A 71,735-nucleotide genomic window follows, 5' to 3' on the forward strand; every position below is an offset into this window, starting at 1 on the left:
GTCACACGATCCATAAGGTTTACTCCTGGCTCATGCACTCAGGAATTACTCCTGGCGGTGCTCAGAGTACCATATGGGATGCCAGGAATTGAACCTGGGTCTGCTGCGTGCAAGGCAAATGCCCTACCCGCTGTGCTATTGCTCCAGCTCCTGGCACCCTTTAGTCTTATCAGGCCTGTTTCTGCATCTCCAGAGGGAACCCGATCTCTATACTTACAAAATGGTAAGGTAAAGATAAAGATAAAGGCCCTCCCGTTGATCGTCGATTTGCTCGAGCGGGCCCAGTAACGTCTCCATTGGAGACTTTGTTGTTACTGTGTCTGGCATATCGAATACTCTCGGTAGCTTGCCGGGCTCTCCGAGAGGGGCGGAGGAATCGAACTCGGGTCAGCCATGTTGGCCGCGTGTAAGGTGTGACAGTAAAATCTTGTTTTTAGATCAGTGGTCTTCAATTGCAGGTCTATGGACTGGTACCATCCACAGGTGTAGGAAGATTGAAAACCACTGATGTAACACATCAGTTACAACAGTCAATCTGTGGACCAGTATGTAGGGCAAGTGCCAATGGTAAGTACAAAAAGGTTGATGAGTACTGCTTTATATATTCTTGGATGATTTCTTCCAGAAACTCATTGTTATAGGGGCCCCCTAGTTATTTACCTATTTCAACATTAGAGAAATGTGTTAGGGCGCAGATCGTGATCTCCCTTTAACGACAAAGAGACTCCAGAGACTGCAAACAGCAAGCAAGGTTTATTGTAAGACTGGCTGGCTAGCCAGGGTCAAGCCGCCTACACAGACACGCAGGTCAGTTAGGTGAGGCAAGACCCCGAACCTCTTCAAAGGGGATCTTATATAGGCCTTCACTGGCCGTTACAGCAAAGCCCGCGCATTTCATAGCCAATAGATTTGTAACAACATATGCTTTCCTAACCAATCCAATTAAGGGTACATCACTCCTTAGCCTATAGATTCAAAGATCAGCATTTACGTACATAGGCATTGTGACTAGTGGGCATCAGGTAACTGGGACATTTGGTTATCACCTGGCTTCCTTTGATTCTCAGCCCTGCATTCCGGAGGTGGATAAGGGAAGAGTTCCTAAGGGAGGTAACAGATAAGGAGGGCCCAACAAATGGTTCCCGACTTTACATTCCAACAGGGAAGTTTCATTCTAAAGCTTTGCTAGGGAGGGGGCAGGAAAAGGAGAGTTACTAATTTATAGAGTTTCAACTCTGGAATCTCCCTCAGGGTCCCTAGGGACCTAACATTCCTCCCTTTCTCTACTTCATATTGAGGAATCTTTCTCAGTGGTCTCTTCATACAGAGGAGTAATTTCCTCAGTGGGCAGAGTCCAGTATTGTTACCCAGAATTAGGAGGATTTTCAAGACTCAAACCAATTCTCCCAGGCCTCCCTTTCTCTCCGACGTTGTTCAAGGCCTTCCCGTAGCTTGGCCATGGAGTCTCTGACAACCTCAGTGTGGTCTGCATAGAAACCGCATTCTTCCACCAGATCAGTGCAGAACCCTCTGTTCTTGAGGAACAACAGGTTGAAGGTCGAGTCCTCTCAGGTTTTGGGAAGACTATCTCGGGCAGGGATGTTAGAGATTTCTCCATGCAGTCTTAAAAAGCAACAGAAACCAAAGCAACATTGGCCAATTCACACATTTACCCAATCATCTCTGTAGAATTAGAATCTGATTCTTACAAAAAGAAAGTTACAGAACCATGGTTTTCTCTCCACCTTCATTTTAAAACTTTGCAAGATAGCTTAACAAACCTGGCTTGTTCTTTTGCATAAACACAGTAAGATTAGAGAACTCTCCATTTGGGATACCCCATTATTTACTGAGAAGTCCTGGGAATTGGCTAAAGACAGGAGACACACCAAAAGTGGCATTAATCTTATCTGGCACGTCAGAGCTACCCAGGCCTGGCCAGAAGATGTCCCCCGATGAACTGGATGGATGTCCTTGAGCCTTCAAGTTGAGCTGGATACGGCTCTGGGCCTCATTTTCTACAGAGATGCCCTGGCAGAAAGGAGTCCATCCCATCCCTTCTTCAGGGGTGGGAGAAATCCAGGTTTCCAGGTTTTTCCTTGACACTGAGAGTAGGCCCAGACTGAGTTAGTCATTGCAGAGTCCTAGATTCCTCATTCTCTATAGCAGTGATAATTTCCAGTCTTTTCTTGAGCCGGCCTGCCTCTAGGGTCGCCCTGAGGTTTATAGGGTACTTGAAACAGTACCTGTTTAGTCCCTGCTCCTGTCATTTAGACAGAAATTCTTTCAGGGAATGGTTTGAAAATATTGAGAATTGTCCCCCTTGTATTTTCCTAAAGCACAGGAGTATAGAAGCCTTCATCAGATATCTTCATTTGTAGCTCCATCACTGTGTGCCTCAGGGGACAGTCCAGAAGTGAATTTATTGACCACCCTGGGGCTCATCAGTCTGGAACTCATCCTTTATAAAAGTGTGCTTGTGAAGTCAGTGGGCCCCCAGGAATGGCTTATGTGAGGCAGAGAGGAGGCCACTTTCTCCTGATTCCCCTCTGCCACTCCGGGACTGGCTGGGAAGGCCAGGACTGATAAAGTCTGCCATGAGGCCCTATGTGACACGGGCCAGAGCCCTGTCAGTCCCACTAGGTGACCATCAAGCCATACATATGCCCGTTTTGATGTCGGTGGACCCCACGGGTGGCTCATGCGAGTTGGGAGGAGAGAAAGACGGTCACTCTCTCTCACTCCGTCTCTGCCACCTGAGACCCCTGGGTAGGCTAGGACCGGTAGAGTCTGCGGTGAGCACCTGCTCGGCACGGGCCTAAGCCCCGCCAGCCCCACAAGGTGGCCGTCAAGCCACACCTGAAGTCCGCTTGATCTTCTCAGCACGGGAGTTAATCCCCGCCACCCGACCGCTCGGGGAGCCACGGACTCAAGTTGGGGCGAGAATTTGCTCTTTGCAGGAAAGGAGAGACCAGTCCCAAGCCTTACCCGGGGTTTCTAGGGTTCTTGTCTCTCTCGCAGAAAAGAATTTCAGGAGTAGACGAGCAGTAAAGTAACAGGTTTTATTTGGAGGCTTTTGGAGAGGGAGAGAAAGGGATAAGCAGATAAGCGGGGGGAATGGAGAGTAAGAGAGAGAGAGAGTAACGCGTCCAGAGGGAACGCGGGCTTCTCCGAGGGTGGAGAGAGCCCCAAGTGGGCTCTCGAGCTGGCTCTTATAGATCCTTCTGACTCAGAATGTTCTGGAATCTCCTTGGGGCTGGGTCGCTGGAGTTAACCGGATTGAAAGGGGGTTTTCGGAAAGGAGGAATTTCATGGGGAGGAGGCCCATATCTTCAGGGTCTGGGGATGGTCTTATCAAGTCTTTATTCTCTGTGTTCACAGGGTGGGTCCGTCCTAGAATTCTTCTTCTATGAGACTTTGTTTCATTGCAGAGAGCCTTTCCCTATCTACCTGCCTACATCAACTTGACTGCACTGGCATGGGAATTAATTCCCATCACCCAATTTCTAGGGGCATCGTGGACTCAGGCTGGAGTGAGGGGTTGATTTTTGCAGGAAAAGAAAGCCAGCCCTAGACCTTACCCAGGGCATCCTGGTCCTTTCTCACAGAAAAGAATTTTGGTAGTAGATGAACCTTGAAGTAAAAACAGATTTTATTTAGAAATTTTTTAAGGAAAGGGAAGGAGGGAAACTGAGTGTCACACACTCAAGAGAGAATGTGGACTTCCCCAAAGGGGGAGAGAATCCCAGTACACATCTCTGGAGATTTGCTGCAAGTGCCACTGATGTAGGCAGGTAGACAGGGAAGACCCCCTCCCAAGGCAATGGCAAAAGCCAACCTTGCAGAAAACAGGAAAAACAGGAAGCAAGATCTCACCTGGCAGCCACCAACAAAGAAGTTTCTGCAGGAATGAAAGGCACAAGGCCAGGAAAGGAAGTTCAAAGAGGACCATCACCATTCCCAACCCCCTTGGTAACCTCCTTAGCAACGGACTTTGACCTAAGTAGAAGCCCACTGTGGGGGCAGGTTGGAGAAATCCTATAAAGGCCAGCTCAAGAGCCCAGTTGGGGCTCTCTCCACCCTCTGAGAAGCCTGTGTTCCCTCTGGACGAGTTAACCCCCCCCTCCCCCCGCTTATCTGCTTATCCCTTTCTCTCCCTCTCCAAAAGCCTCCAAATAAAACCTGTTACTTCACTGCTCAGCTACTCCTGAAATTCTTTTCTGCGAGCGAGACAAGAACCCTAGAAACCCCGGGTAAGGCTTGGGACTGGTCTCTCCTTTCCTGCAAAGAGCAAATTCTCACCCCAGCTTGAGTCCGTGGCTCCCCGAGCAATCGGGTGGCGGGGATTAACTCCCGTGCTGAGAAGATCAAGCGGACTTCAGGTGTGGCTTGACGGCCACCTTGTGGGGCTGGTGGGGCTTAGGCCTGTGTTGAGCAGGTGCTCACTGCAGACTTTACCGGTCCTAGCCTACCCAGGGTTCCGGGTGGCAGAGGCGGGTGGGGAGAAAGTGGCCGTCTTTCTCCTCCCCACTTCACATAAGTCACCCGTGGGGCCCACCGACATCAACAAGGGTGCAGCCACCAACATGTGGTTGGCCACGTGGCCACCAAAGAGCACATGGGTTCCAGCAGCATGCGCACATGCTTCCTTTGTTCAAGTTGATTTTTATAGGGTTTTTCCCAGGCTGTCCCACGTGGGGCGTCTAGCTAGGTAAGAGTCTGTTGCTAGGGCGGTTGCCAACGGTGTAGAGTTGGGAGTGGTAATGATCTTTGAAACTGCTTTCCATGGCCTTGCTTCCTGCTGGAGGTTCTCTGGGGTGGGGTGGGGGCCTGAAGTGAAGTCTTATCAAGCCTTAGTTCCTGCAAGGTGGTCTTTTTGCAGCCTTGGTGCTATTGGTTTTATTACCTCCTAGGAATTCGATTGCCATGTTTACCTACGTCTCTTTGCTTAGGAAAAGCCTTTTTTTTGTGTGGTGCTGGAGACATCTCTTCAGCAGAAAGGAGTAGGGCATTGGCCTTGCGTCGTCTGACTCAGGTCCCTTGGATCCCTGGCATCCCATACAGTGCCGCCGCCGCCGCCGCGCCCCCCCCCCCCCCCCCCCCCCCCCCCCCCGCGCTCACCCAGCCAACCAGCCAAACCACCAGCCAGTTGTGCTCACTGAGCTCAGGGTCAGGAGTAAGCCCTGAGTACCGCTGGGTGTGGCCCTGAAACAAAACAAAACACAACCAAAAAAAAGCTTTTTATGATCCCGCGGACACGATTTTTCTTTCTTTCTCTTTCTTTCATTTTTTTGACCTGAGTCTGCCATCTATTCGGGTTGCTAATCCCGGAGTAAACCTGTTTTTCTAGCATCTACTCCACTCCAGTCGCGTAACCTTGAAGCCTTGAGCAAACTCGAAAACTTGTTAGGCAACAAGTAGTTAACTGGAAGAACGGCTTTAAACCGCGTTCAGCACAGCCAGTTTGAGGCCGTCAGCGTCCGGAAACGGCGTTTCTCCTAACCAGCAATTCCCCAAATGTCAAGGGACTCTTCGGTGGCTGGCGTAGGGGAAGGGGGGTGGTTCCTGGAATTGTGAAGCCCCTCCGACGTTCGGAGGGAAGGCTGAGCGGCGCCCCCCTCCCTCCCCAACCAGAGTCCGGGCTTTCAGTTTTTCCTGCCCGGGGCGTCTGGGGCTGGGAGAGGGCCGACGTGGCGCCGCGGCTGGAGCACACGGCCAGGGGCGCGCGCGGTAAGTGGCCCCGACCGGGCCCTGCGGTTTCCCAGGGCTGGTTTCACCGAGTCCCGGCGCCCCACTGCGGGGCTGCTGCCCACTCTCCACCCCCGGACTCTTCGCTTCTCAGAACTGACCCGCGACTGTGGGTTCCAGAAAGGGACCGGGGAAGGGGTGGGCCCTCGGGCTGGTGACTCAGTTTTGCTGATCCTTAACTCGGCGGGTACGGCGCCGGATGGGGGCACACGTCCCCCACCTCCACTTGCCACCTCCACTCCTCTCTCGCGCCTACCGCCCACCTGGCCTTCCGGGTCAACTTGTAGGTGGACTCCCAATACCCCCCTTGCTCGACGTGGCAGTTCCAAGAGGTGCTTAAGCTGGACGCCAACTTTCCTGCCGCTTCCCCCACCCCCACAGCGTTCCGTAAACGTCGCTTAAAGAGATCAGGGTTGGGGAGACCCTACAGGCTTAATGAAGGCGTTGAACTTGCACGCAGCCAACCCGGGTTCTAGCTCCCCTCCCCCTCCCAGCTTCTCCAGGAGTGATCCCTGGCACAGAGCCCGGAGTAAGCTCACGGGGGTGGGGGGAGTACCGAAAACTAAAGTAAACAAACAAGTTTCTCAGTCGCTCTCCCCCTGGTTGGGGCACACCCTGCCAGTACTCAAGGCTTACTTTTTTGACTATGCGCTAAGGGGGCGGGGGTAGGGGTCACTCCTGGCGGCCTCTTGGTGGGAGGGGGGAACCCTATGGGGTACCCGGAGTCGGTTGCGTGCTAGGCAAGCGCCCTGCCCGCTGTACTATTATTGCTTCGGCCCCAAGTGACTGACTTCTGACTGTGAAGTCGAGACCAGCAGGATTCTGGTGTTGGTGCCCCAGAGCGCTTGGGGGCTGGGTGGAAGCTGCCCGGCTGCATTTTCACTCTGTCGCAATTGGCTGGGTCAGGGTTATTTCTCGTGGCAGTGCAATAGATTCTTTCGGACAGCTGACCAAGAAAACTTTTTGCCTTGCCAAAGTTTGGAATGAGAAGGAGCGCTCGGGTACTTGCAAGGTGGAGAACTTGTTTTCGACTCAGTTCCTGCCCTGCCCCCTCCCACACGTTCCTGGCTCCCCTCCCCTCCCCCTTTCCTTCCACACCCTTTGAAAAAAGGCTCTGGGAGTGTACAAAGGAAGCGTTCTCAGTGTCCCTGCTTGCTCGGATGAGGAGCTCAGTGCACACGCTTTTCCTTGTGCACAGCTCAAAGTCTGGGAACAAAGGCTGTTGGAGATCTGCGTGTGTGTTTCGCAAAGGGGACAGGAAGTGAACTCTCAAATTGCGGTAGCGCCCGTGGGTGTCTAGAATTGACTGTTGAAATTTCCCCAAGGGTGTCAGGGAGGGAGTAAGACTTCAGAAGCGGTTTCCCACAAGTGCTGCGAAATCTTGGGTGGTTTTTTTTCCTGGTGTTTTCCTTTAAAATCGCAGGAAAGTTTCAGTGGGAGGAGCCGATTCCCCGCCCCAAGGCTCCAGTTAATAACTGGGCGGGGCAATAGCTCTAAGGGCTGAAGGCTGAAGCCAGCACAGTCACAGTCAGTAGATACCTCCAAGCACCGAGCTGGGACTAGCACCCTCTTCCTCACAGCATGTGGCCCAACTCAAACGTGCCAACCAAGAGCAACAAAAGACTCAGCTTTCAGAGGCAGTTTGAAATGTTTTTCATAGGTGTTTTGTTTAATTTTAGGGGTCCCACCCAGCTGTGGTCAGGGCTAATCCTGCTCTGCACTCAGGAATTACTCCTGGCGGGATTCAGGGGTCCCTATGGGATACTGTGGGTCGAATTGGGGTGTAGGCCACGTGCAAGGCAAACGCCCTACCCGCTGTACTACCGCTCCGGCCCCCTACCCCCAGCCAACCCCCATTCCCCGGGCTGTTTTTCAAGGTCTCTGAGAGGGTCGGGGGCACTACTGGAAGCTGAAACCCGCTGCAGATTTGAACCCTGGAGCTCCGGGGTGGGGGGTCTTCCTTTCTCCTCCCACAACTGCAGGGGCGAGGGCGCCGCGACAGTCCACCCACTGAGTCTTGGCCGCGTATAATTTCCGCTTCGTAAGCCCTTTGCTTATTACAAGGAAGGATTTGCCTCTTGTACAGCTCTGCGTGCCACACCCTGTGGAGTTTCGGTGGTGTTGGGGTCGAGGGTTTTTGGAATCCGAAGCATCCCTGGTGGAAAATCCTAGGAGGGCTGCGTGGAGGAAGCGCCTCCAAAGCTGCTAGATGCTCCGGCCCCTTTCGGCCAACTGCTAGTTAGGTCTGGAGTAGTACAGCAAGACCTGTGGAACTGAAGATTAGAGGGTTAATACTTTGCCAACCCTCGCGCCGAAATTCGAAGGAAAGGGCCGCTGATGTCCCGGAGTGAGTAGACAAAGAACCCCGTCTGCCTCTCTTTGTCTTTTCGCTAGTCCTGAGCCCCCTCTACAGCGTGGCCTTGCACTGATCTGACCTTGTCCCCATGATAATCTCTGGAATGGGCTCCTTTTGATTAATTCTTCTGTAGACCCTGGAAGACCAATTAACTCGTGTTAATGGGTTATGCCTCCTTTGCTTTAAGTTCAGTATGATCCTACTGAACTCAGGATTGTATGAGTCCAGGTGGGGAAGTAATGACCAGTAGTAATGACAGCAAAAACTCATCCTTGCTTTAACTTAGTGAGGTAAGAAACATCTGTGTTTGCAGAGCCTCACTGCAGCTCAACACGCCCAGTCAGCTCCAGTCAGCTGAGGACTTAACAGCTCACACCTCCACGAGCTCCCTACCTGCACCTCCCTTAGAATTGCACTTAATGCTCAGTTGTAATATTCTCATTCTCATTCTCTCTCTCCCCCCCCCCCCCCCTTCTCTATCCTCTCCCCTCTCCTCTCCGCTCCTCCTCTCTTTGTGTGTTTGAGGTGAATGGAGAGGCATACCCAGAGACATACCCAGTTGTGCTTCGGACTCTGAGCACAGCTCAGACTCTGACTCTGACTCTAACAGTCAGACTTCTGACTCTGACTCTGAGAGTGTATCTGACTCCGGCTCTTCCATTCCCCAGAAATATTTTGCTCTTTTATTATTCTCTCTCTCTCTCTCTCTCTCTCTCTCTCTCTCTCTCTCTCTCTCTCTTTTCCACAACCAGTGATGCTCAGGAGTTACTCCTGGCTCTGCACTCAGGAATTACTCCTGGCAGTACTCAAGGGACCATATAGGGTGCTGTGGATTGAACTTCTTCCAAGGCAAATGCCCATCGGCTGTACTGTTGCTTGGGTAAATAATAAACTCTTTTATTATTATCATTTTGGTTTTTGGTCTACACCCTCAGTGCTCAGGGACCACTTCTAGCTTGGTGCAGAGCAAGGTGTGTTGTGTATGTTGGGAGAAGGTAGCAGTAAGGGGGATGGAACCTTGTCCTCCTTTCCATTCTAGCCAGTTGACATGTCTCTTCCTCTTTCTTATTATTTTTGTCTTGGTGTTGTTTCTCTGATTGTATTTCAGACCTGGTGCCTTTCATCTCACTTGTAATTTCACTCCTGTTATCAGTGTTCAGATGAAAGATATTTTTTAACGAATATTTTTCTTGTTTTTGAGAATGTGTGAATCAACAATTTACATTTCATTCATCTGCATATTCAGATGCCTTGAATGGTGTTTCTTTCTCCTAGATTCAGTATTTAGAGGAATAGTTTCTTCTCTGACCTATGTACTTATGAATGGATTAATTAAAAAAAGACCATTTTTATGTTATGTTATTAATCATTATTATTTGCATTTTGAGGCTACACTCAACAGTGCTAGTGTGCTAGTACTGACTCTACCCAGGAGTGACTCCTGGTGATGCTTGAGAGACCAAATGCTGTGCCCTGGATCAAGCTGGGCTTGTTGTATTCTATGCAAGCACCTGTATTACCTTACCACCCTAGATTGAATTTTAAGGTCAGACCACTCTTTTATAAAGGGGTGTCAGGGAATACCTGCTAATTATTTTGATGGGGGCATAGTTGATATTAAACTCTTTTTTTAATGTAGGAGTACTGCTATTTATTCAGCCACTGATTAGCTGATTGAATTGGGCATGAACTCCACCTTACTTTTTTTTTCTTTCATTTTTTATAATTTCATTTATTGGATCACCGTGAGAGCAGTTACAAAGCTTTTGGGTTTAAGTCTTCGTCATACAATGAAACACCGTACCTTCACCAGTGCCCATTTTCCACCCCCAAAAAACCCAGTATACCCCTATCCCACGCCCTCCCCCTACCTGTGGGACAGATGATTTCCACATTACTCTCTCTCTACTTTGATTACATTCAGTATTTTGACACCAGACCCACCATTATTATTTGGGATTTTACCCCAACACTCAGATCTGCCGAAAAGGCAATAGTAGACAATTTGTTTTCTATTGCTGGTTATGAATAACATATGATGTCGCGCGGCTGCAGCAGTGGCCATGCGATTTTGAAATTCCTAAATTTTTAACAAATAAATCTGGAGGGATTTCTGCCAAAACCTTCTGGGTTCCGAGATTTGTTCCTGAGTCTCTGGGATCATGGCCATTAAGCAGCTTGATCAGGAGCCAGAAAGTCCGTATGTGGGCGGTGACTCGGGGTCTGTTGGGATGGGGAGTAAAGGGCTGGCTCCACCCCCATCCCGTGAGGCCCTGCGTGTCTCGTCACTGCGCGCCCAAACCTGACTGTCCAATAGCCTCTGGTGGATGGCAGCCACCGAGCCACCAAGGGGGAGCAGGCGGAGGGACAGCATCCTTTCCCCCCTGGGGTGGCCTGACAACAGTAACCTATTGTGTGGTCCAGATACATTTCTGCCAATAGCCGCTGGGTTTCAAGATTTGTTTCTGAGTCACTGGGATCCTGGCCATTAAGCAGCTTGATCAGGAGCCAGAGAGGCCATTTGTGGGCGACGACTCGGGGTCTTGTTGGGACGGGGAGGAAAGGGCCGGCTCCACACCCATCCCGTGAGGCTCCGCGTATCTCGTCACTGCAGGCCCAAACCTGACTGTCCAATGGCCTCTGTCGGATGGCGGCCACTGAGCCTCCAAGGGAGAGCAGGCGGAGGAACAACATCCTTTCCCCCCTGGGGTAGCCCGTAACCTACTGTGGGGTCCAGACATATTTCTGCCAAAAGCCTTTGGGTTTCGAGATTTGTTTCTGAGTCTCTGGGATCATGGCCGTTAAGCAGTTCAATCAGGAACCAGAGAGACCATGCCTCCAATTATATAGCTGAGCCAGAGGTGGTTTGTGGGTGTGTCTCTCACATACCTAACTTTTGGCCATTTACTTTCTTGGTAAACTTCGCCCGAAGTTTTTGGGGTCTGGCCAAAGGCACAGGAGCAATTTTGGGGTATCTGGAAGTCTGAAGGCACCATCAGGCTGCTGATGCACTTGCCTCACAGGTACAGATTGACCTGCTGGCAGTACCATACCCCTTAAACTTTTTATAATATATTAAACTCTTAGGGTTGTTTCTTGAAACACTTTTGAGGCCTTTGATGAAAACCTTGGGAAGGAAAGTATTTTATCTTGGAGATTGCTGTCACAGGAAGACTATTAATACATGTCCCTTGAAAGGACATCCAGAGGCCCTCATTCCTGTGAAGAGCAGAGGCTAAGCTGTTTTCTGCAGCTGGGAAGACAGCCCTCTCTCTCTTGCTTCCTATGTTGGTGGTGGTGCTAGGAAATTACACTTATTTTCATACCATGGCTTGATGTCATGACCTTGCATTCATAACATGCAATTCAGAGAATAAAACATAAAGTATATTCTTGTATAGGTCAAGGTAATTGGGAACCAGTCATGCTGGCTGTTATCTGCTTGTTGCAGAGAACATTATGTGCCTTGGTGACCAGATGGTTTGGAGGCAGAGTTTCATTCTGTAAGACTGGGAAGTCTTGGGGCTGGAAAGATAGCACAGCGGGTAGGGCGTTTGCCTTGCACACGGCCGACCCGGGTTCGATTCCCAGCATCCCATATCGTCCCCTGAGCACCGCCAGGAGTAACTCCTGAGTGCAGAGCCAGGAGTAACCCTTGTGCATTGCTGGGTGTGACCAAAAAGCAAAAAAAAAAAAAAAAAAAAAAAAAAAAAAAAGACTGGGAAGTCTTACTGAAGTTAACCATACTTTATTGTCATTTAATAGGGCTAATACTGAAGGCCAGTAAACTCCATGCAGAATATGGAAAATGGTAAAAATAGTTACTAAGTCTGACTGGTGCTTTCCCTGGAAGCTTTACACAATAACCTGCTTCAGCACAGTTCCAAAGCTTAGAAGAGTTTTTGCTAGGAGCTAAGTGGGAAAGCATAATCTTGGCAAAGGTGGAGGCACTGGAGAGACCATGTTGAGATTTGGTTGAAACCCAGTGTGCAAGGTGTGTATTAAGGGGAGATGAGAGCAAGAGGGTGGGGTCCTACCAGAGGTTTTGAAGACAAAACTGAACCTGCAGTGGGAGATGAGACACGGCGGTTGGAATCAGGAAAGTATGTTTTGATTCAAGCAGTTCCGGAAGTTCATTCTGATAGGTCTGGGGGAAAAGGAACAGGGCAACAGAGAGGTCCCAGACAGTGCTGGTGCACACTAGCCATTCAGGAGCAGTAGGAAATGAGACAGGGTGTTCAAGGAAGTGGAAATGGTTAGGGAGTGGCTTGACTGCAAACAATGGGGTGAGGTCAGCCAATGGCAAGAGTTTGAAGGAGAGATTAATCAAATGGATAGAGTTTAAGTGAAAGAGGAACTAAATGAGCATGTGAGTAGCCCCTCAAGCCTCTTCACTCCTCTGGGACCATAGGGGATGCTGAAGGTCAAACCTGGCTTGCTGTGTGCAAGGCAGACAACCTACCCGCTATACTATTGCTCCCCCTCCCCCGCTTTTCAAGTGTATATACTATTACAGACAAGGCAGGCCTCTTGAACATACCTGTAGCCTGGGCACAGTGCCCTGTGATGTGAAGTCCCCAGAAGTTCCACCTCCTTCTGTGGGCCAGTATCTTCTTTCAGGGCTCCAAGACTTCCTGGAGCTTGTCCAGATCTTTGGCCAGAACCTGACTATATTTTCCGTCCTTCACTATCCAAGAACCAGTCAGGAATCTTATATTGGCATGGATTCTGCATAGTGGTGATCACACATGCCACCTCATCCTTGGTGAAGTCAGTGTCTCCTTTCCTTAACACCACATGAGCCCACCAAAGGCTGCCCATTGGCACTGGTATTGAGTACTCGCAAAATTTGCTGGAACTTCTTTCAGGATAACTTGGGACATGGCGATGGTGTGTAGGTCTCCCGTGCCTGTGTTCTTAGCTTAGTGCTCCTCGAAGTTACTCCCCGATGCCGCCTTGACCTGTGGCAGGTCATTCTGGGATTCTTAGCCCTGTCAGCCCAGCTGAGGGCCCCTTCATTTTGAGAACCCACATTAAATGTTCCTCTTTTGGAGATAGCTACTCTGCTGAAGCTTTCTGTTGGGTCAGAGCAGTTTTGGTTTCTGCCCTCAGGAAGCCCTTTCTAGTGTGGAAACACACTGGTGATTTACACTCAGCCTAGTTTAGGTTTTGTGGCTTTTTTTTTCTTTTTGGGTCACACCCGTTGATGCTCAGGGGTTACTCCTGGCTCTGCACTCAGGAATGCCTCCTGGCGGTGCTTGGGGACTATATGGGATGGTGAGGCTTGAACCCAGGTCAGCCATGTGCAAGGCAAATGCCTTACCTGCTGTGCTCTCACTTCGGCTCCTAGCTGGCAAAGTGGCCAGGACTCTTTCTCAGGAAATGAAACTGAAACTGAACTTTGCTCTCATTTCTCCCTGGTTATGTAAAGAACAGTTTGTGTCTGAAGACAAGAGGAAGCCAAGTCATCCCCTGAGCATGTTCTCTGGAGGAGAGTAAAGGGGAATTCCAAAAAAATGTTGGGAAATCACAGGAGATTGGCTTGTCTATTATTTGAGTGCTATACAAAAGATTCATTTGGAGGGGTGGTTTTTCTTGGCAGCAAGAAAACAACAATCTTTGTACTCGGTTTCCTTCTTTGATAGCCTCTTTGTTCCTCCCCCAATGAAGTGAAGCAGTGAGGAGAGGAGAGAGGAGAGGGGAGAGGAGAGAGGAATAGGATGGCTGCTAAGTGGAGGCCCTTGAACCTGCTGCCTGCCCCCCCCCCCCGTGCTGCATCCCCCCCCCACCCCCAGCGCTGCTCCCCTCTCCCCCCCACCTCTGCCTTTTCCACCGTGTTGAATGGAATATGAAATTTGACCCAACTTGGAGAGTAACTAACTAGGGGGATATTTCTAAAGGTTTAGGTTATAAGGGCTTTTTCTGCCTCTGTCTCTGTCTCTCTCTTCTTTTATCCCTCCCCTCCTTTCCCCTCCTACCCCACCTCAAAACCTCTAAAAGTACCTTCAGTACCATATTCAAAATAGAATTTTGAAAAATAGATTCTGTATGGTGTACTCTGGTTTTCCCCTACTACGCAACTGTATTTTCTCTTTATAGTTCTTGTTAACTGAACCAGTAAATGGTATTCAGAAGCTCAGGGGAAAAAGGCGGGGTGGGGAAGCTGGTTGGTTTTTAAGCCACATGCAGCTGTGCTCAGGGCTTACCTCTGCATGCAGGGATCCCTCCTGGCAGGGCATAACCGTATGGGGTGCCAGGGATGGAACTTGGGTTGGGCGTGTGCAAGGCAAGTATTCTATCTCTACCATCTCTCTAGTCCCTGTGATGCACAATATGTTAATGCTAGTTCCAGGTGCACGTCATTTCAGCATCACACCAGAGTACCCGCCAAGTGCCCCAGGCCATCCTGTTCCACTCCCTCCCATAAACTCAGTTCTGTGGAACCATGAACCATAAATTCAGGTTTTCAGTTCTGTTGGCCATTTGTTGCTCCCTTACTCTGTATCCTTAACTCCCACATATGAGAGATCATTCTGTGTCTGTCCCTTTCTTTCTGACTCGCTTCCAAAGTAGTGATTATTTGGATCAGAAGCCTTTCATATCCATAGTTCTCTATCTCTCCTTTTCTGTTTTTGTTTTTTGGACCACATCAGGGTGTGTTCAGCCACTCCCAGTGCATTACCTGGGAGTCTCTCTCTGTGGTGCTCAAGGGACCATGTAGTGTTGGTGATTAAACCTGGGGTTTCCAGCATACAAAGTGTGTGACTAGTCCTTTGACCTATCTCCTAGGACCCTGTTGGTGGAGTTCTCCCTGGCATGACCTCTTGACCACTAGAGATCACTGGACCTGTATGGAGTGCCTCAGGTCCAGACTTCTCAGGAACTGGGCTGTTGCCAGGGAAACCTGACATTCTCTAAGAATAACACAGATTAATTGGCCTTGATTTGCCAGTGGCCAATGGCTTGAGACGTGGGAAGCAGACATCTTTGGGTGTCAGCAATAACTCAACCTTGGCCCTTTGAACTTCAAGGGCCTTCCTAGTCATAACTTCCTGGTCATAACTTCCTAGTTATAACTTCCTGGTCATAGGGCCTTCCAGCAACTTCTTCCTAGTCATAACAATACCCACCTCCCTCCACCATCTGCTCCTTAGGGCACATAGGCACATTTCCTCAGCCTCTATTTAACCGTCTGCCTCCCTTAATAAACTTTGTCATCTTGACTATCAGTCTGTGACCTGCGTGGATGATTGTTGTCACAGGATCTCCCAGCTTACCCACTGCGTGCATATCTTTGAACCATCAGCCCTAGACTGCATGTTGGTCTCCGCGTTCTCAGGTCTCGTAGCTGCACTGACAGCTACATCCCATGTCCCCCTTTCTTTGAAGCTCTCAGGTCCCCTAGCAACAGTTACATCCCCACACTACCTCACATACACACACTGATATTTTCTTATATCTGCTTGGCATGGCTCACAGGATCTGTAGTTTTCCTTCTGCTCTTTTCTCTGAGTACGCCAGATGCTTTCACTGAGTAATTTGGATTTTGCTGCCAATCCGTACCTCCGTTCGTACAGAGGAGAGACAGCATGCCAGTTCGCCTGCTGAATGTGCGTGACTGTCAGAAAGCAATCTTGGGTATATTGTTTGGAAAAAATAAGCTAACAATGTTTTTTTTTTTTTAAATTCTTATCTGGCACCACCTTCTCCCTGTCACGGTGCTTCCCGACCCCCCCCCCCCCCCCATACCTCCTGAGCTTGAGGGAGAAATCTGTTACTCTGCAGCTGCATTGAGAGTCAGGGGCTCAGGAAGTTCTAAGGGATTCAGGGTCTAGAGAGGGGATCAAGACTCCCACAGAATGATTTCACTCATATGTAGTGTGTAAAAAAAAACCCAGGAAAATAACTAATGCAATGGAAGCAAAACCACAGGAGGAACTGGTTTTTAGTAGGAAACTTGCCACTGGATGGGGGGTGGAGGGGGCTGGGGAGAGACGGATTGTCAGAGAAGGAACTACTAGCTAAGACAGTGAGGGAAGTGGTCACTCTGGTTCAGGACAGGGTGCTGAAAGGAGGTAGAATGACACGCATGATATTCTGTCAGTAACAATTGGGTAAACCATAGTTCCTAAAAGATAAATGAAAAATAAAAAAAAGGAAGAAAATGAAAATAATGCCTGCCAAGAGTCAGGCTGACTGCAGAAGTAAAACTAGGGACACTGGTGAAGTGCTTGGTGTTGAAACACTTGACAATCATGAATAACTTTAAAACTCTAATTCATGGTGATTCAATTAAAAAAAAAACTGGTCCCAACACAGGTCTCTTAGGAGCTTTTGTGAAAAACTGATAAGGGCCAGGGACTTAGAGAGAATGGCGGCTTAGGTTTCATGCGAATTGAGGTACTTTAAAACAACTGGGGTCAGAGAGATAAGATAGTGCAGGGAGTAAGGAAGGCACTGACCTTGTATCTGGCCTGCCCTGGTTAGATCCTGGATATGATCCACTGCATATAATCCATCCCCAACCCCTAAGTCCCACCAGGAATGATTACTGAGTATCTGGGGGTGTGACCCAAATCCCACCCCCCCCAAAAAAAAACATTAGAACAACTGGGGGGAAAAAAGGTGGGATAGAGACATATGTTGCCCTTATTTCTTCAAGCCTCTCTGGGTGAGATCATCAAGTGTGAGTGAACCCTTCCCATACCACCTATTCTCAGCTTTTAGTCATTTGATCCTTTTGCTTCTGTAGGCAGTGTCTTTCTTTTTCTATTTAGTCATTATTTACTTTCTGGTTTTCTTGTTATTTACTTGACATTCTGAAAAAGCATGTGGAAATTTTGGGAGAGAATGCCTCTGGGTGTCATTTCCTTTAAAATGTACATCATCTTCTTCCACTGATTTGGTTTGGAGATTACTTTATCTGCTGGGGCTTCCTTGCTGTAGACCCAACTGTGCAGAATTTCACGTACTCAGTTATCGAGATTGGACAGAAAGGAAGTGTTGGTCTTTGAATGTGAGGCATTAATTATTTTGATAGGAGGATTTAAACACTACTTCACTTACCCACAGAACGTCTCCACTGCAGAGATTTTTGAAAGACACGAAGAAAGACAGCAGAATAGGAGTCAGGAGCTTTGCCTGTTGACTGACGTGTGGACTTGCATCTTGAGCGCCCTGGATGTGACAGCCGTCATCGAGCCATGTCTGCTGAGGTCATCCACCAAGTGGAGGAGGCCCTTGATGACGAGGATAAGGAGGTGATGCTTTTCTTATGCCGCGATGTTGCTGCAGACGTAGCTCCACCTGATGTCAGAAACCTTTTGGACATTTTGAGTGAGAGAGGGAAGCTGTCTGATGTGGACTTGGCTGAGTTGCTCTACAGAGTGAGGCGGATTGACCTGATCAAGAGGATCTTGAAGATGGACAGGAAGGCAGTGGAAGACCACCTGACCATGCACCCTCGCCTTGTTTCTGACTATAGGTAATTCAGCCTGCAGTTTTGAACTCTAGGTAGTGCCCAGAGCTGTCCTGGAGTGCTGAGTGAGTAGAGAGTGTGTTTGCGTAGCATGCTCTAGGCTCTGACTGGATCCCCAGCAGTGCAGGGTGCTCTGAGCTCCACTGGGAGTGATGCTTGAGTATAGAGCCAAGAGAAATCCCTGAGCCCCACCAAGTATGGTCAAAGGAAACAAAAGAAAAAAAATAGGAGAACAGTAAGAAAAGTGGCCTTTTCTTTCTTTTCTTTCTCGACCCACTGATATAGCTCCAGTATAATACATTCTAGCTTTGATAGCTTTGACCTCTTTAGATTCTTTCTCTTTCTCTGTTCATTTCTCTCTTTGTCTTTTTATCTTTCTCTCTTCACTTCTCTCTCTCTCTTTTCACTTCTCTCTCTTTCTCTCTCTCTTTTTGGGCCATACCTGGCAGTTCTGGGGGAGGGCCAGGAACCATGCAGTGCTTGGGATTGAACCTGGGGCTCCAATATACATAGCTCCAGCCTTCAAAGCCAGCTCCTTAGCTTGAACTCTGGATTCTTAGAACTTGTTTGTTTAAAGCAACTGAATAGAAAATTATAATGAGAGTAGAAGAAATGGGTATGTGTAAGCCTGATGGGTAAAGTAAGGACAATAAGGATAACTGAGAGTCAGTAACCCTTGCTGGTTCTGACAGGGAGATCTTCAGTGGTTTGTGCTAGCTGATTTTCTATGATGTCAGACCCTAGCAATTTTCTTTGAGAAAGAAAATAACTATTTTGATAGATCTTACTGGTTTTCAGAATTTCCTTCTGAATCATTGTCTACCTTCTTCCTGCCTAGGAAGTTTTGGAAGCTCAGATTTTTTTTTTTTTGTAAACTAACTGGGATCTAACCCAGGGCCTCACATATACAGGGCCTCACACATACGAGGCAAAGGCAGATGCTTTTCTGCTGGGCTACATCTCCAGCTTGAATATCTTTTTAAGCACAACCCTTGGGCTCCCTTTCCTTTTAGCTAAGATAGCATTGGGATTATTCCTGCCTCATGTTCTCATTGTACTCTTGGTGGTTCAGAGGGAAAGGCTGTCTTGAAGGAAGTGAAGAGTTTGTAATCTAAATCAGTAGTTCATTTTCCCCCAGCCACTTGCTGTTAGTTACATTGATAATTATTTGGAGGTGATGGCTAATATTAAAAACTATATTATTAAAGAGAGTTGAAAGTAGAGCAGGCCTACAAAAGTGTCTGGGTCTTGGGGTCTAAACTCCTGTTTTAAAACTTCAGAACTGTCAGTTATAGAGACTGGGCCATTAGCACTGGTCAGTGGGCTTTCATCTTCCTACTTGTAGAGCTAAGATTAATATAATACCTTATTTTAGCAGGTTCTTGAGGATCAGTTATGTTAATTTACTGTATACAGTCCTTTAAAAAAAATTGGGCCACACTCAGTGGTGTTTAGGTCTTACTCCTGCCCCTGTGCTCAGGGGTTACTCCTGGCAGTGCTCAGGGGACCATATGGAATGCCAAAGATTGAACTCTGGTCTGCCACATCCAAAGTAATTATCCTACCTGCTGTACTGTTGTGCTGGCCCTGTGAAATGCATCTTAAACTATGAAATAGTTTAGGCTCAAGTGGTAGAGCACATGTCTAGCATGTGTGAGACCCTGAGTTAGATTCCTGGCATCTCACTGTGAGCTGCCTGCTGCCCCCAAGCATTTGCTAGGTGTGGCCCTGGTGGCTCTAGTCCTAAGCACTGCCAATAAAAAGACAAAGACAAAAAAGCATGCAAGCATGAGGTACTCTACAAATTATTGTGAGTTTTATTATTCTCATTTACCTCCTACCTCTCCACCTGCCGTGGAATGCCAGGGGTCTTCCTGAACTCTCTTACTGAGGCACTGACAGGGTCTTGGAAGAGTTAGGGCACTCTCCCAATTTCCTCTCTCCTTGTTCTGGGGCATGGAGCAGTGGGACATGTCAGATTCACTTATTTTCCACCTCAGTGGGCATTGTTGGGATTGACAGATGCCAGGTGCTTGATAAGCACTAACTTAGAACCAGATGAGCAAAGACGATTCCATCCTGAAGAATCCAAATGTCAAGGCCTGGGAGGTGGCCCTGACAGCATTGTTGTGGTGGCTCTGCAGGTAGCAGGCACAGCCTTCTAGGTAAAGGTGTCCCTGGTCACTAGCTCCAGACCCCAGGGATCTTTTGCCCTTGTAGTAAGGGATGATGCCAGGAAACCCCAAGTGTTTGTTACTTTGCCTTAGGATCTTGTGACTCAAAGTATGGGCCCTGGATCAGCTGCACCAGCATTTTCTGGAAACTTGTTAAACAGTAAAGGCAAGATTATTTAAATTTTTCTTTTTTCTTTTTGGTCCTTCATCTTAGTCATTTAGTTAGGTCCCTCAAGTATTTCATTATAACTTCTGGGGGACCTGGGGGACTCTTGAGGGAAGTTTTAGTTTCCTTTTGAAATATGGGGAAAAACAAGTTCCTCTTTTGAATTGCTCTTCCTTGGGGGGGGGAACCTAGGGTTTCTGTTTCATTGGGGGGGGGATATTCAAGGTGGGGGTAAGACCCATGCTTTAATTCTCAGCATAGAGGAGATATAGGGCTTGGCATCCCATTAGAACTGGTGTTTGAATTTACTAATGGAACTTGTCTGGTTTACAGGGTGCTAATGAATGAGATTGGCGAGTGTTTGGATAACTCTGATGTAGCCTCGTTAATTTTCCTACTGAAGGATCATCTGTGCCGAGGCAAGATGTCCAGCAAGAGGGTGAGTTTTTTTTTTTTTTCTTGGTTCCTGGTTTCTGAGGTTGGGTTTACATGTCCATGTTTCTCCCTGGTCTGTGAGGTCATTGGGGTATTGTCATTCCCACAAAAGGTGGGAAACGTCGTCCACTGCCATCTCTGTCCTTTGCTTGCTCAAGGTCAGAATGGAGTCACAGGGCAGCCTGTAGATAGAGCTGTAGGTGGAGTTCTTGAGTTCTTGCATCCAGGATGTAACAGAACTAGAGACTCCGGGGTGGGGGTAGGGGGCCGGAGAGATAGGAGAGGAGGTCAGAAACTTGCCCTTCATGGCAGCTGCTTCAGCCAACCCTGACTTCAGTCCAGGCTGTACATAGAGTCACCCTGAGCACACCAGGGGTCACTCCTAGGACATGAGCATGACTGGCTGTGGCCCCAAAACAGAACTAAACAAAAACATAGAGATCAATTAGGGCAGGTTGTGAGTGCTATGAAAGTATTTTACTTCCTGCTGGCCTGTGTTATCTACTGACCTCAGGAGAGGCCTGGGCCTCTAGGTTTTTAAGCATGTGTCTTAAAGGACTGCCTCTGAGCACTCTAGTAGGAGTGCTGGAATTTTTTTCTCCTGTCCATTAATGACTGTAGCTTCATTTCTAAAATCTGGAAATACAGGGTCACTTTATGCCTCCATCATCAAGTGCACAAGAAGGACAGTGGAAAATTAGGACTTCCTCTCTTGTGCTCTCTCTCTCTTTCGCTCTCACTCTCTTGCTCTATCTCTTTTGCTCTCTCTCGTATTTTCTAGTCAACCTCCCAATCACTTGTAGAGATTGAATTATTATTTTTATTTTCACAAATAAAAGTAGCTCACTAAAGGTTAAATAAAGAGAAACAAAACCAGAATAATCAAAGGTTAAATGAAGGGAAATAACCTCCAAGGCAGTACGTACCTCTCTAGTAGTGTTCTTTTCCCATCCCTGTGGTCCAGGGTAAGCGAGTACCAAGACACCTTACCTTGGTGTTTCGCCCCTTCATAATGTCCAGCACTGATGAAAATATTTTAGATACTTTCAAATTGTATCATTGATGTTTTTCTGGTGCATATATATTCTCCCTCAAGTATTATTCCTCTTTCATTTTTAGAAGAACCCTGAGAACTTTTTTCAGTATGAGGCCAGCTTGACTTTTCGGAATAGAGATTTTATTTAGTTCATTTATTTATTTGTTTTTTGGGCCACACCTGGCAGTGCTTAGGGGTTACTCCTGGCTCTACGCTCAGGAGTGTAGAGTGCTCAGGAGAGCATATAGGATACTGGGATCGAACCTGGGTATGCTGCAATGCACATGCCTACCTGCTGTATTATAACTCTGGCCTGAGAGTTTTCTTTCATACCTGCTCTCTTAGAGGTGCTCCTGCTGCAGAATGACCCAGGTGTCTACCCCAGTATCGGCTCCGGTTGGCCACCAAAGTTCTTCCTGCTGCCTCTTTCTAATAAAACCGACCAGTGTTCATTTATTCCTGACCCAGGAGGGACACTGACAGAGAAGTTGGCTCCAGGACCATGGAGAGTCATGGCTTAGACACCTCTTGTCACATTTTCAGGCTGTTATAAGTCACATGGACAGAAGTTTGCATTTGGAGCTTAATCATCTGACTGACTTACATTTGTTTCTTGTGACTCCCATAGAGTTTCTTGAAGCTTGTGGTCGAATTGGAGAAACAAGATCTGCTAGCTCCAGATCAATTGGATTTACTCGAAGACTGCCTAAAGAGCATCCACCGAATAGACCTGAAGACGAAGATTCAGAAGTTCAAGCTGTCTGGTAAGAAGAAATTCATCCCATGGATAGTAGATCAGCTTAGAAAAGGCTCATTTAGAGGAAGGAAACTGTTTCATCCATGTATTGGATGGATGATAGAATAGAATCTGAAGGTCCACTAGCATGGAGATAGAGATCATATCTCTTTTGTCTCTGAATACCAGATATGTTACCCGCATCACCCAATCTGCTTGGCCTTAGTCTTGGACTCCTTAAAAAATGCTGCCAAGTGGTTCCAGTGGTTCCTTAACAGAGAGTCTGCGTCCACATTTCCTGCCCGGGGTGATAGCACTGTGGGTGATTCAGAGTGGAAGCTAGACCTTGAGCACCAGCCAACTTTGGGTGGTATTTTGTCCCTAGGGTCCCAGGGCTGCCTTGCAGGTTCCTGAGTTTTATTCCCTCCCCTCCCATGAGACCAGGTAACTAGCTCAAGTGGTACATTACAGACCTTGAATATTTGAGGTTCTGAGTTTGATCCACAGTACTACCCTGTTCTTTGAGTACTACCAGGTGTGGCTCTGGTTATTTTTGATGACTCTGGTAACCCGTGAGCACAACTCCAATGGTTTACACTGATGAGTGGCCCTTGGGTCCCCTCAGCACCACTGGGTAAGTCCCCTGATGAAAAATAAAATCCTAAACACCTCAACATGGAGAAGCTCAACTTTTTTACTGATAGCCAGGCTCACAGAAAGAGAATAGACTTTGGTTTTGTTTTGGGGGGATTGGGGGGTACACCTGGCAATGCTCAGGGCTTCCTCTTTTTTTTTAATTTTTATTAGTAAAACACCATGAGGTACAGTTGTAGACTTAACAAATTTTTGTGCTTGGGTTTCAGTTATACAATGATCGAGTACCCATCCCTCCACCAGTGCTCAGGGATTCCTCTTGACTCTACATTCAGGAATTACTCCTGGCAGTACTCGGGGACCTTATGGCATTCTGGGATTGAACCCAGGTTGTCCTCATGCAAGGCGAACGCCTTACTCACTGGACTATCGCTGTGGTCCCTAAAGAATGGACTTTGATGGGCCTTTCTCATACAACCCCTCTCACGTGTCTTCTAGACCCAGCCTCTGCATGGGCTCTGTTAGAGGTCCAGAACCTAGAGGGCATGGCTGAGAACCAGTGATCCATAGATACACTACTCTCCTCCTTTTCCCTTGAAATCATCGTGTGAAGATCAAGAACAGAAATGGCAGTTTTAATTCATTCTTAAAGATCTTGGTGGCAGAATTGGTCTGATTTGATAATTTTGAATAAAGAAAGTTGGCTGGAATGTGGAATGTTTTGAAAGAAAGTGATTAACTGGGAAATGGTCCCACTGAGACCATGTTGAAGATTCATTTGATAATCATTTGTAAATCTAGGGCTGGAGCAATAGCACAGCAGGTAGGGCGTTTGCTTTGCAAGCAGCCAACATGGCCGCCCAGAGTTTGATTCCTTCGCCCCTCTCGGAGAGCCCGGCAAGCTACCAAGAGTATCTCACCTGCACGGCAAAGCCTGGCAAGCTTCCCTTGACGTATTCGATATGCCAAACACAGTAACAAGTCTCACAATGTTACTGGGCCCGCTCGAGCAAATCGATGAATAACGGGAGGACTGTGATCGTGACCGTTGTAAATCTTAACTCAGTAACTTCTGTTTTTATTGTAGCTCAAGGAGAAGATGCTAAATATACCAAGGTTCTTCCGGCTTCTCTCCCAAAGCTGAGTCTTACTGATTCTGCACATAACTTAAGGGTAAGTCTGCAGCCAATGTTTTAGGTCCGAGCTTGGAATGCTTTTGAAACTTTGATGAAAAATACACTTATTTTCATAGCATGTACTGATTTACTATCAGGAAAACTTGTGATAGAAATTTATACTTGTTTAATAAATACGTATAGCTTATTGTGAGGCTAGCATGTTTGTTGAGATAATTTGGAAAATAGAAATATGAAAGGAGAAATTATATAGTCTACTTCAAAATAATTATCCTTTTCTTTTTGCGTTTTGTTTGGTTTTTTTTGGCCACAGCTGGCAGTGCTTAGGGCTTGCTCCTTGATCCTGGTTTGTACTCAGGGATAACGCCTGGTGGTTCTTGGAGAGTCATATGAGGTGCCAGGGATGGAAGTCTGGTTGGCAGTGTGCAAGGCAAGCACCTTTCCCACTGTACTATCTTAGTATCTCTCTGGCCTGCATTTGCTTTTTTTTTTTTTTTTTTAAGGTGATGCTCTGGGGTTACTCTTTTACTGAGGAATTACTCCTGGCAGTGCTCAGGGGACTCTATGAAATGTTTGGGATTGAACCTAGGTCAGCTGTGTGCAAGGCAGTCACCCTACCCTCTGTACTATCTTTTTGGCCCCTTCATTTGCTTTTTATCAAGTTTATTTTTATGATAGCTGCAAATGTTTTGTTATTGATTAATTGGTCTATGACCATAAATCTCACAGTAACTCTGTTGTATTAGGAGATAGTACAGATACCATCAGAATTATCCTGACCTCATTCCCATCTAAAAGTAAAAGGACTTAATGTCATTTTGTGAAATTATCTTCACCTCCTTTCTCCATACCATAGTGTATTGAGTGAACTACATGCAAGTAATGCCAAGGCTTAGATATATTTTTTAAAAATCAGATATGTTTTCTTTGGTCCTTTGAATATCTTTGATACCAAATCATAAGGTATACTCAATGTAGAATTCAGGTCCAGAGTTCTGACATTTCTTTGCTTCTGTCTATTGAATATAAACTATGTTGTTGTTTTAATTAAAAGCATGTCATAATTTTGCTGCTGCACTTTTATGTTGTTAGTGAAATAATTGTCTTCACTATTTATGTAGCCTATTGGGAATCCACATTTTCTGTGGATAGTTTCTTCCTAAATTTGTTGTGTTTGTTATCTTGGTCATTCATTTATTTAGTAAGGAGTCGCTGTGACATATGAATTATGTAACTTTCTCACACTATTTAGTGGCTGAATACAGGAATGTTAACTCACAAGGGTACAAAAATATTTTAAAAGTTATAATGATACTGAATAACAGATGGCATCAAAATATTAACATAAAAAACTTATATGACTGCAGTACATTGCTCTTAAAATCTAATTTTTACTTAATGTTATGTCTCTTTAACAGTGCATAAGAGTGTGTGCACATCCATATTGGGTCCTTTATTTTTATCATAGATACTCAGTCTTTTACCAGATCGTGAGTTATTAGTGAGTGATAAAAGCAACTGACATTTCTTATTTTCTTTTTCTTTTAAAAAATATTTTCTTTGAAAAAAAATTTTCTTTGGATCAGGAGAGATAGTACAGCAGGTAAGGTACTTGCCTTGCATGTAGCCAACCCAGGTTTAATTCCTGACATCCCATATTGTCCCCCAAACATTGATAGGAATAATTTCTGAGTACAAAACTCTGAGCATTGCCGGCTGTGGCCCAAAAACCAGCACACATGCACACACACACACACACACACACACACACACACACACACACATAGCATCAAAATATATAAAAGATTACCACAGCAGGTTGGGTGTTTGCCTTTTACACAGCCAACATGGCCAACCTGAGTTCGATTCCTCTGCCCCTCTCGGAGAGCATAGCCAGCTACCGGGAGTATCTCGCCTGCACGGCAAAGCCTGGCAAGCTACCCATGACGTATTCAATATGCCAAAAACAGTAACAACAAGTCTCACAATTTGTTGTGAGATGTTATTGGTGCCCGCTCGATCAAATCGATGAACAATGGGAGGACAGTGCTACAGTGCTACAGTAGATATGTGTGTTTATATATATATTTGAGATATATATATATAAATATATGATAGTTATAAATTAAAGGGAAATATATATTTTTCCCTTTAAACACACAGACTTAGTTCTAGATGCAACTTAATAACTGGTATATGTCTTTGGCTAGGATAACACCAAAGGAGAAGTGTTAATTGGGAGCTGAGAGTGTTCTATGGCTGTCAGTGTATAGTTTGCGTACCTTCCACAGGACCTGAGATCTAAGAAGATTCAGGACCGGTTCAATATTTCATTCTGCGCTCATCAGATTATATTCTTCAGACATGATAGCTGATCATCAAGAACCAAGCCCACATTTGATTGTGTAGCTAGGCAGTTATGGAACAATAGTAATAGAACATTTTAAAAGCACTTCTGTGTGAGGCATTCTCCTGGGGCTTTGTGTACATTTCAGTTTTATGGGAAATATATGAGGTTGAAGATAAGAAACACACACACACACACACACACACACACACACACACATATATGTATATATATATAGAGAGAGAGAGATATTAAATAACTTGCTCAAGGTTTCATACTTATATGTGGCAGAATTAGGATTCGTAAGCTGGATTTGTTCTCCCAGAGTTGGATGAGAGTTGAGTATCAGTCACACATTCCAACAGCTCCTTCTAAGTTGGAGATGTTATAGGAACACTACTGTATTCTAATATTTGAATAATTCTGTTGAGCCTCTTTGGATTATTCAAGTTTTCTAGTCTAGCATGTTTTCTACATCACTGTATTTTCACTTTTTAAAAAGAAGAATTACTGGAGAGATGTTAAGATGCTTCCTTGCACGCAGCTGACCCTGGTATGATCCCTGGCACCAGTTCCAGCCAATTCCTCTTGTGATCTTTGCCTTTGAGCCGAGCCAGGAGAAATCTCTGATCACTGCCGATTATGGCCCAAAAATCAAAATCAAAATATAATAATAATAAAAACAAAAGATTCACCTATTCCTTGACCATGAAATGGGGAATTTATAGTGTTAATGGTGCTAGCTGTTCTTATTTAGATCATTTATTTGTGAATGTGATATTTATATTTTTACTCAGTCCTACTGAGATATTTAAGGATGTGTCAAATAATGTGTCTATGAACAACTAACAGAGATTGTGACCTTATTCTTTCTATTTGAAGTTCCAGAATGGGAAAAATGAAGAGAAAAGAATCACTGTGGAGCAACAAGCAATTCAAAGTAAGAAACTTCAGGAAAAAAAATGCATGCTGAAAATTTGTATTTTGTTTTGTCATTTATTTACTTATTTTTACAGTAGTGCTGCTGTTACTATTTTGTGCTTGCAGTACTGCTGCAATGAGCCAACCACCAGAATGCCAGAATTCTCCCACCATTCCCCCAAGATCCCTTCTCCACATTCCCCTTAGTACCCTCAACCCACAGTTCTCTTGACTGGATCTCAGGGTTGTTTCTACTGCAGATTCAGACCAAGTTTTCTATATTCATTCATTCATTCTTGCTTGATCATACAAACTGTTACATTTTTGGAGCTGGCTGTTTTCTTTTTTCTTTTTGGGTCACACTCATTCTAGGGATACAAGGGTAGTTTAGTATACTCATATCAATTAATGTAATCACTTTTATCACTTGTCATCCTGTTGATCTTCGATTTGCTTGAGTGGGCGCCAGTATTATCTCCATTCGTCCCTGTCACGTTCTAGTATAGCCCAATGGCATCTGCTTGCTCCAGGAACATGAAGAGCCTCAAATCATTTGTTCAGGGTTTTGATGAAGAAGTCTGACCATCTCATAAGTGGGCAGCCATGCATTCTTTTGACATCCCGTGGAATCCAGTCGGTAACAGCTCTAGTCCACTGGTCGTCTCTAAATCGCATTATGTGTCTGGCCCATCTGATTTTCGACGCCTTGGCAAACAAGACAGCATCCCTGATTCTTGATCGTCAACGGAGGTCAGAACTCTGGATTCCTTCTCTCACTTGAATGAAGCATGATACTCCAAGCATAGCTCTTTTGATTCCTCTTTGGGATACCCGAATAGTGTTCTCATCCTGTTTTTGTAGGGCCCAGGTCTCTGAAGAGTATGTTAGTGCAGGAAGAATGGTGGAGTCGAAAAGATGTGCCCAGAGCGGAGGTTCTTCGTCCTCTTAACAACTTCTTCGACGCTCTTGAAGGTGTTCCATGCTGCTCTTTTCCTCCTGTGAAGTTCTGGCTCCAAGTCGTTCCTCATGTTGAGTTCTCGACCCAGGTACACTAACTGCTGCATTTGGAGATGTTCGTTTTATTGAGAGCAAATGGAACATCAGGGACTAGTTCGTTTTTCATGAACATTGTCTTGGTGAGATTCAGCTGCAGTCCGACCTTTCCACACTCATGGTCGAAGTCGGCCAGCATTTGTGTCGCTTGGCTAATGTTTGGTGTTATTAGGACGATATCATCAGTGAAGCGGAGGTGGTGTAGTTGCCGACTGTCTATCTTCACTCCCATTTCTTCCCATTCCAGTCATCGCATGATGTTCTCGAGGGTGGCACTGAAGAGTTTTGGTGAAATGGTATCACCCTGCGAATCCCTCTCTTTATGTTGATGATCACTTCCTTGTAGAATGATGAGATCTTGGTGGTGAATTCACAATACAGCTCGCAGAGGATCCTGATGTACTGAGTTTGAACGCCCTCTTTGGCTAGAGCTTTGATGACCGCTTCAGTCTCAACAAAATCAAAGACCGTCTTTAAATCATTTAATTAATGTAATATCCCACATTTTTATAGAGGACAAATAAAAATTTCATGATCATAACAATTAATAAAGAGAAGGCTTTTAACAAGATCCAATATCCATTCATGATAAAAACTCTCAACAAAATTGGGTTAGAAGGAGCCTTCCTCAAGATAATAAAGGCTATCTGTATTATATCAGTGAGGAAATGAAAATCTCTCTGAAATCACACACAAGGCAAGGATGCCTCTGTCTCCACTTATATTAGAACTCCCAGAAACAGCAATCAAAAAACAACGCTAATAACTTCATACTATAATTTTTAACCAAATTGTATTATTTTCTCATTGGTTTGTGAAACTATAAAATTTGAGGAGTAGAGCTTCATACTTTGCATATTTAAGACCCACCACCTTCTACTTTTTTTGTGGTACCATCACACTACAAAAAGATTGTCCATTTCATTTCCTTCTAGTTACAGCTGTATTTTTCAGTCTGAGAGTGATTTTTGCTGTGTTTTGTCAAATTGTTTTTATATTACACACACAAATGAAACCATCTGGTTATTGTCTTCACTTCCTGATTTCAAAACATTTTAAAGAACTATTTTATCTACCCATCTGTCTGGAGGGGTCACATCCTGTAGTGCTACACCTGGCAGTTCTGGGAGTATGGGTTGAGGTGCTGGAATTAGACTCTCCTTTGCATAGGCAAGACCTGTGCTCTGCTGTTGAAGCTATCTCGCCAGCCAAGAAGTGTCTTTCTCTTTTGTTTTGGGTCACACCTGGGAATGTACAGGGGCTACTTCTGGCTGTGTGCTTGGAAGTTGTTCCTTATGGTACTCAGGGGACCACATGGAGCCAGGGATTCAAACTGAGTCTCCCACATCTTTTTTTTTTTCCATGTGTGGAGCATGCACTTACCCATTGACTTGTCTCTCCAGCTCCATGAAGTGTATTTCTTTAGTTTTTATTTTGAGTCCTTGAAATTAGGGCTTGAGACTTCATTTTTTGCTGCAGTGCCCATTATTGTTTCAGAACCCTAGGATGCAGGGACTGAGGGCAGATGGGAGGACCCTATATCCCTGAGAGGTTTGGAATTCATCTTGTGTGCAGTGAAGATTATAAACACTGTGAACAGGCCTGCTGGAAGCCTTCTTTGTGTGATATACCCTTTGCCAACATCTATGACTCAGCCCACAGCCTGTCTATGTGCACCTGGAAACTGGAGAAGCATATTGTCCAAGTAAGCAGATGGTGCAGCTCAGGCCTGTCATCCTTGCCTAACATTCTGCTCTCTAGCCAAAGCTTGTGAAGAGTGAATGCATTCCTCAAGAGACAACATGTCTCTTCAGACGTTGCTGAGGTGGTGATGAGGATTAGCCTTCTCAAAGCTGTGTAGAAGGAAATGGGAGACTGATTAGTTTTTGAATTGAAGGTAGGAACAGTCCCCCTTCTTTCTCATTGCTCCCTGATATCAGATTTATCCCTGATTGTTGTTGTTCTAGTGAGGTAATGGGCATTCTCAGTAACCCTGGTGATTAATAGGCGAAATATTTTCTAGATGTAGTTTCTGTTTTTTATTTATTTATTTATTTATGTTTTTTGCCTACACCTGGCGATGCACAGGGGTTACTTCTGGCTCTGGACTCAAAAATTACTCCTGGCTGTGCGCAAGGGACCATATGGGATGCTGGGAATCAAACCTGGGTCAGCCACATGCAAGGCAAATGCCCTACCTGCTGTGCTATCACTCCAGCCCCTAGGTGTAGCTTCTTTACTAATTAGAGAAAGAAAAACATGCTGATAATTTGGCTTTAATCACTTGGAATATTAAAATAATTAAACCAAGTATTGATGTTAATTTGGACTTCCAAATAGATTTCCACTGAATGAAAAAAATGAATGAATGATGATGATTTCGTTAAGCTCTTCCTAAATGCCTTAAAGATGTGCGTATAGTACTTGCTGTGGCAGCACATATATGTTAAAATTGGAATGAATGCTATAGAGAAGATTAGCGTAGCCCCTGTGCACAGATAACATGCAAATTTGTGAAGCATTTCATATTAAAAAAACTGGCTGGACATATTACATGGTTTAAAAAAAATTCTCCTGGTGTATGATAAATAAAATATAAAAAGATAAAGTGAAATTACCTCTTAATTTAAAATATTAGAAGCCACCATTATTTAATATTTGATTTATATATCTACAGACTATTTTAAGTATATAATGTAAGTAAAGACATACATGGGGTGTATTCTTCATACTTTTATGTCAAATTCACTAAAATCTCATCATTTTTTTAATATTTTTATTAGTGAAACACCATGAGGTACAGTTGTAGACTTAAAAATTTTTGTGCTTGGGTTTCAATTATACAATGATCAAATACCCATCCCTCCACCAGTGCCCATTTTCCACCACCATGTATCCCAGTATCCCTCCCACCCCCATGCCCCCCATCCCACCCTGCCTCTGTGGCAGGGCATTCCCTTTTGTTTTCTCTCTCCTTTTGGGTGTTGTGGTCTGCAAAAGAGGCATTGAGAGACTTTTTTCAGTTGTTACCTAGATAGTAGATGCCCTGTTTAACATGGGAACTTGTGTTTTCTTATCAGTTGAATTTTTCAGTGTGAGACAGGAAATTTAGAGCTGGATGTAGTGAGGAAAAAAGAGGTAAATGATGAAAATAGAATAAGTGAACTGTTATGAAAGAAGCAGTGCTTGGGAGTAGCTTTAGTTTTTTATTTCAGCTTTATAATGATTTATTTCTCATTCCCCAGGAGTACCAGTGAAGACATCCATTCGGGAACTAGCACCATCTCAGGTACAGAATGAATCACTTTCTTTACCATTGTATTGTATGCACAATATCTGTGGAGATCGCTAACTTTAAATAGATCATCTAGGAGGAGAGTAGAGGGATTCGGGGTCATGCCTTGTATGCCTTTATATGCCCAACTTGGATTCAGTCCTTGGTATCATCTGAACCCCTTAGTTCCCTCAACATCATGAGGTGTGGCCCTGCAGTTTCTTGCATACCACTGGGTATGGCCTGGGAGCTCACATAGCACCTCCGGATGGTTCTGGTGGCACTCAGCACTGCAGAGCCCAGGCAACACCCCATCCTCAGGACCTGGTTACCCTACCAGCTTGCGGTAGGCCAGAATAAACTTTTTTTGTGAGTTTGGGAGGGATGGGTGTTGTTGGCTCAAAGGGTAGGAACCATGGGCCCCATCCTTGTCACTGTGTAGTCCCCCAGCACTGCTTGGAATATCCCTCGAGCATTCCCTGTTGCTCCAGGATATTGCTTAGAGAAAAATACTGAAATGGATTTTTTTTTTTTTTTTGCTTTTTGGGTCACACCCGGCGATGCACAGGGGTTACTTCTGGTTCTGCACTCAGGAATTACCCCTGGCAGTGCTCAGAGGACCATATAGGATGCTGGGAATTGAACCCGGGTCGGCTGCAGGCAAGGCAGACACCCTACCCGCTGTGCTATTGCTCCAGCCCCCTGAAGTGGATTTTCTTAGTGAATTTTTCAGTGCAGAGAAATTTCAAAGTGGCACTTCTCTTTTCAGCTAAATGCTTAACAACCACATAACTGAGTAAGTGACATGAAACCTTGACATGTTCAGGCTTTTGCTTAGGCTGGGTACCTCCTTTTGTACTGGTTTGGAAAGTGTTATATAACCTCTGGATTATTATGGAAACATCTGACCTACTTTTTTGTTTTGTTTTGTTTGTTGGCCATATCCAGTGGTGCTCAGGGGTTACTCCTGGCTCTGTGCTCGGGAATTACTCTTGGTAGTGTTTGGGGGACCATATGGGATGCTGTGGATCAAACCCAAGTCGACTGTATGCAAAGCAAATGCCCTACTCGCTGTACTATCTTTCTGGCCCCCATATGACCTATTTTAATTCAAATTGCCATTATTCTGCAAAGCTAAGGCATATATAAAGAGAATAAACATTTAAAATTTAGGGGCTGGAGAGATAGCACAGTGGGTAGGGAGTTTGCCTTGCGTGCAGCCAACCTGGATTCGATTCCTAGCATCTCATGGTCCCTTGAGCACCGCCAGGAGTAACTCCTGAGTGCAGAGCCAGGAGTAACCCCTGTGCATCGCCAGGTGTGACCTAAAAATCAAAATAAATAAATAAATAAAATTTAAGCAAAATTTTCTCAAGCACTTTAAGGAAAATGTTCCATCTAAAAGGAAAAAAAATGATATGAATTAGTAATATTTCTGATGACTAGAGGTCATGTTCCTTTAGTGACTTCAACGCCATAGATGAATTTAAGGAAATGATAGGTGGGTGGACCTTGCTGTGCCGAGCAAAATCTGAACTCTCAGCAATCCCTGTTTTTTCTTACAGACCATGGTGGAAAAGAGATACAGGATGCAGAGCAAGCCCCTGGGAATCTGCCTGATCATTGATTGCCTCTGCAGTGATACAAGTGGGTGTGGCTACTGTAGTTCCACGATTGCCCGCAGTTTGAGATCAGGAAATAAAGCAAGTTGTACTCACCCCAGGGAGCAACCTCCACTGTGGGCACCATCCCCTGCTTAGCCCTGTTCTTTCACACCACAAAGAGTAGCACACATGTCGCAGTTGAGCATGAGTTGAGAAGTCTTGTTCTGTGTGTTCTTGAGTGGCTTCATGAGCTAAGACCTTGGCATTTTCTGGTTCTGGTTGGTATGTGAAGGAAATCTGAGCAGGTTCTCACCAGAGAATTTTGAGACCCAGCCTGAAAGTAGAGGCAGCATTTTCACTCTTCTTTCATTGGTTGATTGATAAGATCATTGTGGGTGATTTTAATGCCAAGATAGGACTGAGAAGATCAGCTGAAGAACTTCACATCGGGACCCGTGGCCTAGAATGGAATGAACAGGGTGAGAGACTGCCTGAGTTCATCATGTCGACCAAGACCATCCATGGTAACTCACAGTTCCAGAAGGCTGAATGTAAATGTTGGACATGGGAGTCTCCCGGTGGATGATTCCACAACGAAATAGACCACATCATATTCAATCGACGGTTTTGTCTGACCGATGTCGCTGTTGTCCCAGAATTTCAAACGGGATCAGACCACCGTCTCCTTCGTGCAAAATTCTATTTCACAGAGCGGGGAGAAAGGGCTGCAAAGTTCACAAAGAGAACTCCCAGAACGACCACCAACTGGGAACTCTTTGGCACTATTGCGGCAACATGGGAAGATGCCATTGTTGACAACATTGACGAGGAATACGATTGACTTGTTCAGCACCTCCATGAATGTGCGAGGAACGCCAGGAGAGAGATAGCCACAAAAAAAGCCTGTCTTCGAAAACTCTTGAGCTAATTTGCCAGCGTGGTTTGCCGCATGCCTCAGGCAACTGCAAGCTAACGTCCGAGCTCCCAAAGCAGTGCAGAGATGTGATCAAGGAAGACCTCAAAGAGAGAAGAGCAGAAGTGCTGGTAGATGCGGCAGAAGCTGGGAAAAGTATTCGTAACGCCCACCTGTTCTTCGCCAACTACAAGACCAAGATGACTGCCCTCCGACGTCCTGATGGATCCATCACATCCTCCAGAATGGCAATGGAGAATATTATCTATGACTTCTACTCAAATCTCTTCGATAGCCATGTCCACTTACCGACATGCCAAATTCCAGAGGATGGATATGTCGTTCCCAACGTTCTCCCTTCCGAAATCCGACACGCCATTTCGTCAGTAAAGAAGCAAACAGCACCCGGCCCAGACAAGGTCAGACCTGAACACCTGAAGAACCTGCAGTCAGTACTCATCAATACACTGGCTCGGCTCTTCACTCGCTACCTGTCTGAATGCAAGGTTCCGTCCCAGTGGAAAACCAGCAGGACCGTACTACTGTTCAAGAAGGGAGACATCCATGACATAGGCAACTATCGCCTGATCTGCCTATTGTCTGTCATCTACAAGTTGTTCACTTGAGTCATCCTAAATAGGATTGGCAGAACACTAGATGAAGGACAACCATGCGAGCAAGCCGGGTTCCGCAAAGGATTCAGCACCATCGACCATATCCACATGATAACCAAGCTCATTGAGGTTTCCCGGGAGTTCAAGATGCCGCTCTGTTTAACATTCATTGATTTAAAGAAGGCCTTTGATTCTGTTGAGATGGAAGCGGTCATTGAAGCCCTAGCCAATCAGGGCATTCAAGCCCAATATATCAGGATCCTCCGTGAGCTGTATTGTGGATTCACTACCAGGATCTCACCATTCTACAAAGAAGTGATCGTTGATGTCAAGAGAGGGGTGCGGCAGGGTGATACCATTTCACCGAAACTCTTCAGTGCCACCCTCGAGAACATCATGCGACGACTGGAATGGGAAGGAATGGGAGTGAAGATAGATGGTTGGCAACTACACCACCTCCGCTTTGCTGATGACATTGTTTTAATAACACTAAACATCAGCCCAGCGGCACAAATGCTGGCTGAATTTGACCTTGAGTGTGGAAAGGTAGGACTACAGCTGAATCTTACGAAGACAATGTTTATGAGAAACAGCCTCGTTCCTGATGCCCCATTCGCTCTCAACGGAACGACCATCTCCAAATGCAACACCTATGTGTACCTAGGTCGAGAAGTCAACATGACTAATGACCTGGCACCCGAGCTGCGCAGGAGGAAGAGAGCGGCTTGGAACGCCATCAAGAGCGTCGAAGAAATAGCTAAGAGGACGAAGAACCTCCGGCTCCGGGCACATCTCTTTGATTCCACTGTTCTTCCTGCATTAACATATGCCTCAGAGACCTGGGTCCTACGCAAACAGGATGAGAATGCTATTCAGGTCTCCCAAAGAAGAATAGAAAGAACTATGCTTGGAATATCACGTTTCACTCAAATGAGAGAAAGAATCCAGAGTTCCAACATCCGTCGATGATCAAGAATCAGGGACGCTGTCTCATTTGCCAAGTTGTCAAAAATCAGATGGGCTGGTCATGTAATGAGATTTAAAGAGGACCGCTGGACTAGAGCTGGTACCGACTGGATTCCACGGGATGTCAAAAGACCGCGTGGCCGCCCACCTACCAGATGGTCAGACTTCTTCATCAAGATCATGAACGATCGGTTTGAGGCTCTTCATGTTCCCAGAGTGAACAGATGCCATTGGGCTACACTAGCACGCGACAGGGACAAATGGAGACGTTACTGGCGCCCGCTCGAGCAAATCGAGGACTAACGGGAAGTTAAGTGATTAAGTGATAAGTGATTCATTGGTTGCAACACCCTCCCGTGGCCCTACCTAACTGCAGTGAACCTGAACTCGTTCCAGCTGCATATACCCAACCTGTTTGGCAACATCCTTTTGCACAGTTGTTGGCTATCTCCGACTGAATCAGTCTCTGGTGATGCAAGCAAAGAAATGTGAAGGGCCTGGAAAAGCGAAGCAAGTGCATTCATTATACTTAGGTTTTAAATCTTTTTGAAAGCAAGGATCATTCCATTTCTCCAGGTTTCCAACTTCTCACCGTTCTTTTAGACTGAGTCAGAAGTAAAAGACTCCCTTAAAATGTTACCATGGTGAGTTTTATGAAATGAGAATTTAAGAGAAGGTCAAATTAGCAACTATTAGACTGCATTTCCCAGGATTTCAAATATGAGCTCACTTTCTCATGTCCTATTTTTGGTGGGAAGTGATAAGTGCTGTCTCCTAGCTATAGATAAGTGTTCCTTCTGCTTTTTTAGTCCTTCGTACTGTTTCTTGTCAGTCCCAGTCTGTTGATATGATTAGCCCTTGAGTGTTTTCATAAGATGCCTTTTAGCAACAATCACGAAGAAATTTGGGAAAATGGGAGGCTTGTTACTTGAGACCTGGAAACTACATACCATGTACCCAGGCCACAGTGAGGTTTCTGGGGTGCCGTTGGGGGAAGACAGTACAAGCAGGGCTTGGGGTTCAACTTTTACTGGGAGAGGGTAGGGGATTTAGGGTTCTTAGGCGCACTGTTAAGGTGAATTCAAATCCAGAGGAAAGGAAGATAAAGCAGAGAACAAAACCCCCCAAAAGAAAGCAGTTGTTCCCCCTGACAAATAGATTTCTAGAATGAAGAGCCTCAGTTGCGGGAGAGCCCAGCAATGGCACTGTGACTTCTTCTGGTGGTTGTGAGTGGGATGGAGCCTCTCTGATATGGAGATACAGAGAACTGAACTCAGCCTTCAGACCTTAACTCAGGTCCTTCGAGCACACCCAAAAAACTTAACAAAAAACTATTTGTGGGGCTGGAGCACAGTGAATAGGGCGTTTGCCTTACACACAACCGACCCCGGGTTTAGTTCCCAGCATCCCATATGATTCCATGAGCACCACCAGGAATAATTTGTGAGTGCAGAGTCAGGAGTAACCCCTGTTCATTGCTGGGTGTGACTGAAAAAGCAAAAAAAAAAAAAAAAAACCAAAAAAACCCCAACCAACCAAACAAAAAAAACTATTTATAAAAAAATAACCTTTTTTTTTTAAAAAACAAAACCACTTGTTTAAAACGAACAAGAATTCCTGTCTAAAAATGAGAAAATATTTTCCCAGTGACTGATTTTCTGCTTTGAAAGAGGTGTGTTAATTGCTTTTTACTTGCTTTTGCATTAATTTCTGGTTTATTCATCATGCCTGACTGCAGGAAGATGACTCAGGGAGCTAGTGCTATACATGTGAGAGGCACTCACTGGTCTTCTGAGTCCTGCTCACTGCATTCCAATCTGGAGAACCCTCTGAAGAGTGCAGGCAGGAAGGGAGGGAGCCACCAAACTGGTGCCAGTTATATGAAGAGAATCATAACCATCAAAGCTGTGGTCTGTTATTATCTGGTGACTAGCTGTGACCCAGTCTCTGTTCGAGTTTCCTTGATGAGTTATCAGCCTCTTGGGAGCAGGGACTGGTGCCTGTTGGTGTTTTTCTGCATTGCAGTCATGTAGTCAGTTGGACTTACCACGTGGGTCTGAGTCAGAACTCCATGTCCATCCCAGTGCTCCAGAGCAATTGTCCTAGCCCTCTCCATGGCTTGTTTTCTCTTTTGTAAGTAGGGTATGCTTCATGGGGGGAACTGGGAAGGAGGAATTCTAATTTAAAGGGTTGAGCACAGTGTCTGACTCACACATAATAAAGTTTTTCCATTTGGGTTGCTTAACCCTAGTTGCAAACCCCCTAAAGCAAGAATTGCACATGGTGTGGTACTTGGAATCTGTTTCCAGACAAAGGAGGGACCAGCAGATTGGGGACCTGAGGCCTGAACTAGTTTCAGGGATGAGGGGACAGGTCCCATGAGCAGTGACTAATTGGAATGGAGGAGGTTAAGCTGAGAGTCTGTAAGTTCTGGGGAAGTACCCAGGTGGAAGGCTGCCATTAGTTGGAGTGCACTTGGCAGAGGAGACTCTGAGTACAAAAGCCAGAGCCAAGGGGGGGCAGGGTGTGGCAAGATCTGATAGGTGGAGGAAGATGGAAAGGAGGGCAGATTGGAGGTGGCCTGAGGTCTGGGCAGATATTAGCTCAGGTGCATTTGTACATCTGCCTTGATCAAGCTCTCCCAGCCACAGGGGATCAAACATTGGGCCTTAGGTCACTTAGACATCCCCCTATACTCAGGTGGCTAATCAATAGGTGGGAGGTCAGATGGCACCCCTACTCCATCCCTACTTTTATTGTTTTTTTTTGTTTCTTTTTTTTTTTTTGGGTGGGGGGAGGCAGCTCAAGACCTACTCCTGGCTCTGCACTCAGATATCACACCTGGCAGTGCTCAGGATCATATGGGATGTTGGGGATTGAACCCAGGTCTGTCGCATGCAAGGCAAGTGCCCTACCCACTGTGCTAGCCCTACCCACTGTGCTACTCCTTTGATCCCTTTTGTGACTTATCCACGGAGGGGTCCTGAATCCTTCAGTACCTCCAGCTGAAGGTCAGCATCAGGAGAGTGACACTGCTGGAAGGTACAGTGTCCTCTTCTCCCATCAACTGTTCAGGTGTCCAGCTATTTCCTATCTTTCTCCTAGTAATTTTTCACTGAGAACTCTAGTTTTGCTTGATGGCAGTCTTAATTTTGTCTTCTCTGTCATAACAGAGTGGTTTTGTAAGGTTTCCTCTGTTTCTTGCCTAGGTAACTTTCATGTGGTTCATGGTTGAACATTTGGGTGGATTCATATAGTAAATCTTTTTTTCAATGAAAACAAAGACCCTGCTAAGGGGTTTGTGGACCTGTGACCTTATAAGGAGAATAGATGTTCAAATTCATATCACGAGTGGCCTGTCTGAAAGCCCAGACCTAAGATCCAGATGGCTTTTAGATTCCTGAATAAAAGATGTTGTTTGTCCTTTTCTCCCTTGCTCTTTCTGAAAAGCCTGAATTATTCCAATACTTTTGAACCAGGTTAAGTTTTCAAGCAGGTGCTGCAAATACCCCTTGTAAATTTTGCAGACGTGAACTTCCTGTTTTGCCTCACACACTGTACTGGTGATGTGGATGGGCCATTCACTGTTCCACTGGGTTCCTCAGTCTCCTTGAGCTCCTTGATCATATAACCTTCCATAACATTTGCAGTTAAAGCTCAGCCATGGGAATGGAAGCCCACTGTGTTGCATCTGCTCCTGAGCTCTGCTGCCCTGCAGTCAAGGACATCAGGGGATGAATGGCAGGGAACAGTCGTTCAGATGAAGCTGTGTCCCCTTGCCACCTGCCAGCTTGACTGCCAAGAAGTACACCTTCCATGCCTTATTCTAATAGGACTGATGTCCTCTTCCAGATGGTTTCGTCACAGCACCAAGAGACTGTGCTGGGCATTTCTCCTTCAGCATCCTTGTCTTCAGAAGCTAAGTGGCCATTCTATTAGAAGTTAAGCATCACTAGTAAAATTTCTGTTTCAGTCACAGTTACTTGCAGTTTAGACTACATTGCAAGCCTTCTTTTTCTTTTTCTTTTTTATAAATTTATTTATTGAATCACCGTGAGAGCAGTTACAAAGCTTCTGGGTTTAAGTCTCAGTCATACAATGATGAAATACCTGTCCCTTCACCAGTGCCCATTTTCTACCACCAAAACTCCAGTATAAACCCCCATCCCACACCACCCCCCTACTTGTGGGGCAGATGATTTCCACATTACTCTCTCTTCACTTTGATTTAATTCAATAGTTCGACCTCAGACCCACGATTATTATTTGGGATTTTACCCCAACACTCAGATCTGCCGAAAAGGCAACCATAGACAATATGTTTTCTATTGCTGGTTATGAATAACATATGATGTCACGTGGCCGCAATAGTGTCTGCATGATTTTGGTAATTCCGAAATTTTAACAGTTAAATCTGGAGGAATTTTTGCCAAAAGCCGCTGGGTTCCGTAATTTAGTTTCTGAGTCTCTGCGATCATGGCTGTTAAGCAGCTTGATCAGGAGCCAGAGAAGCTGTTTGTGGGCAGCGACTCGGGGTCTTGTTAGGGCAGGGAGGAAATGGCCGGCTCCATGCCTATCCCGTGAGTCCCCCTCACGTGTCTCGTCACTGCAGGACCAAAACTGACTGTCCAGTGGCCTCTGAAGGATGGCGGCCACTGAGCTGCCAGGGGGAACAGGCCAAGGCATGAAACCTATTCCCACCTGGGGTGGCCAGCTCTGGGGACCAGACGCATCCCTTCCAAAAGCTGCTGAGTTCCGAGATTTGTTTCTGAGTCTCTGGGATCATGGCTGTTAAGCAGTTTGATCAGAGAGGCCTTGCCTCTAGTTATATAGCTGAGCCGGAGGTGGTTTGTGGGTGTGTCTTCCACATACCTAACTTTTGACTGTTTACTTTCTTGGTAAGCTTGGCCCCAAGTTGTTGGGATCTGGCCAACGGCACAGCAGCAATTTAGGGGTATCTAGAAGTCTGAAGGCACTATAAGGCTGCTGATGTACTTGCCTCACAGGTACAGATTGACCTGCTGGCAGCACCATTCCCCCATAAGCCCTCTTTTTCATAAACAGTATATATTCAGGATATAAGTAAGTAGAAGTCAACAGTCGCTTAGTGAGGATTTTGCCATGTCAGAATTAGGAAGTTTTAAGAGATTGGAAGGAGGACAGGCTACATGTAGATTTATGATATATCGAACCCTTCAATGGGCTTTAGGCAGCACTCCATCATCAAATATGATACTATTTCTATAGCAGAATGGATGGATATTCGTACTGTGTGGTCAAGGTAAAGACTGCAAATGACCCTTCATTAGTTCAGAATAGATTTTGTCACAAAAGAATTGAGATGCCATACAGTGCTTGAAAGGAGACATTTAAAAGTGCTTATAACGGAGACATTTTAAAAATTGTGATAATTTCAAGTATGTTTGGGTTGTCCATGAACTTGCTTTTGTTTGGTCTTCTCTGAGTAAGTGAAATGTTAGATTAGCTCCAGGCTGTGCTTCTAGCCCGCCTCCACACTCACGCCTCCTTCTGTCTTCACTGTCATCCTTCCCTCCGCACGGGGGCCTTTCTTTTCCACTATTTTGGGGGTCTCAAAATAATGAGATCTTTCTCACAATCTCATTTTCAGGTGTCCCCATCATCTTTCCTCCTCTACTGCCTGTTTTACCTACCTGTCAGCCATTGTTTTTTGTCCACTTAAAGGAGATATAGCTCAGCAGCAGAGCTCATGCCTTGCATGCTAGAGCCCCAGCACCACACAGACACACACACACACACACACATGCACGTGCACATACAAACACACAGACACAGACATACAAACACCTTATAAAAATAAGGTACTCAAAAATCTTTGCTTTCCCAAGGAGCTGACAGGCTTTTTGAAAAATGAAAAATCTGTTGTAACCTCCTCTATAGTCCCTTGTCTCATGGCTTCTGTAACAAATGAGGAAACTTTGTAAAATATTTTTGGGGTCAAATGACTTCTAGAAATGCTGAATTCGCTCCTTCTCAGAGATTTTTAATGCCTGTTGACCTTAAAGGTTGAACCTTTCTCCTACAAAGAAACCTGTTCGTCTTGTCAGCCTCACATTTTTCATTCATTTAACACAAACCCCCCATTTTACACAGGATTTCCTGCCCAACTTATGTTCCATTTGTGTGTGCTTTTTATAATGCAGCATTTGGTTAATTTACCACAACAAGTAAGTGATCAGAAAGCCTCTAATTAAGTCTTCCCCCCTTTTTTAAATTGTGTATATTTATTTAACGAATCCCTCTTTATAAGCGGTGTCAAGATCAGTATAGACTCACTTCAGATCAAAGCTATTTCTAAATGAACGGTGTTGTGACTGACATTTTGCTGCGCTTAGTTCTTTTGTTTTGTTGTATCTCAGTAGACCCTCAGCCTGTGTTCCCTGAGTGTGGACTTGACTCTTTCACTAATGCTGACTATAGGCCAAGTGATCATTTTAAGAAACTGATTTTTTTGTTTGTTTTTTATTTGGTTTGATTTTTGGGTCACAAACTAGCAGTGCTCAGGGCTTACTTCCTGGTTCTGTGCTCAGGGATCACTCCTGGCAGTGCTCAGAGGACCATGTGTGGTGCTGGAGAGCAAACTGTGTTGGAAACAGATTCGGCCCCAGATTTTGCTGACAGATCTAAGGTGGAAGTGGGGTTTTTAGGATACTTAGAGGGAGAAGTGACAGGCAGTTTGCTGAAGTTTTTGTCTTCCATCTGAACACCCAGTGTTTTTCTTTCCCTATATGCAGGAACTGACAGAAAGTGACACATGTGACTTAGTCTTTGCTCAGAGCCTATTTTAGACCACTAACTAGAGTCCTTCCTCTGGGATTTAGAGAGGCAGATTCTAAGAGAGATGCTCAGCAACTTAAGGTTTGGAGCAACTGCCTTAATTTTCTTTAAAATTAATCTTCTATTTGAATATGTACACAAGGTTTACAAATACCTTTGCCCATCTGTTTTGGGGAGTGGACCACACCTGGCTGTCCTTGGGGCTTACTCCTGGCAGTGCTCAGGAAACTGTCTAAGGTGTTGGGGATCGAACTTGGGTTATCCATATGCAGGACAAGCACATTAACAGCCTTCTGGTGTCTCTCTCTCTGGCCCCTGCAAAAACATTTTTATGACAGTGTCATTGAATCCTATGGAAATTAGCAAAGGTCAAATTTGAAAGTCTTCGGAGCCGTAATTGGAAAGAGCGATAGCACAGTGGGTAGGACGTTTGCCTTGCAAGCGGCCAACATGGCCGAGCCGAGTTCGATTCCTCCACCCCTCTTGGAGAGCCCGGCAAGCTACCCAGAGTATCTCACCCGCACGGTAAAGCGTGGCAAACTACTCGTGACGTATTCGATATGCCAAACACAGTAACAGTTGTCACAATGGAGACATTACTGGGCCCGCTCAAGCAAATCAATGAACAACGGGAGGACGTGAGGTGATGTGACGTGCCCAGACATAAAAGTTTGTGAAACAGTAACCTGCAAACTGAGCCCAGAAAGCTGCTTGGAAAGGGGCTTTATAAGTTGGCTTCATGGGAGCATGTAGAGACTGTTTTTAATACTAAAATAATCTGAAGTGACGGGAAATTTGTGGTCATCTAATGCATTAATTTTAGGAATAGTTCAAGTTTTGTTTATGATTCAAGAAGTGACTGAGGTCAAGCTTGTCCCACTTGCCTCGCACTGTAGTACTGTAGCGCTCTCGCACTGTCCTTCCATTGTTCATTGATTTGCTCGAATGGGCACCAGTACTGTCTCCATTGTGAGACTTATTACTGTTTTTGGTATATTGAATATGCCACGAGGAGCTTGCCAGGCTGTGACGTTTGGGCGGGATACTCTCAGTAGCTTGCCAGGCTCTCCGAGAGGGACAGAGGAATTGAACCCGGGTTGGCCATGTGCAAGGCAAACGCCCTACCCACTGAGATATTGCTCCAGCCCTGAGCTATCACTCCAGTCCTGTTCCGTTACAGACTCAGTAAATATTTTGACTGTGGAGGCAGGAACAGTCCTGGTGCATAAGTTAAATTCAGCTTTGCTTGTGTGATTACACTTGTTTTCTCTCAGAAAATTTTCACATCTAGTCTCAGTTTGTGTTTGAGTTTAATATTCCTTACAGTCACCTGTCTGAAAAACATGATCTGAACATTAGTGTTAATCCCATTTTATATGTGGATGATCTAATAGGGCTATAATATTATCCCCTTAATTGTAGAAGTTAGATGAGGCTATATTCATGGTCCTGCTGGACCAAGAAGGATAGTCTCAGGCAGGTATCACCTGGCTAGTATCAGTGACTTTCTTGAATCATGGTAGAGACCAATATGTGATAACGTAATGCCAACTACAGTGACATCAGGCCATGTCTCTTTAAATGATGGGTTTCCAGTATTCTGTATTGCCCTGAGTCCATCCAATGTTTGGGTGAGAGAGGGGTAGGCCACATCTGGTGGTGTTCAGGGCTTACTCCTGGCTCTGTACTCTGGAGATCTATAGTGATGATAGGGATTGAACTGGTGTTAGCCACATGCCTTAACCCTTATTCTATTTAGCTGGCCCCAGAAAAGATTTTGTTTTCTTTTCTATTTTTTGGGGGGGAGGGTGGGTGTAACATCCGGCATTGCTCTGAGGTTATCCTGGCTCTGCACTCAGGAATTACTCCTAGTGGTACTCAAGGGACCATATGGTATGCTGAGGATTGAAACCAGGTCTGCCAAATACAAGGCAAATGCCCGCTATACTATCACTCCGGTTCCAGATTTTGCTTTCTTTCCAGATTTGGTGTTATTATTGGCCTCATCTGGGGCACACGGAATCTGTATGGTTCTTGATTTCACCTTCAGCTTTAGCCTTTTTCCTCCTGTTCAATAATTAGCTATAGAATTCTTGCTTCAGACCTAAGATTCCCATCATTTTCTTAGCCCTTTGAATGATATAAATTGATCCTTTTATATAGACCCCACAAGTAGGTGGAAGAACCAGGATTATACAGCAGATTTACTCATGGGTGAGGCTGTTGATATGGCACCAGGGACAGTTTGCGGGTGTGATTGCCACACCGGTAAACTAGGGAGATGGGAATAGGAGTCCCATTCTTGCTCCAAACAACCTTGGAGTTTTCAGTCATGGGTCCTACATACCTGAGTTTTTCTGCAGATGTACGCATGGGTGAGACTTGTCCGAGCCTGTGGAGAGTGGCGATGAGCATGGTGGTGATTAAGTTTTGGAGGTTTTTGGCTGACAGCACTTTGTTGGGGTGGGGAGGGACTCTCACCCACCCTCTACCCTCCACCCTCTTTGAGTTGCCCCGGTGATGACATCCTGGTGCGGGTTCTGGAGGCATCTCTTAAGGCGTGTCACTGACACTTGTGGTTTAACACACACACAAAAAGGAGAGGGCCTTTAAAACTCTGGAAAAAACAGGGTCTTTTTTTTTTTTTAATTTTTATTAGTGAAACACCATGAGGTACAGTTGTAGACTTACAAATTTTTGTGCTTGGATTTCAATTATACAGTGATCAAATACCCATCCCTCCACCAGTGCCCATTTTGAGGGAAGAAAACCAGTATGAGATAGCAAGTAGACAAAAGAACTTTGCCCCTGGGTGTGGAGACATAGTATAGCACTTGCCTGGCACATGGCTGGTCCGGGTTCAATCCGTGGCATCCCATATGGTCCCCAGAACCTGAGCCCGCCAGGAATGATTTCTGAGTGCAGAGCCTGAGTACTGCTAGATATGGTCCCAAACCAAAAACCAACCCCTTCCTCCCCCCCCCCCCCCCAAAAAAAAACCAACAAAAATAAACCACCCTTTGACTTTGGTCTTTCCTTATTTGTGTCTGCCCCCTAGTGGAGGGAATCGTACATGACCGGAGACGCGAGTTTGAAAATAGGAGTTTGCACTAAAACCATCTTGATGAACTAGCTGAGTTGCAGGCCAGATTCCCTCATTTACAAACATGTGTTTCAACCTAAGTGTATAGTTCTGGGGATGGGAGGTTCAATTACAACTTCAGAGGCCAGTTTTAGAATGGCAGCGTTGCTTTTTTTTTTTTGGCCTACAATATTGAACCTGATGAGTCTAGGTTAATTTCTTAAATAGGTTATCACAACCCATGTATCATGTTTCTCATTTTTCTCATGAAACCTATCACAGGGCTTTAAGAATTGGCACTATCTTTATATGGGATCATCTCTGGGTCTCTTCATTGTTATGTGATAGCGAATTCTTTTTTCCCACCTTTTCTGTAGATGTTGGCTGCGTGCAAGGCAAACGCCCTACCGCTGTGCTATCACTCCAGCCCAGATTTGGGGGCTGGAGCGATAGCACAGCGGTAGGGCGTTCGCCTTACAAGCGGCCAATATGGCCGACCCGAGTTCGATTCCTCCGCCCCTCTCGGAGAGCCCGGCAAGCTACCGAGACTATTCGATATGCCAAACACAGTAACAACAAAGTCTCCAATGGAGACGTTACTGGGCCCGCTCGAGCAAATCGACGATCAACGGGAGGGCCTTTTTCTGTAGATGAGGCAGTAGATGATAGGCTCATGAGAGATAATCAGATGTCAGCCAGGCTAATCTGAAGGCTCAGAGTTGGAGGATCTTGTTTGGGGGTGTAGGTGTAGGTTCTTCACGTTGACCTCTCGTCAGGCTGAGTGTTCTCACCACATTGTGATACACTTCTCCCCAAATTGAGCAGTTCAAATGAGAGAATGACTCAAGAGGAACCTGCATCCTTTCTGCATTCTATATTTGCAAGTTCCTTCTACCACATTCAATTCATTAAAAATAAGTGTCTCATGTTGAAGGGGAGGGGAATTATGCTCTATTTTTGAGCAAGGGTGTCAGAGAATTGGTGGACATGAAAAACCACAATCTCTGCTAGGATATGTGAACATGCCTGTGCATGTGAATACACATGTGTATGTGAATGTGCATAGATAAAGTTCAGGGTGAATTAAATGCAGAGCTCTCAGACTTGTTCTTATTTGTCTAGTGGTAAATTTTACAATTTTTTGTTTCTCTGAGACTTTGCTTCTTTTCCTTTTTTTTTTTCTGCTGAGGAGCCAGAAGGGAAATTATACAATTGCTTGCTTTCACTTTTATATTGTATTAGTTGATGATAAAGTCTTCAGGGTAAAAAGTTTAAAATTTTCAATTGAACGGATGAGTCTTTGAACTATTTGTTACTATCTCTATATTGAAAGATCCCGCATAGTATAGAGAACTAAGAATTTTTAAGAAACAGTAATATGGTAGTTTCAGTTATTTTATTATTTTTGAATCTCTCTCTGATCTAAACTGGCACAATATAGAGCCCCTGTATTCTTTGGGAATTCTGTCTGTTCCAATCACTACTGTGTTGTTTGGCTTGAGGGTGAATGCAGTGGTAACACAGGAAAAGGCTCAGCCAAAGTGGAAGACAGGTGGGAACATGGAAACAAATCCAGAGAAGTGGTCTAGTAGTTGGGTTTATTTTAAGAGAGAGCCTTTTGGGAAAACCCCAACTTTGTTTCTATTGAAGAGAAAAAGTTCTTTCCTTGCTTCAAACCCATTTGAAGTGGGCTCAGTCTGTGCCTGTACCTACAGGGGAGGAAGTGTGGCAGGGAGAGACCCTGGGATACATGTAAGTTATGGGTACGTATCCTTAGGAGGATACGAGGCTGATTCCCTCCACCTAGGTGGCAGGTAAGTCGTCAAGACTTCAAACTAGAACACAGAAGCAGAACCTGAGAAGTGATGATCAAACCTTGTTGAGGATTTGTGCAAACTTTTCTCACTCTTGCGTCTGCATGTCTGTATGTTTGTGTTTTCCACAGAGTTTCTTCAGGATACCTTCACTTCCCTGGGCTATAAGGTCTCCCATTTTGTCTGTCACAATGCACAACAGATAAAGAATACTCTTCAGGAAGTGGCCTGGATGCCTCAACACAGAGACTATGACAGTTTTGTATGTGTCCTGGTGAGCCAAGGAGACTTCCACAATGTGTTTGGCAAGGATGAGACTTCCTCGGGGTTACCTTTGGATCAGATCAAGAGGATCTTCATGGCAGATGCATGCCCATCCCTCTTAGGGAAGCCAAAGATCTTTTTTATTCAGAACTATCTGGTGTCACAGGGCCACCATGTCAACAGCAGCTCCCTGGAGGTAGATGGACCATCTGTGAGAGTTGTGGACTCCAGCGCCCAGCACTCCAACCTGGTTCACCGAGAAGCTGACTTCTTCTGGAGCGTGTGCAGAGCAGATGTGTTTTTGCTGAAGCAGCCCTCTGGCTCACGGTCGCTGTACCTGCAGAACCTCTCCCAGAAGCTGAGGGACAAAAAGTGAGCATGGCCAGGCTGGGACTACTTATTTCTTTACCCATCTCCAAGCTGATGATCACCATTAGGCCATGTCCTCTTGAGGGGAGAGAGGGGTTTTCCTTCCCTGTGGGACTACCTTAGGAGTGGGACCTAGACCTTGCATGCTTCATGGATTTTTTTTTTTTTTGCCTTTGGATCACTTATTAGCTTGTGCTCAAGAGCTTTTCCCAGATTAGGGAGTTTTTTTCATTCTTTCCTTATAACAAAAGAAACATATATTACTTTTTAAAAAATTTTTTAAAATTTTATTTGGGGGGCCTCCCAAATGGGGCTCAGGAGTCCTGGTGACCCCACCAGCAGGTCCTAGCTCAAGCAGGCTGGAACCTCAATGCAAATCTGCATGGAGTGGGCGCAAGTCTTGGCCAGCCAGGCTGAGGATGTGATGTGATGCTGCTTGGGTCCTCTGGTGCCAGGGCTTCCCAGGCTACCCCAGCAATGCTTGGGAATCTCCAGAGCTGCACCATGAAACTGAGGGACCATGTGGTACCAGGGATCCAACCCACTTTAGGCACGTGCTAACCATGCACCCTAATTGCTGTACTATCAATGGACCCCACAACATATCTTTTTTGTTTTGTTTTATGTTTTTGGGTCTCACCCAACAGTGCTCAGGGTTTACTCCTGGCTCTTTGTTCAGGGATTACTCCTGGCAGGCTCAAGGGACCATTTACGGTTTGGTATGCTGGGGATTGAACCTGCGTCAGCTGTGTGTAAGGCAGGTGCCCTACCCTTTGGAATATCTCTCCAGCCCCAATCTGTATTTCTTAGTTAATAAAACTTTGATGGGGCTGGAGACAAGGGTTGCAACACATGCCAGGTATGAATAGGACCCTGGGGTCAAGCTCCGGCACCATGTGGCCACTCCAAGCACTGCCAGGTGAAGCCCTGGTGGTCTCCAGTACCTCTGGGGAAGTCCAAATCAAAACAAAGAAAAATAAAAAACAAAATAATTAAGCCTCTGAAATATTGATGCCAGAAGTAAAAAATTAGTTATAATCCTGCTTATTAGAAACAATCCTCTGTTAGCTCTTAATGTGTTACTCTCCATATATATATATATGTATTTGTGTATATATAATTTTTGAATAGAGACACATTATAGATAAACATAAATATAGATGTAGACCACATAAGGCGTGTGCGCGCACACACACACACACACACACACACACACACACACACTGTCCTCCTGTTGTTCATCGACTTGCTCGAGCGGGCCCAGCAACATCTCCATTTTTGAGACTTTGTTGTTACTGTGTTTGGCATATTGAATACGTCACGGGTACCTTGTCAGGCTCTGCCGTGCGGGCGAGATACTCCCGGTAGCTTGCTGGGCTCTCCGAGAGGGGCGGAGGAATCGAACCCGGCTCGGCCAGGCTGACTGCGTGCAAGGCAAACGCCCTACCTGCTGTGCTATCGCTCCAGCCCATAAGGCACATATGTATCTTTACTTTTTTTATTTTTTTATTTTTTGCTCTTTGGATCTCACCCAGCGATGTAACCTCACAGGGGTTACTCCTGACTTTGCATTCAGGAATTACTCCTGGCGGTGCTTGGGGGACCATATGGGATGCTGGCCACATGCAAGGCAAACGCCCTACCCGCTGTGCTATCGCTCCAGCCCATATGTGTCTTTTAATGTATGTATATATAATTGTATATAACCATAGCTGTATACATTATATACATTTCTAATCTGTATAGAGTAATCATATCTGAATGTAGTTTTTAAAGCCAAAATAGAACAATCATCTATTCTTACTTTATACATTTTTCTTAGTTTGTGTAACAGTAGTACATTCTTTCATGTGAGTTATATTTTCTTTTTTGTTTTGGAGCCACACTGGCAGTGTTCAGGGGTTACTCCTGGCTCTGCACTCAGGAATTACTCCTGGTGGTGCTTGGGGGATCAACCATATGGGATGCGAGGGTCAAACCCGAGTTGGCCGTGTGCTAGGCAAGTGCCTTATCCACTGTCAATTGTATTCTCTCTCTGGCCCCAGCAGGAATACTTTTCTAAGGGAAATACTGGTGACCTGATTTTCAGGAAGTCACAGTGGACTCCTGGGGCAATAGGCACAAAGGGCTGGAGCGTATTCCTGACATCCACAGGGCCCTGGCTTCCACCCCCAGCACTGCATGGCTTCCCAGATAGTGCTGGATGTAACCCCAGTGGCTCCCAGCATTGCTAGGGACACCAAAAAAAAAAAAGGGTTCATTTTCCATTTTTAGTTGTCCTCTAATTATAACTGCAGTGTTTTGGGCCAGTTCGAACAGGTGTTCTGCTCTAGCTCTGGGACTCCAGGATTAAAGCTCATGGTCTATAATCCCTGAACCCTAAGAGGTGGCTCTGCAGGAAAGGGCGGGGTGGTAGGGCCAACTCAGCCTTCAAGGTTGCTGCTTCATATGGCAGTGATCTTGGTCTTCTCCATCCACCTCAGTTGCTTTGGAGATCCAAAGCTTCTGGCTGGTGTGTTCTGAGCATAAAACTCAGTTACCACTTGAGTGAAAGATCTGAGGTCATTGGCCCAGAGCGCTCTAAGCCAGTTTGGATCACTAAGCCATTGAGAGAGCATTTTTACAGAAACAATTTCAAAGCACTTTTGCCTCTTTGGCAATCTGTCTCATTTGATATTTGCATGACATTAATTTTTGCATTCTCGTTTCCTCCAGAAAATGCCCCCTCGTTGATCTTCATATTGACCTCAACTGCAGCATGTATCACTGGAACAGCAAAGTGTCTGAAAAGGAGAAGTACTATGTCTATCTGCAGCACACGCTGAGAAAGGAACTCATTCTCTCTTCCATACTGAAGCCTTCAGAAAGCCCTCACTTCTTTCAATAAAACAAGCTCTACTTCTAAGGGTGATTTAATTATCACATTACTAAGGAGTGTCAGGGGATTTTAACATAGCACTTGTCCTCTGAAGCAGAACCCTGTGCTGATGATTACAGATGGAAACCAGGAAATCACATGAGAGGGATCTTAATTAGCCTGGTCCCCTTTCTCTGTCATGTGTGGGCTAGGAAGCAAGTGTTCCCATGGACTCTGCTTAATTTATCCAGGATAGCACTCAGCTTTTGGGCTGAAAGCACACCACTTTTGCCAATGTGTGGGAAAAGTTACTAAGCTTTCAGGTTTAAGTCTCAGTCATACAATGATCAAACACCTTTCCCTTCACCAGTACTCATTTTTCACCACCAAGAACCCCAGTATACCCCCCTCCCACCCCTCCCAATGCCTGTGAGGCAGATGATTTGCACTTCACTCTTCTCTATATTGATTATATCCATTGTTTTGACAAAAAATGCACCATTATTGTTTAGAATTCCCCCCCCCCCCCCCAACAATCAGAATTGCTGAAAAGGCATTGTGAAATACTTTGTTCTATAGCTGGTTATGAGAATCAAAATCTTGCGTGGCTGCAATAGTGGAGTCGCGATTTTGGATTTCTGCAAAGAGCCAGATAATAACGAAATTGGTTTCTGTGCGTCTGGTATTATGGCTGTGCCGGAGAGCCACTTGTGGGGGGCAACTTGTGACCTCAGTAGGCCGTGAAGGACGAGCCGGTACTGCCCCCCTTCCCATGAGACTGCAGTTGCCCCATCAACGCCAGCTCATACCTGGCTTTCCTCTAAGATCTGAGGCAGCGGCCACCTTGCTGCCGGGTGGGCGGGGGGGTGGGGAGGTGGAAGGGACACCCTTTCCCTCCCAGGGAGGGATGGCACTGTAGTTTAATGCGTGGTCCATTCACTTTTCTGCCGCAAGTTGCCAGGCTCTGGATTAAGTCCTTTTGCCTCTGGAGCCATGGTCATGCTGGAGAGCCGCTCGTGGGGGGCAACTCATGATCTCAGTAGGGCGTGAAGGACGAGCCGGTACCACCCCCCTTTCCATGAGACTGCAGTTGCCCCATCAACGCCGGCTCATACCTGGTTTTTCAATAAGCTCTGAGGCGGCAGCCACCTTGCTGCTGGGGGTGGTGGGGAAGGCAGAAGGGATCAACACCCTTTCCCTTCCTGGGAGGCATGGCACTGTAGTTTAACGCATGGTCCATTCACTTTTCTGCCTCAAGCTGCCGGGCTATGGATTAAGTCCTTTTGCCTCTGGAGCCCTGGTCTTATCAGAGAGCCACTCATGGGGGACAACTTGTGACCTTTGTAGGGTGTGAAGGACGAACCGGTACCGTGCCCCTTCCCATGAGACTGCAGTTGCCCCATCACCACTGGCTCATACCTGGCTTTTCAATAAGCTCTGAGGTGGTGACCACCTTGTATGTGGTCCAGATGCATTTCTGCCAAAGCCGCTGGGTTTAGAGATTTGTTTCCAAGTCTCTGGGATCATGGCCATTAATTAGCTTGATCAGGAGCCAGAGAGACCATTTGTAGGCAGCGACTCAGGATCTCGCTGGGATGGGGAGGAAAGGGCCGGTTCCACCCCCATCTGGTCAGGCCCTGCGTGTTTCATCACTGCAGGCCCAAACCTGACTGTCCAGTGTCCTCTGGAGGATGGTGGTCACCAGGCTACCAGGAGGAACAGGCCAAGGCACGAAACCTATTCCCACCTGGAGTGGCCCAGCACCAGTAACCTACTGCAGGAACAGGATGCATTTCTGCCAAAAACCTTTGGGTTCCAAGATTTGTTTCTGAGTCTCTGGGATCATGGCCGTTAAGCAGTTCGATCAGGAACCAGAGAGGCCATACCTCCAATTATATAGCTGAGCAGGAGGTGGTTTGTGGGTGTGTCTCCCACATACCTAACTTTTGACCATTTACTTTCTTGGTAAACTTTGCCCCAAGTTTTTGGGGTCTGGCCAAAGGTACAGAAGCAATTTTGGGGTATCTGAAAGTCTGACGGTGCCATCAGGCTGCTGATGCACTAGCCTCACAGGTACAGGTTGATCTGCTGGCAGCACCATACCCCCTACACACATTCTTTTTGATTATTTTTTTGGGGGGCCACATCTGGCAATGCTCAGAGGCTACTCCTAGCTCTGCACTCAGGAATCATTCTTGGCAGTGGTTGTGGAACCATACAGGATGTGGGGGATTGAACGCAGGTCTGCTGTGTGCAAGGCAAGCATCTTACCTGCTGTACCATCTCCTGGACACATTCTTTTCAATTACTCCTGCAAAATTAACTGCATATACTAAGAACCACAGATTAACCTAACTTGCCATGAGACAGGTAGTGTGGCCTGAAAAATAATTCAGAGTTGAACACCTCATGTAACTAGGCACAGTCACTCTAAAGTGAAAACAACTCAAATGTTCTTCAACAGATAAATGATTAGTCAAGTGTGTAAACACGCAAAGAGGATAGGCAAAGGAACAGCAGCAGCCTATTTCTCCCGCCGCCTGCGTTCGGTAGTCTCAGGCCGTTTCCCCACTCCAGGGAGATTGATGGTGATGGTCAGGTGAAAGAAGGAAACGAGGGCCAGGCTGGTTGGTCTTAGCAGCAGTTTATTACATGGAAGAAGTGTATGGCATAGAGGCCCCAGGATCTCTCAAACACGTGCTCACCATTCTCTCAGACCTGTCTCTTCGGTTCTCTCAGCACATCTTCCCAGGTTCTCTAATGCACGTGTTCCCCAGATTCTCTCAGCCTATGTTCCCCATTCTCTCAGGCACATGTTCCCCGAGAGCCCTGAAATCTCCCTTATATAGATCATGGTACCTCTAAAGGGCGCAAGACAGTGATGTCATCAAAAGGAGTTAATAGAAAGAACACTGAGGTGGCAAACATACATTGTTTCTTTACATCTGCAGGCCAATAATTTTGGTCTCTGGAAAGAAGATACAAAACCAAGACTGAAACCTTTCACAAGCACTTTCACTTGGATTTGCATCCCAAAGACCAGTCAGCTAGAGCTTGGAATCTACATCCCCAAAACAAGTATCATAGCTTTGTATCCCAAAGACTAGCCTTCCTGGAGTCAGGAATCTACATCCCAAAGATCAGGCCAAGCTAGCATCTGAGATTACTGAGAGAAAAGGGAAACTGCCTCTTACAATATACTGAAATTATTTACTGAAGGCAGTTTGAAGGGAAGAATTGTTCAGTCTCATCCAAGCTAGTCAGGACACATGGGAAAGCTGCTTCTAGGACAGATTCTCATTTAGCAGATCAACTCACCCTAGAACAGAATTCCCTGGGTGTGTTTCACCTCTCCTTGTCTGACCAACATATAGGCATACATAATATAAATCATTTTGTATGGACACAGTAAGAAATACTTTAAGCTTATAGAATTGCTCTCCTAGGACCATCTCGATCTCAGACTGCAGTGCTCAGGCCAGATATCTTTCCTAGTCCTAGCAGGGTCCTACTCTCGTCGTTACTTTTGTATCATGACAGCATTTGCCTATGATCAAACTCAACCTATAGTTAAGAATCGTGGCACCTTGACCTGCCCCATCTCCATGTCAGGGTAGCACATAACTTACCGGCTTGCCCTGGTTCCATCCAGTCCCTTGTCGGGACCCTGATTTTGGGGGCTCTAGGAAGGAGGGCAACTGAGGCTTAAGTTGAGAAAGCAGATGCCCGAGAGTGAATAATATTCAAAGCCAATTAACTCCTATGTTACAAAGCATAATATTAATTGTCTTCTTGTATCTATACAAAAAGGACATTGCATTAAAGTAAACTATTCAAAAGACATAAGGAGAGGAGAAAGGCCAATATTAACTTACAGTATAAGTTCAGTATCCTAGAAGGATGAGACCCTACAAATAAACAGATTCTGATTAGGGGAAAAAGCTGATTAACTGTTTGAGGAAGAGAGCATAGAAGTGGTTACAAACAAACAAAGGAATGGGAGTGACTCGGGAGCACTGTGATGGGTGCAACCTGATAAACCTAAGGTCCTTGTACTTCAACAGTCAAGTGTGGTCTCTTGGCTAATGAACAATTATCCTCCATTAGAAGGAAGTACTGATAATATCACAAAGTGGATAAACCCTATGCATTATAGAAAATAAGATGTCAGATGCAAAAAGTCTCATATTGTGTCACTTGTGGGATTCACACCCACAAACCACCTCCAGCTCAGCTATACAAGCTCATTTATTGGCCTTATTTCAGAGATCCATAAATCTCGAAAGAAATCAAAAGCCACAGTTAGAGCCAGCAGCACCGTGCCTTGGGAGGGCAGGCGTGCCCTGCAGGGCATATGCCAATAGTTTATTTTTCTGGAGAAGATAGAAACAAGAACTAAGCTGCTCGCTGCAGAGATGCCTCCAGACTTTAAGCCAGGGAGACTTCACCCGGGTGACTCAGACAGGTAGGCGTGGCCCCAAAGCCAAAACCAAAAACTTTTTTTTTTTTTGTGATTGACTGTCCTTTTTACAGTGGCACATCCTGTAAACTAGACAGTGCAGCAAGATGTGGAAGAATTACTCCATTTAAACATGATATCCTGAGATGATACCTTATTGGTAAGTTCAGTGATGTGTTGGTAAGTGTAAGGGATTTGGGTATGGAGAGAGAGAGGAAAAAGGAGAGAGGAGAGAGAAAAGAAGGAAGGAAGGAAGGAAGGAAGGAAGGAAGGAGAGATGGAGAGACTGGAACTTCGTATTGAAGAATCTCAATTTTTCCCCAATTTTGGGGGTGGCACCATGATTACAATAAAAAATGCATTTTTAGGCATCAAGCTCTACACTCACGACCAAAATTGCAGTTTCCCTGCACCTATGTCTCAAGGTCCCTCCCAGTTTACCTACTTCACCCCTTTGGCAAACTCACTTACATAGGCAGAATCTAAATTGATTCTATTCTGCAGTATGATTTAGGGCCCCTGGGGTACATTACCAGATGTGGTATTGTTGAGTTGTATGGGAGCTCAATTTCGAATTTTTTGAGAAATAGCCATATTATTTTCCAAAAGGGCTGGAGCAGTTGGCGTTCCCTCCAACAATGAAGGAGAGTCCCTTTATCCCCGCATTTGTAACAGCAATGGTTGTTCTTGTTCTTTTGGATGTGTCCCAGTCTCTGGGGTGAGATGATATCTCTTTGTTGTTTTATCTGAATCTCCCTGATGATTAGTGATGCTGAGCATTTTTTTTCCATATGTCGTTTGTCCATCTGTATTTCCTCTTTGAGGAAGTTTCTGTTCATTTGTTCTCCATTTTTTGGATGGGGTTGGATATACTTTTCTTGTAAAGTTCTACAAGTGCCTTATTTCTTCTCTCCACTTAAAATTTTTTTGGTAAAGTTCTACCAATATTTTATATATCTTTGATATTAATCCCTTATCAATGGATATTGGGTAAACAAATTTTTCCATTTTGTGGGCTCTCTTTGTTTTTTTAAAAAATTATTCTTTTTATTATTTTTTTAATCACTGTGAGATACAGTTACAAAGCTTTCCTGTTTGAGTTTCAGTCATACAATGATCTATCACCCAACCCTTCACCAGTGCACATCTTCCACCACCAAGGTCCCCAGTATACCCCTATTCCACCCCTCCCCCTGCCTCTCTATGGCAGACAATCTCCCCCTTAGTCTCTTTTGTATTGCTTGCTATGAATAGCATAAGATGTTGCATAGTGATCCTGGAATTCTAAAATGTCAGATAATTAGGGTCTGGAGAAATCTCTGCAGTGAGCTGCTTGGTTTGGAGATTCTTTTGTGTGTCTCTGGATCATGGCCGTTAAGTAGTTTACAGAGGCTAGTAGCCGGAGGCTGTTTGTGGGTATGACTTCCAGAGTCCCATGAAGATGGGGGTTGGGGATGAGAAGGACTGGGCCATCCCCTATCCCTTGAGGCCCTAAGTTTGCCATCACTGAACCCTCCACATACCTTCACTTCTCATTGGGTTCTGGAAGTTGGTGGCCGCTGGGATCTTTAGGAGGCAGGTGGAGGGACAAAGCCTGCCACCAACTGACTCAGATGAAGTCTCCCTGGCATAAAGTCTGGAGGCATCTCTTCAGAGAGCTGCTTGGTTTGGAGATTCTTTTGTGTGTCTCTAGATCATGGCCCTTGTTTCCATCTTCTCCAGAGAAATAAACTATTGGCATATACACTGCAGGGTGCGCCCATTTGCACGCAGCACACTGAGCCACGGACCCTAACTGTGGCTTTTGAACTCTTTTGAGATTTATGGGTCTCTGAAATGAGGCCAATAAATGAGCTTGTATAGCTGAGCTGGAGGTGGTTTGTGGGAGTGCCTCCCACATACCTAACTTTTGGCCATTTAATTTCATGGTAAACTTGTCCCCAAGTTGTTGGGGTTGAGCCAAAGGCACAGTGGCAATTTTGGGGTATCAAGAAATCTGAAGGCACCATCAGGCTGCTGAAGCACTTGCCCCGTAGGTACAGGTTGACCTGCTGGTGGCACCAGCCTCCGTTGTGGGTATCTTGGTCACTGTTTCTTTTGAAGTGCCGAAATTTAGTTTTATGTTAGTCCAGTTTGTTTATCTTTGCTTCTACTGCTTAGTCAGTGGTGTATCATCTTTTTGGATCACACCTGGCGATGCACAGGGGTGACTCCTGGTTCTGCACTCAGGAATCACCCCTGGCGGTGCTCAGCGGACCATATGGGATGCTGGGAATCGAACCCGGGTCAGCCGCGTGCAAGGCAAATGCCCTACCCACTGTGCTATTGCTCCAGCCCCCAGTGGTGTGTCATTTTTGAGGATGCCTTTAGCTTCAGTGTTATAAGAGGTTTTGCCAATGTTTTCCTCTATGTACCTCATAGATTCAGGTCTGATATTGAGGCCTTTAATCTATTTTGATCTGACTTTTGTGCCTGGGTCTGAGTTCATTTTTTTTGCATGAGGCTGCCCAACTTTCCCAGCAACACTCGTTGAAGGGGCTTTCCTTGCTCTACTTCATATTCTTTCTCATATATTTGAGGGTCAGTGTCATGATATTTAACTCTATTCCTCTCGTCTTGGGTCTGTCTTTATTTCAATACTATGCTGTTTTAATCACCACTGGTATGTAATATAAAGTTTGAAGTTGGGGAAGGTGACGCCCCCCCCATCTTTCCCCCCCACCAAAGGATTGCTTTAGCTGTTCATAGGGGTTTACTATTCCATATCAATTTCAGGAGTGCTCAATCTATTTCTTTGAAAAAATGTCATGGGTATCCTTATAGGGACTTCATTGAACTACATAATGCTTTGCAGAATCATTTTGTTTTTTGGTTGGAGGAGGTACAACTTAATTTTTTATTTTATTTTTTTTCCAAAGGATTTTGTGTGATTTATTTATTTTTTAAAAAATTTTATTAGTGAAACTCCATGAGGTACAGTTGTAGACTTACAAATTTTTGTGCTTGGGTTTTGATTATACAATGATCAAATACCCATCCCTCCACCAGAGCCCATTTTCCACTACCATGGGTCCCAGTATCCCTCCCACCCCCATCCCCCCTATCCCACCCTGCCTCTATGACACGGCATTCCCTTTGGTTCTTGGAGAATCATTTTGACAATGTTAATCCTCCTGATCCATAAGCAGGTGATGTGTCTCCACTTCCTCATCTCCTCTTGTATTTCTTGAAGTTGTGTTTTGTAGTTTTCTTTGTATAGGTCCTTCTCCTTACTTAAGCTCATTCTGAGATACTTGATTTTCTGAGGCATAGTTGTGAACAGGATTATTTTTAAAAATGTCTCTGTCTTCTCTTTCATTATTTGTATGTAGGAAATCCATGGACTTTTGGGTATTGATTTTGTAACCTGACACTTTACAAACCTATTGTTTCTAGGAGTACTTTTGTAGAATCATTAGGATTTTCTAAGTATAGTATCATGATATCTACAGACAGTGAAAACTTGACTTTTTCCTTTCCTATCTGGATGCCCTTGATCTCTTTTTTCTTGCAGAAAATCCATCTGCACTTCTATATTCATTGCAACATTATTAATCATTATTGCCAGAATTTGGAAACAACCCAAGTGCCTGAGAACAGAAGACTGGATAAAGAAACTATGGCACATCTACACAGTGGAATACTATGCAGCCACCAGGAAAAAATGAAGTCATGAAATTCACTTATAAATGGATGGACATAAAGAATATCATACTAAGTGAAATGAGTCAGAGGGAGAGGGACAGTCATAGATTGATTGCACCAATTTGTGGAATTAAAAAAAAAGTAGCTGTTGGTGGGAATGTCCACTAGTCCAGACTTTCTGGAAAACAATATGGACAGTCCTTCAAAAACTAGAAATTGAGCTTCCATATGTCCCTGCAATACCACTTCTTGGAATATATTCCGAGGATGCAAAAAAGCACAGTAGAAATGACATCTGTACCTATATGTTCATTGCAGCACTGTTCACAATAGCCAAAATCTAGAAACAACCCAAGTGCCTTAGAACAGATGACTGGTTAAAGAAACTTTGGTACATCTAGACAACGGAATACTGTGCAGCTGTCAGGAGAGATGAAGGCATGAATTTTGCTTATAAATGGATAGACATGGAGAGTATCATGCTAAGTGAAATGAATCAGAAAGAGAGGGACGGACATAGAAGGACCACACTCATTTGTGGAGTATAAAACAACATAACATGAGGCTGACACCTAAGGACAGTAGATACATGGGCTAGTTAGGTTCCTTCATAGCTGGAAGCCTGCCTCATGAGCAAAGGGGAGAAGTCAGCTGGAATAGAGAAGAGATCACTAAGAAAAAGATGTCTGGAGGAACTGGTCGGGATGGGAGATGTGTACAGAAAGTAGATAAAGGACCAAACATGATAACTTCTCAGAGTCTGTAATGCAAACCATCATGCCCAAAAGTAGAGAGAGAATATGGGGAATATTGTCTGCCATGGAGTCAGAAGGAGGGTGGGAAAGGAGGATATACCGGGGATATTGGTGGTGGGGAATGTGCACTGGTGGAGGGATGGGTGTTTGATCATTGTGTGATTATAACCCAAACATGAAAGCTTATAACTATCTCATGGTGATTCAATAAATTAAAAAAAAATTAGTATGTGACTAATACCCAAAGGTGAGTAGAAACAGAAACCAGAAGGACTGGTCCGCAGTTGGAAATTTGCCACAAGTGGTGGGGGAGGAGTGCACTTAAGATAGCAATGGAACTGATGTGACAATGATAGTTGGAAATGATCAGACAAGAACTGAGTGCTGAAAGTAGTTACAGGGACAAACATGATAAACTTTCAATACCTGTCTTACAAATCTTAATACCCAAAAGGAGAGAGAGAAAGAGAGAGAGAGAGAGAGAGAGACGGAGAGGGTGGGTGGAGGGAGGGAGGGAGGGAGAAGAAAAATGCCTGCCATAGAGGCAGGCTATAGAGGTATTGGTGGGAAGAAAACTGGGGTACTTGGTAGTGGGAAATGTACACAGATTCTGACCTTCCTACCTAGACCAAATGCTCTTATGGAAATATTTACTCAGTCAGGGTATGAACCTACACAGGGCCATGCTCCTGCTCCACCCCTTATCACAGCCCTCAGTCCTGGAGATGATTTCTTTTTTTTTCTCTTTTTGGGTCACACGTGGCGATGCACAGGGGTTACTCCTGGCTCTGCACTCAGGAATTACCCCTGGTGGTGCTCAGGGGACCATATGGGATGCTGGGAATAGAACCTGGGTTGGCTGCGTGCAAGGCAAATGCTCTACCTGCTGTGCTATTGCTCCAATCCCTGGAGATGATTTCTGTACTTAAGTTACTGTCACTGTCACTGTGCTCCCGTTGTTCATCGATTTGCTCAAGTGGGCCCAGTAACACCTCCATCGTGAGACTTGTTGTTACTGTTTTTGGCATATCGAATATGTCACTAGTAGCTTGCTAGGCTTTGCCATGTGGGCGAGATATTCTCGGTAGCTTGCCGGGCTCTCCGAGAGGGACAGAGGAATCAAACCCGGGTCTTCTGGGTTGGCAAACGCCCTACCCACTGTACTATGGCTCCAGCTCAGCTTCAAAAATAAAAGACAAGTCAAATTCTATTTGTTTTGGGGGCCACACCCGGCTGTGCTCAAGGATCATTCCAGGTGAGCTTGGGGATTGTTTACAGTCCTGGGAATTGAATTAGGGTCTGCCACCAGCAAAGCCAGTGCCTTACTCTTTGTACTGTCTCTCTGGCCCTGGGGAACAAGTAAATTTTAATAACAGCTGTATTCCTGTAATAAATAGACAGGCTATGCTAAAATTTGTGATAAAATATTAAAATAGAGGGCCGAGAGCCCTCCCCGTCCAAATGGACCCAGCCCTGGCAGCCGACCTCCACAACCCAACCTCCGCCATCCTGCAGGCTGCTTTCCACACTGGGGCGAAGCCTCACACATGAATGAAGTCCCACGGAACCCAGGTAATGCGGAACTTTGTGATCTTGGACTCTGGGTTCAATGGGAGCTGGGAGAGGAGATCCTCTGCCTGTTTCCCCCAGTCTCTGGTGACCCAGGGATCACACCCATAAGCCACCTCCTGCTGGCGCCAGATCATCTCTTTATCGGCCACCCTCCAGAACTCACGGCTGCTTCTCCTGGAAGAGAGCATAAAATGAGGCCTCCTTAGCCATGCCAACTGGACTCCTTGCTAGGCTTTTTTCAGGGTGCTCCAGAGAGGGGTGGGTGAGAGCTCTCCCTATCCCAAGGGACCCAGCCCTGGCAGCCAACCTCCACAACCTAACCGCTGCCATACTCCAGGCCACTTTTGGGCTGAGCCTCACATATGAGTGAACATATTCCTGGACACATCATAAGACACTCCCTACCCATTTTCCATAATCACCACACCATATTTGATGGGGTTCAGGCAGTAGGCAATCATAGAAGGAAATACATATATATGCATATATACATATTTTCAGACATATATAACAAAGCTTACATCACCCAAACTTTAACATATTAGTGATATCCTATAGAATGTCTTAATGACTCTGCCAAAATAGAACAATCTTCACACTGTTTTTATATGAACACTTTTTTGTAAGCATGTTCAGCAGTTCTTCATAACAGACAATACAAAATATATTCTTCCGTTTGTGTTTTGGGGCAGGGTTTGGGGCTCTTGGGATGGAAAGTCCCGAATTTGGTGGTAGGAAGGTGTAATAGTGGTGGGATTGGTGTCTGAATATTAAAAAGTAAAAGTAAAGGCCCTCCCGTTGATCGTCGATTTGCTCGAGCGGGCCCAGTAATGTCTCCATTGGAGACTTTGTTGTTACTGTGTTTGGCATATCGAATATGTCATGGGGAGCTTGCCAGGCTCTGCCCTGCGGGCGAGATACTCTCGGTAGCTTGCCGGGCTCTCCGAGAGGGGCGGAGGAATCGAACTCGGGTCGGCCATGTTGGCTGAGTGCAAGGCAAACGCCCTACCGCTGTGCTATCGCTCACTTATAAAATAAAAAATTTTTAAAATAAATAAATAAAATAGAGGGCTGAGGAGATAACTCAAGTACCTAGCCTGTGTAAGGCTTGAAGTTTGATCCCTATGCATGCCCACAGCCAACTCTTCTTTTCCTTTTCCCCTTCTTCAGCCCCTCCTCCCTTCCTACCACTAGACTGCTCTGGATTGACTCATAGGGGTATCTTCTATGAAAGCAAAAATAAAAAGAGGCCAAAAGATGACTCATTCTGCCAGTAACTCATAGTGCAGCTGCATGTGCAAACTCAGTTATGCTTTTTTCTTTTTTATGGGCTGAAGCGCTAGCACAGCGGGTAGGGCTTTTGCCTTGAACACGGTCGACCCCGTCTACCCGAGTTCAATTCCTTCACCTTCAATTCCTCTGCCCCTCTTGGAGATCCCGGCAAGCTACCTAGAATATCTCGCCCGCATGGCAAAGACTGGCAAGCTACCCATGACGTATTTGACGTACGAACACAGTAACAGTAAGTCTCACAATGGAGACATTACTGGGCCCACTTGAGCAAAATCGATGAACAACGGGAGGACAGTGATAGTGACAGTGAGTTCATTTAGTAGGATGTCACATTTTCTGAAGACACTAAAACAAATATAGTGGTCAAAAGGGCATGTGTGTTGACAGAGCAGACTCAGCATCCAGGTCAGGAGCATGCTCTGAAATCTGGTAAGTTTGATCCATGGAGCACAGCAGGGAAACACAGCAGGGAAGCACCAGACACTCTTCAGCACAAAGCAGGATATGCCTCCCATCCCCCAAATGCACCCCCACACTCTCAGATCCACAATCATTCCCTTCCTAAGCACAAGATTTGGTCTGCCTGCCAAACCGCACCCAGAGTTCATGGTCTTTTCCAAAAGTTTCCTCCTCCTCCAGCCTCCTTCCCTGGGAATGAGGAAATGTGGAAACTAGCAAGACAAATCTGGCCTCTTTCCAGTGTTGTCTTTCTCTCACTTTGAGGCTGTGGAATTTAGAATTCTGAACTCATAACTCTCAATTTGGGGGCAGGGGGAGAGTCCCAAGACATACTTGGGGGAGGGGGTCTGGGGACTTCCAGAGATTCTCTGCCAAGTCTCCAGCCAGCTCTGCTGCCGGTTCAGTGCTAGGGTGGATGTAGTGCTTCTAAGGGCAAGGTGGGAGCGTTATTGCTGGCAGTGCTCAGGGAACTGTATGCAGTGTGGGGGATCAAACTGGGGTTGACCACATGGAAAGCAAGTGCCTTGACACCTGTATTATTTCTTCAACCCAGAAACATGGGTACATTTGTAGCATGCATTTACATGTCTTTCTCACTCCACTGCAATTGTCATCTTTAAATTTTCATTTTTGTCTATCAGAAATATAAATATGTGATAAAAAATTAAAACAGGGGCCAAGGAGAGAAAGTACAGCAGGGAAGACATTTGCCTTTCTTGTGGTCAACCTGGGTTCGATATCAGACACCACCTATGGTCCCTCAAGTACCACCAGGAGTGATCCCTGAACACAGAGCCAAGGAATAAAACCTGAGCACAGTCAGGTGTGTCCTCAAAGCAAAACAAAACAAAAAATTTGAACAGTTCAATAGGATCACTTGATCACTTGATCACTTGACATCCCGTTACTCATTGATTTGCTCAAGCGGGTGCCAGTAATGTCTCCATTCGTCCCCGTCGTGTGCTAGTGTAGCCCAATGGCATCTGCTCATTCTAGGAACACGAAGAGCCTCAAACCAATCATTCAGGGTCTTGATGAAGAAGTCTGACCATCTCATAGGTGGGCGGCCACGTGATCTTTTGACATCCCGTGGAATCCAGGCAGTAATGGCTCTATTCCAGCAGTCGTCTCCAAATCTCATTATGTGTCCAGTCCATCTGATTTTCGACACCTTGGCAAATGAGATAGTGTCCCTGATTCTTGATCATCGATGGAGGTCAGAACTCTGGATCCTTTCTCTCATTTGAGTGAAGCGTGATACTCCAAGAATAGCTTTTTAAATTCCTCTTTGGGAGACCCAAATAGAATTCTCATCCTGTTTTCGTAGGACCCAGGTCTCTGGGGCATATGTTAATGCAGGAAGAACAGTGGAATCGAAGAGATGTACCCAGAGCTGGAGGTTCTTTGTCTTCTTAGCTATTTCTTCAACGCTCTTGAAAGCATTCCAAGCTGCTCTCTTCCTTTTGCGCAATTCAGGTGCCAGGTCATTCCTCATGTTGACTTCTCAACCTAGGTACACATAACTGTTGCATTCAGAGATTTTGTCCCATTGAGAGCGAATGGAACGTCAGAAACGAGACTGTTTCTCATAAACATTGTCTTTGTGATATTTAGCTGGAGTCCGACCTTTCCACACTCATGGTTGAAGTTGGCCAGCATTTGTGCTGCTTGGCTGATGTTTGGTGTTATTAGAACGATGTCATCAGCGAAGCGGAGATGGTGTAGTTGCCGACCATTTATCTTCACTCCCATTTCTTCCCACTCCAGTAGTCGCATGACGTTCTCAAGGGTGATACTGAAGAGTTTTGGTGAAATGCTATCAACCTGCTGAACCCCTCTCTTGACGTTAATGATCACCTCCCTGTAGAATGGTGAGATCCTGGTAGTGAATCCGCAATACAGCTCGCAGAGGATCCTGATGTATTGAGTTTGAACTTCCTGTTTGGCTAGGGCTTTGATGACCACTTCAGTCTCAACAGAATCAAAGGCCTTCTTTAAATCAATGAACGTTAGACAGAGCGGCAACTTGAACTCCCGAGAAACCTCAATGAGCTTGGTTATCCCGTGGAAATGGTTGATTGTGCTGAATCCTTTTCGGAAACCGGATTGCTCGCATGGTTGTCCTTTATCTAGTGTTCTGCCAATTCTATTCAGGATGACTCGAGTGAACAGCTTGTAGACGACAGACAACAGGCAGATCGGGCGATAGTTGCCAATGTCGTGGATTTTTTTTTTTTTTGCTTTTTGGGTCACACCTGGCAATGCACAGGGGTTACTCCTGGCTCTGTGCTCAGGAATTACCCCTGGCGGTGCTCAGGGGACCATATGGGATGCTGGGAATCAAACCTGAGTCAGCCGCGTGCAAGGCAAATGCCCTACCCTCTGTGCTATTGCTCCAGCCCCAATGTCGTGGATGTTTCCCTTCTTGTACAGTAGTACAGTTCTGCTGTTTTCTACTGGGATGGAACCTTGCATTCAGACAGGTAGCCTGTGAAGAGCCGAGCCAGTGTATTGATGAATACTGAGGGCAGGTTCTTCAGGTGTTCGGGTCTGACCTTGTCTGGTCTGGGTGCTGTTTGCTTCTTTACCGATGAAATGGCGTGTTGGATTTCGTAAGGGAGAACGTTGGGAATGACATGTTCATCTTGCAGAATTTGATATGTTGGCTGGTGGACATGGCTGTCAAAGAGATCCGGGTAGAAGTCATGGATAATCTTCTCTATTGTCCTTCTGGAAGATGTGATAGATCCATCAGGACGTTGGAGGGCAGTCATCTTGGTCTTGTAGTTGGCAATGGACAGGCAGGCGTTGTGAATACTTTCCCCAGCTTCTGCCGCATCTTCCAGCACTGTTGCTCTTCTCTAAGAGGTCTTCCTTTATGGCTTCTCTACACTGCTTTGCGAGCTCGGACATTTGCTTGTGGTTGCCTGAGGCTTGTGCCAACCCACATTGACGAATGAGCTCATGAGTTTTTGAAGACAGGCATCTTTTTGTGGCTATCTCTCTCTTGGCGTTCTTCGCACAATCACGGAGGTGCTGAACCATTCGATTGTATTCCTCGTCAGTGTTGTCAATGACGGCATCTTCCCATGTTGCTGCAATAGTGCCAAAGAGCTCTCAGTTGGTGGTGGTTGTTCTGGGAGTTCTCTTCTTAAACTTTGCAGCTCTTTCTCCACGCTCTGTGAAGTAGAATTTTGCATGAAGGAGATGGTGGTCTGATCCCATTTGGAATTTTGGGACAACAGCGACATCGGTCAGGCAAAATCGTTAATTGAATATGATGTGGTCAATTACGTTGTAGAACCGTCCACCAGGAGACTCCCATGTCTAATGTTTAGATTCAGCCTTCTGGAATTGTGTGTTACTATGGATGGTCTTGGTCGACATGATGAACTCAGACAGTCTCTCACCCTGTTCGTTCCATTCTAGGCCATGGGTCCCGATGTGGAGTTCTTCGACTGATCTTCTCGGTCCTATCTTGGCATTAAAATCACCCACAATGATCTTGTAGAAGGTGTGGTTTTCTTTATAGAACTTTCCAGTTCCATGTAGAACTTCTCAATTTCTCCTTCAGCATAATTGGATGTTGGTGTATAGACAACGAAGATAGAAACTGCCAGCAGTGAGCCACATCTATTCAAGTGTAATCATCCAATTCCGGTTGTTAGGCATTTGAATGAATCAATGTTTATGGCCAAGTTCGTGTTGACAAGGACACCAACACCACCGATGCCTCTTTTGTTGCATATTCCAAGGAATAGTTCTTCTCCAGTGTCAAAAACGGCATGAAGTGACTGATGCCTTCTTGTCTCGGTCAGACCAATGATGTTGTACTTGATCTTTCGTGCTTGCACCATCAGGTCCTCGATGGATGCGTCAGATGCCAGCGTATGTGCATTGAAAGTAGACAGTCATTTTTGTTCTTCTTCGTTTTGGCAGCCTAGTTTGGCCCTCAGATTTTATCAGCCTCTCCTTCCTCATCCTTCTTAACGCTGCCGTATTAATGGCTCTTTAGGGTTGGGGGAATGAGACCCATTGTATTTACTGGTTTTGGCATATTGAATATGCCACAGATAGCGAGAGTGTTCCGCCCCTCATGGCAGAGCCTGACAAGCTATTCGTGGCATTCAATAGAATATATAAGGAAAAGATAACTATACTGCTCTCTATTCCCAAGCTGCCATGGATCATTATTGTTTCTAATGTTGGGCTTATTTCTTCAGACATATTTATTCTTTCTTCATTTGTTTTTGGGGTCATGCCCAGCTGTGCTCAGGGCTTACTCTTGGATCTGCACTCAGGGATCACTTCTGGCAGTGCTGGGGGACCATTTGGGGTACTTGGGATAGGAACTGGGGGTGGCAACATGCAAGGCCAATAAGGTACCTGCTGTACTCTCTCTAAGCCATTGGGTGTGCTATGCACCTGCTATGGTAAGGGTGAATCTTGGTAGTTAATACAGTCCTTGCTTTTTTCCTTCCCTACCTATATTTCCCCACTGCTAGTAAGTGTAATTGTGAGCAGTGTGAAGTTTAATGAGATGTGGAGTTTGGGTGTGGAGGCTGGAGATTCATCTCACCTGGAGGTCATGGCAGTCAGCCAAGGTTCAGGAGATCTCTTCTTTTCTTTCTCAGTGCAGGGAATTGAAACCAGGGCCTCTCAGTGTAAAACAAGTGCTCTACCATTGAGTCACAACTGTGTTCCTCCCTGACCTTTCTAAAATGACTACTCACGTGGTAGTGGACGCACGTATCATCAGCAGTCTCGTTAGTTCAGCAAAATGGGCATTTCAGCACCACAAACTTTAAGATTTTTTTTTCTTTGCTTTTTGGGTCACACTTGGCGATGCACAGGAGTTACTCCTGGCTCATGCACTCAGAAATTACTCTTGGCAGAGCTCAGGGGACCATATGGGATACTGGGAATCAAACTGAGGTTGGCTGCGTGCAAGGCAAATGCCCTAAGGCAAACGCCCTACCTGCTGTGCTATCGCTTCAGCCCAGAAGTAAGATTTTACTCACCACTGTTTCCTACACTCCAAATTAACCCTGTCCTTTACACAAAGTAGACATGTCTGATCTGTCTATTCAGACAGATTACCCATTCAAGAAAACTGAGAAAGAGCTCCGATTTGTCCGTGGTTCTGATTTCTGACAGCTGCCACTTGGCTGTACTAGAAAGGTCCTTGATTGCCTGCACTAGAACAATCCTTAATCGCCTTTCACTTCACACACCATCACATACCAATCCCAGAGACTAAGCTCTGCAAGTTGTCGTGGCTGAAACTTTATGGGCCTGAGAAATAATCTTACCCTCCAGGACACTGCAAAGTAGGCAAAAGTGACTTAGAAAAATAATCAAAGAAGAAGGAACATTCAGTTAAAAAATAGGACAATTGACTCTCAACCTGCAAGCAAATAAAGTTTACTGCCTCAGATTGTGCACACATAGACAAACATTCCCAAAGACTTAATGTTGAAAATAAGATTTAAAAAGTTTTCCAAAAGAAAAACAGGAAACAGAAGACCAGAGAAAATTTCCTTAAGAAGGTTATAAAAGCCAGAAGTCATAGAAGAAAAATTAGATTCATTTGATGACATAAAGAGGTAAAACTTCTGCATAATCAGTGACATGAAATCTGCATTAAAAGGCAGGCAGGTCTGGGGGAGACAGTTAACGGGCTGGCATGGGTGCCTGTTATACACAGGTCTGAATTCAATTCCCAGTACCACATGGTCTCCTGAGCATAAATGGGTACAGTTCTCTGCCCCCCCCCAAAGACCACTGAAAAAAATCCCAAAATAATAAATAAATACACTTAAAGGCAAGTTGGGAGATGGAAAAGTCCTGGAGATTGATAGTGATGAGAATTGAACCATGATGTCAATGATTAAATGTTATTGAACATTACACAAAACTGTTTTTTTGTATTTGCTTTAAAAATGTACTATCATTTGCCTTAGAAGTTCGGAGGGCCAATTAGGTCTCATGACTGCAAGAAAAGAACCTGGCTACTGAGTCTTGTGCTATTGCTCCAATAGCACAGCGGAAGGGCATTTGCCCTGCACGCAGCCAACATGGCCGACCCAAGTTCGATTCCCCTGCCCCTCTCGGAGAGCCTGACAAGCTACCAAGAGTATCTTGCCCTCACGGCAGAGCCTGGCAAGCTACCCATGATGTATTCGATATGCCAAACACAGAAACAACAAAGTCTCCAATGGAGACGTTACTGGATCCGCTCGAGTAAATCAATGAACAACGGGAGGACAGTGCTACAGTGCTACTGAGTCTTGTATTAGGGTAAAGTTTTCATGTAACATTTATTTATTTTATTTTATTTTTTGTAGAGCTGAGGAATGAACCTAGGGTCTCACACATATGAGGTAAGAGCTAAGTTATATCCATTGCCCCATGCAGAATTATTTTTTTATATTAAAAAATTTTTAATAGTGAGACATCATGAGGTACAGTTGCAGACTTACACATTTTTGTGCTTGGGTTTCAATTATACAATGATCAACTACCCATCCCTCCACCAGTGCCCATTTCCCACCACCATGGATCCTAGTGTCCCTCCCACCCCCCATCCCACCCTGCCTCTGTGGCAGGGCATTCCCTTTTGTTCTCTCTCTCTTATTGGGTGTTGTGGTTTGCAAAAGAGGCAATGCATGACAATCATGTTTAGTCTATAGTCTACTTTCCGCATGCTTCTCCCATCCTGGGAGGATCCTCCCAACACCCTTTATTTGGTGCTCCCTTCTCTATCTGAGCTCCCTTTTCCCCTAGTATGTGTGGTTGGCCTCCAAGCCATGGAGTAAAATTCCTGGTACTAATCTCGGCCATTCTTGGGTGTTAGTCTCCTATTTTGTTACTTTATGTTCCCCAGATGAATGCAATCTTTCTATGTCTATCCCTTTCTAAGTCATTTCACTTAACATGATACTTTCCATGTAGTACCACTTGTATGTAAATTTCGTGTCTTCGTCTTTTCTAACAGCTACATAGTACTCCATTGTGTAAATGTACCAACGTTTCTTTAACCAGTCATCTGTTCTCGGGCACTCAGGCTTTTTCCAGATTCTGGCTATTGTAAAGAGTGCTGCAATGCACAGACAATTGCAGATGTCACTTCGACTATACTTTTTTGCCTCTCTGGGATATATTCCCAGGAGTGGTATTGCTTGATCAAATGGGAGCTCAATTTCTAATTATTTGAGAATCGTCCATACTGTTTTCCAAAAGGGCTGAACCAGTCGGCATTCCCACTAACAGTGAAGGAGTATCCCTTTCTCACCACATCCATGCCAGCACCGGTTGCTTTTGTTCTTGTGGATATGGGCCAGTCTCTGTGGTGTGAAATGATATCTCATTGTGGTTTTGATCTGCATCTCCCTGATGATTAATGATGTGGAGCATTTTCTCATGTGCCTTTTAGCCATTCGGATTTCATCTTTGTGAAAGTTTCTATTCATTTCATCTCCCCATTTTTTGATGGGGTTGAATGTTTTCTTTTTGTGGAGTTCAACCAGTACTTTGTATATCCTTCACATTAACCCCTAATCAGATGTCTATTTGGTGAATATCCTTTCCCATTCTGTAGACTGTCTTTGTATTTTGGTCACTGTTTCTTTTGAGGTGCAGACGCTTCTTAGTTTAAGATAGTCCCATTTGTCTATCTCTGTTTTCACTTGGTTGGCCAGCAGTGTGACATCTTTGAAGACACCATTAGCTTCTATGTCATGGAGGGGTTTGCCAACTTTTTCCTCAATGTACCTTATGGATTCCGGTCTGATGTTGAGGTCTTTAATCCACTTAGATCTTACTTTTATACATGGAGTTAGGCAGAAATCTGAGCCCATTTTTTTGCATGTAGCCATCCAGTTTTGCCAGCACAATTTGTTAAAGAAACTTTCCCTGCTCCACTTCACTTTTCTTGCCCCCTTATCGAAGATTAGATGCTCGTATGCTTGGTGGGAGATGTCAGTATATTCAACCCTGTTCCATTGGTCTACAGCTCTGCCTTTGTTCCAGTACCATGCTCTTTTAATTATTACTGCCTTGTAGTAGAGTTTGAAGTTAGGAAGGTTGATTCCTCCCATTTTCTTTTTCCCAAGAATTGCTTTAGCTATTCGTGGGGGCTTTTTGTTCCATATAAATTTCAGGAGTGTTTGCTTCACTTCTTTGAAGAATGTCATGGGTATCCTAATAGGGATTGTGTTGAATTTATACAGTGCTTTGGGAAGTATTGCCATTTTGACAATGTTAATTCACCCGATCCATGAACAGGGGATATTTTTCCATTTCCTCGTATCCTCTTTTATTTCCTGAAGTAGTGTTTTGTAGTTTTCTTTGTACAGGTCCTTTACTTCCTTAGTTAAGGTGATTCCTAGGTACTTGATTTTCTGGGGCACAATTGTAAACGGGATTGTTTTCTTCATGTCACTTTCTTCTCTTTCACTATTTGCATATAGGAAAGCCATGGACTTTTGGGTATTGATTTTATAGCCTGCAACTTTACTATACAAGCCTATTATTTCCACAAGTTTCTTTGTAGAGGTTTTAGGATTCTCTAACTATAGTATCATATCACCTGCGAATAGTGAGAGCTTGATTTCTTCCTTTCCTACCTGGATGGCCCTGATATCTTTTTCTTGCCTAATCACTGTTGCAAGTACTTCCAGTACTATATTGAACAGCCGTGGAGAGAGTGGACATCCTTGTCTCATCCCTGATCTTTGAGGGAAGGCTCTCAGTTTTTCG

At 45.2% G+C, this 71,735-nt stretch overlaps 1 protein-coding gene and 1 non-coding gene across 6 annotated transcripts; both read left to right on the plus strand.

Moving 5' to 3' along the window:
- Positions 1-5,476: 5,476 nt before the first annotated feature.
- CFLAR (CASP8 and FADD like apoptosis regulator) lies at positions 5,477-50,800 on the plus strand. 5 transcript variants are annotated; one of them, XM_056111900.1, is made up of 10 exons: positions 5,477-5,730; positions 17,177-17,588; positions 20,256-20,361; positions 22,022-22,157; positions 23,811-23,896; positions 27,089-27,146; positions 31,426-31,469; positions 33,020-33,101; positions 47,395-47,899; positions 50,612-50,800. In XM_056111900.1, the coding sequence occupies exons 2-10, from the start codon at positions 17,308-17,310 to the stop codon at positions 50,781-50,783; spliced, it is 1,470 nt and encodes a 489-aa protein (XP_055967875.1). In that variant the 5' UTR covers positions 5,477-5,730; positions 17,177-17,307; the 3' UTR covers positions 50,784-50,800. The 5 variants fall into 5 exon arrangements, with proteins under 5 accessions (XP_055967875.1, XP_055967877.1, XP_055967876.1 ...); XM_056111902.1 differs by having other exon boundaries at positions 27,095-27,146; XM_056111901.1 differs by lacking the exon at positions 5,477-5,730 and adding an exon at positions 7,766-8,095.
- Positions 30,608-30,713, plus strand: LOC130021184 (U6 spliceosomal RNA). Its single transcript, XR_008792092.1, has one exon. It is a non-coding gene; the product is annotated as a U6 spliceosomal RNA (small nuclear RNA).
- Positions 50,801-71,735: the final 20,935 nt, after the last annotated feature.

The sequence above is a fragment of the Sorex fumeus genome, unplaced genomic scaffold (assembly GCF_029834395.1).
Source record: "Sorex fumeus unplaced genomic scaffold, SorFum_2.1 ptg000014l, whole genome shotgun sequence".
Lineage (NCBI taxonomy): Eukaryota > Metazoa > Chordata > Mammalia > Eulipotyphla > Soricidae > Sorex > Sorex fumeus.

Coding starts and splice junctions, on each gene's coding strand:
- CFLAR (XM_056111900.1), top strand. CDS start 17,308: ATGTCTGCTGAGGTCATCCACCAAGTGGAGGAGGCCCTTGATGACGAG. Junction 20,362..22,021: donor GCAAGATGTCCAGCAAGAGG/GTGAGTTTTTTT, acceptor TGACTCCCATAG/AGTTTCTTGAAGCTTGTGGT. Junction 27,147..31,425: donor GGAGCAACAAGCAATTCAAA/GTAAGAAACTTC, acceptor CTCATTCCCCAG/GAGTACCAGTGAAGACATCC.